This window comes from Lissotriton vulgaris, chromosome 7, assembly GCF_964263255.1.
Source record: "Lissotriton vulgaris chromosome 7, aLisVul1.2, whole genome shotgun sequence".
NCBI classification, from domain to species: Eukaryota; Metazoa; Chordata; class Amphibia; order Caudata; family Salamandridae; genus Lissotriton; species Lissotriton vulgaris.
In genome coordinates this window covers 164,825,793-164,897,881 of record NC_141695.1, presented here as the reverse complement: position 1 = coordinate 164,897,881, position 72,089 = coordinate 164,825,793, and positions in this window count along the sequence as shown.

Below are 72,089 nucleotides of genomic sequence, written 5' to 3'. Positions count from 1 at the left end.
CATTTAATATAATTTTTGTAGTTATGGATCATATGCATTTATCATTAGGATCTTTATTGTTCAATATATTATATTAAATATATTTTTAATTTAATTTGTATCATATTTTTTACATACCCTCTTTTTTAAATTTAGTTTCATGTTGTTAATATTTTGTAATTTTTTATTTTTGTACTGACTGGAGCGAGAATCTTAATTCTAATAATTGATTTAAGTTGGAATAGTATGTTTTACCCCTCTACTATCCAACACTTTCCCTACTGTTGCACTCACTGTAGTTGGAACAATCATTTTTTCTCCTCTGCTAACAAACACTTTTAGATCTTTTGCATTAATTTGAGTCGGAATATTCATTTTTACCTGTCCACTATCCAACACTTTCCCATCTGTTTCACTCTTTGGATTTGTAATATTAATTTTTAGCCCTCCGCTATACAACACCTTCCCTACCGTTACAATTACTGGAGTCGGAATAGTGCATTTTATCCCTAGCCTATACAACATTTAAACTACGGTTGCACTCATTCTAGTGTTAAATTATAAATTCTACTCCACCACTATCCAACACTTCCACCACTGTTGCACTAACTGTAGTGGGGAAAGTAATTTGTTCAATTCCAATATCCATCACTTTGCCAAATTTTGCACTGATTGAATTGTGAATTGTTTTTTTTTACCTGTACGCTATCCAATGCTTTCCCTACTGTTACACTTGGGGCTCGATTCCGATCCGGTAAAAAAATCCACCGTACGATTCGTATTCGTAGCCCTTTCCGTACCAATCGTACCCTTCCGTCCGAGTCGCGTAGTACGATCCGCATTCCGTGAATCCGTCCGAATTGTCGCGATCCGTACGTATTGCAAGGCTGAGACTGTGAACCGTATGACTCGTACACCCGCCTTACGACCCGACGAGTACGATCCGGACCGGGGAATCAGGACGCGATTCGTACGGTCCACGTCAGGTAAGGGCGATTCGTACAGAAAAGCGCACGATTACATACACCCCGTACAGCGCGTACCCCCCATGATTGCAGGGGTACGGCACGTACCCCTGCGATCATGGGGTGTACGAGCTGTACCCCCATTGTACGATCGGTGTACGATCGGTGTACGAGCCGTACCCCATGTACGATCGGTGTACGAGCCGTACCCCCATTGTACGATCGGTGTACGAGCCATACCCCATGTACGATCGGTGTACGAGCCGTACCCCCATTGTACGATCGGTGTACGAGCCGTACCCCATGTACGATCGGTGTACGAGCCGTACCCCCATTGTACGATCGGTGTACGAGCCGTACCCCATGTACGATCGGTGTACAAGCCGTACCCCATTGTACGATCGGTGTACGAGCCGTACCCCCATCGTACATGGGGTACGGCTCGTACCCCCATCGTACATGGGGTACGGCTCGTACACCGATCGTACACTGATCGTCCAATGGGGGTACGGCTCGTACACCCCATGATCGCAGGGGTACGGTGCGTACCCCTGCGATCATGGGGGGTACGCACCGTACCCGGGGGGGCCGTTCCGTACCTGTTTCGGCACGAACTCTGCTTTTACGGCTGTTTTCAGCTCCCGTAGAAAAAGGGTCGTACGGTGCGTACCCGACACGTATCGTGCTTGCTGGGTCGTACAAACCAGCCGCGAACCGTACAGATGTCGCGTACAGCAGGTTCCGAGGGAGAATCGTACGGAGATTAGAGTCGTACGGTGTCTTGTACGACTCGTACGGAGTACGCCTCCTGGTACGAATCGTACTTCGTGAATCGGAATCGACCCCTTACTGGAGTGGGAACAGTAATTTTTATACCTAGGCTGTAGAACACTTTCACTATTTTTGCATTCACAGGAGTGGGAAAAGTAATTTTAACTCCATCGCTATTCAACATTTTACCTTCTGTTGCACTGACTGGAGTACGAGATTTAAGTTAAAAAAAATGTAAATCATTTCATTTTTTGATTTTTAATAAAATGTTTCATTTTATTATCTTTTAGGTTATTGCTATATATAAATACATATATATAAATAGATATAAACATATATGTGTGTGTTTATATTTTTTTAATAATTTTAAAAGTATAAAAGCAATCTATTTTTAAAGTATAGATCTATATATTTATTTATTATGTATGTTTGTTTAACTTTTTCATTAAGTTAATTTGGTATATTTATTTTAACAATTGATTTTACACACACACACATATATATATTTTATTATATATATTTTGTATAACTCTCTTTTTAACTTTGATTACTTTTATTCTCAATTTTTTGGTACTGACCAGTTAAAGTATTGGTAATTATAATTTTTGCATTCAACATTTTATAACTATATTATTTCCATATGTATTTTTTAAATCAATATTTTGACAGTCGTCAAAATAATGAAAATAAGCCCCCTACTGAATAACACGAGAGGAGCTGTGATGCTGGATATGCACATATCAGTTAGATTAAATAAAGCCATTATCATGTTAAGTGATTTTGTTGAATTTAATTAGAAAACTGCACAGTTGTCATCTTGTAAATGACCTGTGCAATTTATTGAATCACCTGTTTTGTGGAATAATGTTCCAGCATATTTAACCCATTGCCTGCTTATGACGAGCCCAGCTTGTCATGAGGCACAGTGGAGCTGTGCTCACGACGAGCTGGGCTCGTCATAACAGCCGTGGCACTCCCATGGTAATTGATTCCCCGCCTGTGCGGGAGAATCAATTAGTGGGCGGAGTTGTGACGAGCCCAGCTCATCATGAGAGCAGCTCACGAGCACCGCGGTCCCCTCTCCCGCCCCATGCCATGGGGGAATTACCCCAGCCGCCAAGGGGTTAAGCAGGCAAGTGCCTTGTTAAAATGTCCATTATCCTGCAATATGTTGTGCTGGCCAGTGAGTGGCACATCACATGCGGATTTGATTGTCGTTATCATTGCATGTGACTGTGCCTAACGCAACTGTGCATCAAATCAGCACCCAGCCTTTATCTATTCTTTAACTGTCTTTGCTATAAGAAAAAAACTGTTTCTCTTATTTCTCCTTGTAATAAGGGATTATATTGATCATGGTGAGGAAAAGTAATATATATGTGCGGGGTGTTGGTGAAGTGTTATGTGCATGAGTCAGGCAAATGATCATGCCCTTTAACCACTTGCATTGTTTCACCCAACAGTGCTTAAAGGCTGCTGATTTTCTCAGCAACGTTCCTCTCATGGATTAGTTTCTGTCTGTCCAGAGTACCTGTTCAGAGGAAACTGATAAAGCATTTGCATACAAATTGCATTACAGTTAGTGGCACAACCGATGCTTCTCCTCAGGGACCTTGTACTGTGTTCTGTTCATAAGCCAGGGCTCCTGGTGGTGTTGCAGGAGACAGAGGTCAAGGTATAGCAACACGCTGACTTTGTCAGATGTATGCTTCAGGACAAACGGGGCAGTCAGTAGATCTTGTTTTTCAGAAAAAAAATTGTTATATTAAATACTGCCATCCATAAATATTGTGTATGAAATATTCTCACACAGATATAAAGTGTGCAACATTATCCGAATCAAGAATATCGATTTTGATGTAAGTAATACAGTTGTTAGTATTAATGAATGTATTAATATATTTTACAGAAATATCACAGTTAAGAATATTCTAGTTAAATTGGTTCTTTCTTTTTAAATATGTTATCGTATTTTATTGGGTATAAAGGGGTCGATTTCGATTCAGGAAAATCCACTCCGACTAGCTGTACGGAGCGTTTTTCCCGTACACCTTCAAAATCCCCGTATGTACGATCAAGTACGATTCGTACCAAGAGCCGGACTCCGTACGAATCGTACAAAGACCGTACAACACGATCTCAACACAATTCACCATCTGGACCCGCTGTACGCGGCATCCGTACGGTTCAAAGCAGGGATTCCCGACCCAGCAAGTACTATTCGAGTCGGGTACGCAACGTACAACGCTTTTCCTACGGGAGCCAAAAACATCCGGAGATGCAGAGTTCCCCCCGAAACAGGTACGGAACGCCCCCCCTCCAGGTACGGTGCGTATAGCCCATGATCGCAGGGGTACGATACGTACACCCCATGATCGTAGGGGTACGCTCCGTACCCCTGCGATCATATGGTGTACGCACCGTACCCCATGATCGCAGGGTGTACGCACTGTACCGTGTGTGTATGATTGTGTGTTTGTCTGTATGATTCGCCCTTACCTGACGTGGACCGTACGAATTGCGTCCTCCTACCCCGGTCCGGATTTGTACTTGTCGGGTCATACGGCATCTGCACTATTCGTACGGAAGACTGTGGGTGTACGGTTCATACTGATTTTCTCTTGCTTCTCGTACGGATCGCACAGATTCATACGTATTTGCTCAGTACGAATCGTACTACGTGAATTGTACAGACTTGTGCGATTCGTACGGAAAGGGCGGTCCATACGAATCGTACGTAAATATTTCCTCCAGGATCGGAATCGGCACCAAGATGTTTGTTTAATTTGGATCTCTTTTATTATCGTTTTTAAAATGTTATTACTTTTTTTTAATAAAATATGTATTTTAAAAAATTTACAATACCCTAAGTGTTTTGCTTTTCATAAGCATTTATGGTGGTAATTAAATACATTATAATTCATCAGCAAACAATTAATATGTAATAATTTATAAATATAACTAATAATTGTTGATTCTATAATTAGATGTCTTTTCAGATGAAGATTATGGAGCATTATATGTTTTGTTTGTGCATAGACAGTTAAGGAAATGAATGAATTATCATTAATTATTAGGTTTTGATTATTATTACTTCTTTATTTGTCAAAGATGTAAGTCAATTGTAACTACAATTTTAGCACTATGGGTGTCATTAGGATTGCGGTCGATATTCACCACGATCGGCATGGTAGCGGGAAAAGACCACCCGCAAGGGCCACGACATAACCGCCTGTCTAATTAGTATTTTCCACAGTTCAAATCCAACTGCGGTGTTACAATCACAGCCATTAACATTGCGGCGGTTGTTGCTGCCAGCAGCACCGTTGCGATGTCAAAAGACCATGTCCTGCATTTCCCTGCACTGTGTGGCAGTGCATAGCCCCTGCCACCTGGTACAGGGACATGTAGAGGGTAGGGGGTTACCATGGGTACCCCCCCAGTGCACCCACACACCCCCAACCTATTGGGGGCCCGCAATGGGCTCCCGGAACCAAAGCCAGCCTTTCAATGGCGTTTCCAACGCAGAGGGAAGGCTGGCTTCTGCCGGCATCATAATTTGGTAGGTGTAGACTTGCTCTGCACCAACTCTTTTTTTGATGTCCAGCTCTGCCCAGCAGGCAAGCGTGAGTACTTCTACAGACGGAAAAGTTGCGGTGGGATTTCTCATCTCTGCGGTCATCACCGCAATGCTAATGCGACCCGCGGTTTTCCTTGGTTCATTCGCAGACGGATGGCTGCCGCCGAGCCGGCGGCTCCCACCGCCAGCCTGTGGTGGAAATCCTTCCGCCATCCTAGTAGACCCCTATGTTATAGCTGAGCGGCTTCTTTTGTGCAGTGCTATATGATGTGTAGTAAAATATTTCTAATTAAATAATTGTTTGTTTATTAATATTAATTTGACAATTAATTTTGTTTATTCTGTAATACAATATGTTATTTCTGGTTTATAAGATTGGTATGTTTAAACCCTGTGAATGGATGTATTTTTAATCATCTAGGGTCCGATTCCGGGCCAATTCCGATCTCGGTCGGAAGGGCACCGAATCCGGTTCGGCATTAGTGGATCGGATTCGGAGGCTGAATTTCTATCCGGTTCGTACACGGGTCCGGACGTCGATGTACGATGCGAACAAACGCAAAATCTCCGTCCAAATCGTTTCCGGGTCTGAACCACCCCTTCTGTCTTGGCCGTAAGCTAACCGTGGCGCTCAATGGAGACGTTTCATGACCGAGCTAGTACGATGCTCGATTCGGACAGCCGGATCGAGTCAGAGCTTCCTGCTCGCAATAGCTCCCAGAGTTGGACTTTTGGGGTCCGCATCAGACCCCCTGTTTCCCGCAGCCTTACAACTTGGACACAAGGGGAGACCCATGTGTCTCCCCAACACCGGCATGTACGGTGCAGATGGCAGAGATGTGTACCCACTGTAGGGGGTGCACTTGTCCGCAACGTACCCATTTAGTCAATGGGAGCCCATGTACGCGTTGTATGACCGGCTCCCATTGACTGCTATCGGAGTCCGACCGAACCGAGTCTGACAGCATACTGCTGCATCGTACTCGCTTGGTCAGACTACAGGAGTCCAGATCAGTCGGGAAACAGCACTGATCCCGCTCAGTCGGAGTGCTTTCCGACCCTGATCGAATCGGCCCCTAAATAGAATGTTAATCTATAATAAGTAATGATAAGTTAAACATTTATGCTTAATATGCACTTGAGATAATGTTTATTTGATATCATTGCTGTGACTTGTGGCATTTGTATGAATAAATGAATTTAAGTACATTTTTATAATTTAATTTATATACTTAATCATTTATAAATAGTGTTTAACTGACAACTATCAAAAGAACACAGAATATTATCTTAATTATAAATATTAGTTTTGGTCTGAATTGTTATTCTATTCTTTGTTGCTATAATAATACATTTATTAATAGTCATTTCATTTTTTACAAATTATTTTTTTATGTTAATGTATTTTTTAATTGTGTTCTGCTTTTTGAATGTAACTAACATTTGTTCTGATTAGTTTTGCATTTGGAAGACTGTCCTACCGCCATTGTGGAAGAATGTGACTGACTGACAGGTAGTCAGTAGTCCCACCCACCAAATTTGTGATCTGACTGCCTTTGAGTCATTTGTAAACATGTCTATTTTATAAAGGCTTGTGCAGCTGCCTGGTAAAGGCCCACATCACAAGCTTAAATCCTAAGAGGCATGTTTTTAAACTTTCCTGCTGCCCAGGGAAGGCACAGCATGCAAGTATGTTTAGGTGGTGCACCATGGAAGGATTTCACCATTGCGTAGGTCTATGGGTGGCAGAGCTCCTGATCGTGACCCAAACAAAAATCTTTCTACCAGCTTTTTATAAGTGGTTAGAGGAATGTTGCATCGTAATCCATTGTGGTGGAATGCAATCGGACCGAACATCGTGCTCCTTGAGGATATTGGAAGATGTTGCTCGGTTTATCCTTTTTGCAATTCCAGCAAACCTACTGCAGCCTAATATGCATCTGGCTAACCGCTTGTACAGATCTCAGTACTAAAGACACCAACGCTCCTACCGATATTATAATTCGCCCCATTGATTTTAGAGTTGTAAAAAATATGGAATTTATATTTTTTTAAATATTAATACTTATTTTTTGTATTATTATTTTAATCTTTTATTATGTTTTATTATTTTTTATCTCTTATCAAATCTGCAAGACCTTTAGGGCAATGCAACGTGTGGTGGCTGAAGAGGGGTAAACCTTATTCCTGCAGTTCCCTTACATGTTGTTTCAGAGGGGGATTGCCAGTTAACAAGCCAAGCGGCTCCAGCTGCGGTCTACAACTGTCCTCAGAGCCCTAGGTGCTCGACATGCTGTTTGGATACAATGGCTGGTGCCCCCAAGAAGAGGCCTTCATGTTTCAAGGTACTCACAAATGCTTTAAACATTTTTTATCGACATGGTTAAGGGTGGCCTGTCTAAATGTCTACTAAGGCTCTTTATAAAATAGTTTGCCAAACAGATGTTGGGAATTACATGCTGGCCCGTGTCCAGGCCACTCTCAGCAGAAGGGTACTTGGTTTGCTTCTTGCCTTGCTCTTGGCTTAGGCGACGGATTGCCTTGCGCCTTCCTTTTAGAATAGATATCCTGAACAAAGAGTCCTAGTATTCCCTTATTAATAGGCATGGGTTGCTTTAGCAATCCAAAGGTTTCTTTTACATGGTAGTGTTGTTGAGTATCCTAATGCTTATGACCAAGGAGTGTTAGACAACTGCAAACACACACACTATTCAATAATTGATTTACAAGACTCAAGGAGATCTATACGAATGTATACAAAGACATGTACCTTCATATATATTTTTGCCCAAGAATCAATAGGATCAGTTAAGTATGGTTTGCAAGATAACCATTTTTACGTTTACAATGTCGAGAATGCAGTTTACATATTCTGCAAAGTCGTCCTATGGGAGGAGAAACAGATATGGCATGTAAGGGCTTTGATGTAACTTACAACAGAATCCGCTTTCTTTAAGTTTAATATGGGCTAGTTCCATGGCAGCAACATCAGTTTACTTCCAGTGGCAATAGGCCGCACGGATGCAATTTTTCCAAACAAAATTTGCTTCACAGTGCAAGTCAATGTGAATCAGTCTTTTCATACGAGTTGAGCCTGAAATTGGTATGTTAACAAACTTTACTGGAAAAATATTGTGTGATATATCGCAATGTTCAAATATTGTGGTATAAAATATGAATGTAAAAATAATCAAAATTAAGTGCCTCATTACTATGTAGGTCTGAAAGCCTCTGGCCTAGTCGGGTTCCCATGACCTGAGTCCTAACCCATCTGCCGGAGTCAGTTGTGATCAAATCAGCCAGACCAATTACAATGATCGCGGTCTGAAGGGTAACTGTTTGGTCATGTGTAATTAGTCACAAATGGCAATCGAAGACACCAAGTTGGTCGGAGGGGATCTATGCAGTTCTGCAGATACGTTTTCCAACTGACCCATTCCGATTTTGTATTCTGACAGTCTTTCTTACTCTGTCCAACACATAAAAAGGCTGATGGAAACTGACTTACGGGGCTCCTATAAGGTCACTTTGCATGGTGTAAAATTTGTGTAAAGATGAACACACATTTTCATTGAACATTTTTACAAGTATATAGATTTTGTTGAAATAACAGAGTGGGATGTTGTTTCATTATATTGAAGCAGTGATATTTGTTGCGCACAATTAAAATTTGTTGGTACATTTATTCATTTTTTTATTATATTTTTGGGAACAAAAAATGTTTGAATTGTTGTGCTAAAGATGTTTTCGCTTTTAGTTTTTTATTAAAATGTAATAAATTTTTTTTATTTTATGTTGTTTCAAAATACTAATATTAAAAATGTACATAGTTACGTTTTGGATATAGTTGTTACATTAATAGGTCTGAATAGTTGACATTCAGATTTTATATATGACAGGTTGTTTAAATATTATATTTAAAAATATTTGTTTTTCAAAAAAGAAACCAAGGTACAGTATTTTATGTTTATTATCGTCAATACTACATTTTTTATCATTACATTTTTTGACTTAAAGTGAAAAAAAAATTATATTAAAAAAGACATACTTTTGTGAGGTGATTTTTTTGTAACTTCTTTGTCACTACTAAGTTTAATAACATTATTTTTATTTTGTGATTATAATGTCATCTATTTACTATTTCAAAAAATGGTATGTTTGAATCATTATATGTTACCTATATTTAAACAATAGGTGATTACTATTAGTCTTTTTTTCTTACTTAGGTGAATATTACAATGTCGGGTGGACCTGAGCGCAATATGGACTGATCGGCATTTGTTGGTCAGGACACTGTTATATGGATGCGAGTGCACATGGTGTGATTGCAAACGACCATTTCCCATATGGGAGCTTGTGATGCAGTTAGAACCAGACCGCAGCACTACCTCATATATAGGAATAGAAGTTTGTGTAAATCTCTGCACCATGTGAAATGAGGGTGGTCTGGATTTAATTCTGACTGGCGTGAGAATTGTTGTGGAAGCAAAGTGTACTAAATGAAGTTGTGGGAAGTTTATCATCGGTTGGCATTGCAAACTGATTCATGATGTCAGAAAATCGTTTGAGTTGTTAATTTTCATGCAGATTTGAAAAATATTTTCCATTTCTAATTGTGGATCGGAGTAGTCAAGGAGATGTTAGCTTGTGTAGGAGATTTTATATTCTGTACTGTGTAAATGCGGCTCATTGGAATATTGCCAATATTCATTTGGGGTGGTGGCTAAAGCAGACAGGGTTGTAGTGCTGCCACGGGTGATAGCAAGACTAGATTGCACAGAAGGGTGGTTGTTGTATGGTGATCACAATGGGGCTAGAGCCTTGTAATGGATGGGGGGGTGAGTTAAGTTATTGCTAAACTTATCTTGAATGTCGTTGATCACTTTGTCAAAGATCTACATGTTTAAATTATTTTGGATAAGTGACATAATATTACGATCACACATATTTAGATACTTTAAGATGGTTTTTAAAAAAATACAAAAAGAAAAAAATTTAAAAGGAATGAAGTATAACTTTATGTGAACAAATAAACCTTCAAGCATAATAACATTAACATTGAAAAATACAGACAAAAAAAATTAAGGCAACTAAAATACCAACTAAAACTAATATTATTTAGACAACAACATTTTTAAATATACAAAAATAATTTTTTAACATATCTTAAAATTTAGAAAAATGTAGTGACATCTGTGAATATGACAGATACTACAAAAACTAGGATGTATAGAGTAGGAACAACATTGAATCACTGGAGTATAATGAATAATATTCTCATCCTTACTCTGTGCAACATTGCTGATAGAGTAAATAAAAAGAAACTGACACATCTTAGAAACTCAATTTAATTGGCAACAATGTAAGATTCTTCATTTAAAAATTGAGTGGAGATCTTTGAGAAGTAATGTAAACAATTATACTTCGTATTGAATATGTTTAATAATCATGTTTGTTTTATTAATATCCCAAATTAATCCAACACTATATTAAGATGAATTTTTAAGCAAAAACATATAAATAAAAAAACATTACTTAATAAATATAACATTAAAAAATGTGATAATTTCTTATTACACAAATAAATACCTTCCCACAAGATTCTCTTACAAATAGAGCAAAACAAACTTAGAGCCCGGATTTCACTGTTGGTCTGAATTGCCTACAACCAAAACCGTGTAAGTTTGTGAATCGGCCTTCCATAGGCCTGTGATTCCACACACTGATTTAGGATGTGACCACACATGCTGTGTTTGCCAACTCCCAATTATGTATGTGAGCTTAAGCTAAGGCATGAATCAGTCTGTCTCACAAACTCCCATAGAGAAATGGAAGTTTGTTTAACAAAATGCACTATGGAGATAGTGGTGATCACAGCACAATTGTGTAGACAAGTATTTAATTCTTGCTTCAACTTGATGATTGCTAGTTGAATGTGTTCTCATCCATATCAGTCTTCAACCGCCCAGACTACAGCAAACCACCTGCATTTGCTAGGGTACATTTTCAACTTGCATGAAGTCACACCTGGTTTACACTCAACGCTTACTTTCATTGTATCAGTTCTGAACACTGTGCAGTTTAAGGTTTGTCATCCATAGCAGCAATTCAATGATATTAAGTCTACGATACTGATGTTTGAACCTCTACACAGGATTTCGGAGATAATGAATCTGAGGCAGTTCGGCCTCCTGCACCCCTCTTGTGGATCATGCCACATGGCAGATTTAGGGTCAGCAATGGGACCTGAAAATCAACATGGATCTGCATCAGGTTAATCACACCAACCTGGCATTTACCAGCCAATTTGCAACACAGATTTAAATTAAATACAAAAAGTAAACCTCCATAATTCACATAATTAGATATCAATCAAACAAATAATAATATTTTTTTAAAAATTGAAAAGAACAAAGTTACTTTACTAACCAAACGTTTCCACTTTATGACCTAAATCCACAAACAAAATAATAATTAAACAATTGACAAAAATATGAAACAACAATTAAATGACGATTTATGAACAAACAATGATTATTTGAAAACTGAATTACTTTTCCCCATCTACCACAATAAAATATTTTCGCAATTTTAAGAAATACTTTTACATTGATGAATTAATATAAATTAGCAACAAATCATTATATAATGTAGTCAATTTTTCTTCACACCATTTACAACTGTTAGCCACACATCTCACACATCACAAATTTTTAAGCATTGACATCTTCATTTTTAAAATTTATTTTTAACATAAAGGGGCCCATTAGGATCTCAGGTGGATCGCCAACACCCGCATGGCGGTGGCGATCCTCCCGAGATCCGTCCCCGCCTGCTACCCATTTCCCCCTCTGCCATATTACTATAGCAGGGGGGACTGCAGCAGAGGAAAAGACCGTCCGCTGCTTTTCCGCCCAGTCAACAAGTCAACCGGGCAGAGTTTAATATGGTGGCAGTGTCTATTAGACACCGCCAGCCATATTACCATGGGGCGGAAACATGCCTTTCCATGGCGGCATTGCCACCACGGAAAGGCATGCAGGAATTGCTTGTAGGGGCCTGTTGCGGGCCCCAAGGGACTCTGGGTGGTGGGGGTGCACAGGGGGGTACCTATGGTACCCCACTGCAGTTCCATGCACAACATGGCAGGCACCAAGCGGTGTCTGCCATGTTGTGCATGGAAGTGCATGACATGCCTTCCTGGCATTGTGGCGGACGGTGCTGAGTGCACCGCCCATCACAATGTCAGGAATACAGGATGCGCCCACCACTGTGGAGCGGGCGTATCCGAATGGCCCACACGGGACCCCCACCCTTATGGCGTGCGGTCCCATTTCATGATAGGATGATGGGCGGAAAAAGTCCTCCCGCCATTCTAATGGACCCCTAATTAATAAATATATAAATAATTAAATAATTATTGATTAATAATAAAACTATCACAATATGCCAAAAATAAATTTTACCACCAATTTTGTAAAACATGGAACTATTTGCATAATTGAATAACAATTAGCATTTCAAATATAACTAATTATTAATACATTAATTTATACATTAGAGAAAGTAAAATAAAATGAAATTAATGTTACTTTTTAAATATTAATAATTGGTTTAATAAATACATTATTTTCCACCTTACTCCCCTATCAACACTCAACCCGCTCTTAAAAAAATGACACAAATAAAATAATTGCTAATTAAATAATAATAAGTAAAAACAAAATAACAAAATAACAAAAAAGTTAATAAACAAATTACCACTATTAGCAATCCTAATTCAAAATTGGTATTGAATTATTTAAAATTAAATTAATTAGCACCATATTCCCCTGCTAACACACAACCCGCTCTTATTAAAATTAGACAAAAAACATATTTAACAGTTAAATTAAATAATAAATACAAATTAAACAATTATAGATAAATTAATTATAGCTTAATACCCAAGAAGAACACTATAAATGTAAAAATAAAATGTATTTAAAAAGAATTATTAATGTTAGTATATTTAACTTACCTCCCCCTTATACCTATTTAAACGCACAACCCGCAACACATTTAAAATGCAAAATATTCTTTTTTTAAACTGTATAAGTTATATTGTTTGATTACAAATAGTAATCGACCAAAGCAATAATTACACACAAAAAATGAGCACATACAGTTAAATGTGAAAGTAAAATTACAAACAATAATATTAAGCTCGATATTGAAAAAAAAAATATTTCTTACATGAACCTTGATTTTCTTGACCAGCATTTTCCTGCAGTCAATATTTAGGAATGTAAATATTTTACACGTGATATCATTGAAAGTCGACTTTTGCTACTCGATATTCTCACTCTTTACCTTGCTGTATAGTTACGGAAAATTGAACATTGCAAGCTAAAGTTTTCCACATCCCTGAGGAAATTTGACAAAGCTTTGAAAACTTTGAAGTAGCCCTTCATTGAGCAGACTGCTCACATACGCTAGTCAACAGCTACCTCTGTGTATGAGACATTATAATCGCTCCGGTGTTGATCGATCAGTCACTGCCACTGTTGTAGGGATTGCAATCCCTCTGATGACCTCATTGATCCTGTTGGATGCATGGAGGTCAGTGTATCTGGCAGCCCTCTCTCCGCAAGCCATCATAATCATTTTTGCTATCCTGAAGGGTCAGATGGAGTTGGTCCAGGCCCTGATAGGCTGACGGTGGCAGTCAAAAGGGCATACTATTGAGCCCACATTTGCGTTTGCATAATGATCCAGTGCGCGTAACCAGTGAAGGTGTCGTTGTAAGGCAACTATAACCCATATCATAATGATGCTTTATCTGAAGTATTCCATTGCAGAGGGGTAAAATTAACTCTCACACATCCCTTCACTGCAACAATAGTGTTGGATTGGGAGAGGTAAAATATTAACTATAGTTAGTGCCAGAGAAGGATAAACCTTTGACCTGTAAATGAGTTTATACTTTCTATTCACACAAATTTGAGGCCAATATTATATAAATGTTCGTGATGCAGAATGTTAATATGTAACATTCATCCACCATTGAATTCAGATTCATTACATGAGTAATACACTTATAATTAATAAAAAATAATAAAATACATTGTAAAACAAAAAATATATATCTAATTGGTAATTAACCAGATATTGTCATAAAATATAAACACATTGAACATAGCTTAAAATGGTTAAATAACATAATATACTGTTAAAAAATGTTGATCTAATAAATATTAAGCAGGTAAATCCAAAATATTGTTTTATAAATTGAAATATATATAATTAAATAATAAGTATTAAATGATTCAAATTTAACATTTTAAAATAACTAGTGAGTGACTATACATTGTAACAAATGTAACATGTAATTTTTCTTATTTTTTAAAAAACTGTATATATAAATACTCCAGTAACACAAAAGCCATTTTAACAAAAACTTTTTTTTAAATCCTTAATCTATTTAAACAATCTTTCTAATTATATTTAACTCTACAGGCAGTGCAACAGTAGGAAAACTGTTGGATAGTGGATGGATACAAAAAATTATTAGCATTCACAAAAAGTTAAACAATAGGGAAATTGTTGAATATTAGAGGGCTAAACATTAGTATTCACACTACAGTCAGTGCAAGAATGGTGAAAGTGTTGCATAGCGGAGGTGTAAAAATTAGCATTCAAACTCCTGTGATTGAAAACGTGGTGAAAGTGTTGGATAGCGGACGGGCAAAAAATATTAATCCAACTCCAATGTGTGCAACAGTAGTAAAAAGGTTGAATAGCTTAGGGGTAAAATGTACTATTATCACTCCAGTGTGTGTAACTGTAGGGAAAGTGTTGGATATTGGATGTGTAAAAATTATTAATAGAACTGCAATTAGTGCAACAGTAGGGAAAGTGTTTGATATCAGATGGATAAAACATACTGTTCCCACTAAAGTGAGTGCAAAAGTAGGGAAAGTGTTGGATATCGGTCAGGTAAAAATTATTATTCCCAATCCAGGGAGTGCAACCATAGGGAAACTGTTGGATAGTGGAGGGATAAAAATTACTATAACTACTCCAGTCAGTGCAACAATATGGATAGTGTTAGATTGCACAGGGGTAAAATCAACTCTTCACACTCTGGTGAGTGCAACAATCAGGAAAGTGTTGACTATCATAGGGTTAAACTCTAATATTGACTCTTCAATAAGTGTAACAGTATTAAAAGTGTTGGCTACCAGAGGAATACAACTAACTATTACCACTCCAGCTTTGGCCACAATAGTGAAACTGTTTGATACAGAGGACTAAAAAGTAATATTCACCCATGGGTGAGTGCAACATTAGTGAACGTTATGGATAGTGGAGGTGTAAAAGTTAGAATTCATACTCCAATCAGTGCAACAGTATTGTGTTGTTGAGGGGTAGCAATAAATATTCTCAATACCGTGAGTTCTCAAATAAATATAAGCAAAGTATTAACATCCCAAATATCCATAGAACAAAAAAAGGTAAAAAAATATATAAATATGTTAAAAATTAAAGTATAAATATATTTAATCTTTGAAATGTAAATACAAAATATTATAATGTGCAAAGCATATAATGCAAACCTTGTGATATTTTTGTAAATAAAATAAAATTTAAAAGTACATATATTTACTTTGAAATGATTTACAAATAAAAGCTTATTTATTACATAAATTTACTTTTTATATTTCCTAAAGTATAACAACACACAATTAACATAAAAACTGTAAATGAAAAATTCAAAAAAAAATCTCTTTTTTAGGGTATATAATTATTTAAAAAAATAGTAATAAATAAAACTCTTAAAAATCATTAATCTTAAACAACTTTAAGACTACCGAAACCACAAACCACATTTAACTTTAAAGTTTTAAAATAAAAATAAATACAATTACAATTATTTTTCATTTAAGAAAAACAGTATTAAAAAACGAATTGAAAGGAGGTCAAATTAATGTACTACCCCCCCATTTACACAATAAAAATGCAACACACACCCCAAAAATATAAAGAATTACACTAATTAAATATCCATAAATATTTAATATCAACGATCCAAAAATTATTACAAAATTAAACATGATTCACTTTCCAACCGTAAGGCATATGAACACCAGAACCCACACAAAAAAATACATTTAATAATTTCCGTATTTAATGTTGCAATAATTATTATTCATTCAGAAATAATTAGTAATTAATGAAAAATAATTACTTACCGTCATTTACACCAATAAAACTCTTAAGCTGTGACTAAAATTAAATACACAATTTCCGTAATACATTTTCAATTCATTAACTAATAGCAATGAACAGCAAATTGGTAATTAATCATAAAAACATTACTTTACACACTTCACTACCTATAAACCACACAATCGGTATCTTTAAAAATATTACACAATGACCGTTATAATTAGCAAGTAGTTAATTAATATTGGCGAACTATAATTTTCTAAGTAATTAATTAAAAAATAATTAAAATATTCACAATATGACGTCATAATTCAAAAAGTATTAAAAATCAAAATATAATCCATACATTATAATAATGAAATTACTTCACACCCTATTCCACCATTAAATCAAGTACGCAAACCGAAAGGAAAAATACTAAAAAATACATTAATAAAATTATCTACCCCAAAAAAATATTATACAAAAAAGGGATTTACATGTAAAATATATACTAAAATACATAACACTAATTAGAAGTTTAAAAATGTAAATAGCACATATAAAAAAGTATTATCGAAGATTTCTATATTTTTAAAAACAGAGGGTTCGATTACGATGGCTCGCTGGTGGAAAAGGGACCGCCGGCCATAGGTGCGGTGGTCCCGCACAACGAATTAGGATGTGGGCGCATCCTGTATGTTTACATTGTGGCAGGTGGCAGCACCCGTCACAATGTAAAAATGCATGTTTTACACTTGCATGTACAACATGGCAGGCACCGTGTGGTGCCTGCAGTGCCACCTTGTACGTGCAAATGTAGGGGGGTACCATAGGTACCCCCCACGTGCAGCACCCCACCCCCCCAACCCCCTGGGGGCCCACAACAGGCCCCCAAAGGTATTTCCACCTGTCTTTTTGCAGCGGGAACTTCACCGCAAAAGACAGGCATCCAAATGACCACGGCGGTACCTGCACGGTACCACCTCCATAGACCCCTTGTATCTGAAGGCGGGCGGAAAAGGCCTGACTTGCAGGACCACAGCGGATGGTCTTTCCATCCGTTGAGATACCTTTTCACTTCCCACCATCATTCTAATGTGGCGGTGGGAATTTTAAGGGTGATGACTGTCGGCCCTGTGGTCCTCACCACCGGGCCAGCGGTTGTGGATTTTCTGCCATCGTAATCAGCCCCTATATTTATAAAATTACAATCAACATTTAGGGGGCCATTAGTATGCTGGGCGGATTGCCAAAACCAGCCAAGCGGGGGCAATCCAAACGCCATCCTGCAATGTTTCACCCCCGCAACCACGTCGGACTGGATAGGCATCTGGTTTTCAATGTTGGGGGCCGGTAGAAGGCCCACTGAGTGTTGGGGGGTACCCGTTATAGCCCCCTACATTGGCATGGACAAGCTGGCAGGCACCGGGCGGTACCTGTCACCTTGTACATGTCAATGCACAACATGCATTCCCAGCATTGTGGCGGGTGGCGCTGTGAGAACCGCCCACCACAATGCTGGGAATGGGTGATGGCACCGCCACAGTGGCGGCGCCATCCTAATTGCAGGTGCGGTACCGCCGCAAACCTGGTGGACGGACCTCCTTACTGTTATGGTGGCGGGCAGACTCAGTCCACTTGCCATCGTAAAGGTACCTTAAGTACTCAATATTTATGCTGTTCAACATTTCGTACTTGATAGAATGTCTGAACACCAATTACACGTTTCAAAAACATATAAATGTATTCATATCGATATTTTTAAAAATATATAAACTCAAATTCTGAAAATTGAAACCGCCAATAAGTACCATATTTTTAACATTCATAAAAATTCTAAATAAAATAAAATTGTAAAAATGTACTTAAGTACAATAAAATAAGCATTTGTAAAAATGTTAATAGTTAAATAACTTTATACCCTACATTTCTACAAACCATATAACACATTCCCACCCCACAAAAAAATAATCGTATGTACATGTAACTGAATGGAATATTAATAATAATAGTTACAAAATTAGATTTTTACTATAATAAGTGAATGTAATGTACAAAAAGACCGTTTGATAAAACATAACCAACACACCCAAAATATAAAGTAAAACAAATCTGATCACCATGATTTGTGTACATATTTTTAATTGTTTTTAATTACGATAAATCTAGTGTAGTCCATTACATTTCCACACTTTCCTTTAACAAATGGTACAACTCACTTACTGCATATAACAAACTATATATTAATTACATAGTAAACAGAATTTTTTTATCTCACTCTTGAAGTAATTAATATTAGTACATTTTTAAACAGTATTTAACAGTTATAAAATAGTACCAAACAAGATCTAAATCTTAATTTGAAAAAAGTTTATATTTTTTTTAAAAATAACAATTAAATTAATATCTTATGTAGATTCGACACCAAACACCTACAATAGAAATAACCTGCACCTAAAAAATTAAACACAAATATTTATTTTTAACAATAAAATAACTAAGTATACGTAAAATATATATGGCCCTATTCTGATGTGGGTCAGAGTTGCCTTTGACTGACAACGTATAGGGCCCCATTAGGATGTCAGGCGGATCGCCACCGCCATGCAGTCGGTGGCGATCCGCACGGCATCCTCCCCGCCCGCCACCCATTTCCACCCACCATATTACTATGGACACTTTTCTGCCCGGTCAAGGAGTTGCCCAGGCGGAAAAGGGTTTCATATGGTGGCGGTATTTGTTGGACACCACCATCCATATTAGGTTGTGGGTGGGAACATGCTTTTCTGTGGCGGTGTTGCCGCCACAGAAAGGCATGCAGGAATGTCCTGTGGGGGCCCATTGCGGGCCCCTAGGGACTCCGGGGGGTGGGAGGTGCACTTCACTGTACAACGTGGCAGGCACTGCATGGTGCCTGTCACGTTGTGCATTGAAGTGCGCAATTTGCATTTTTAGCATTGCGGTGGCGCAATGTTAAAAATGCGGAATGTGCCCGCGAGTGTGGCGGACGCATCCTAATGAGCCCCACGGGACCGCCGCCCTTATGGTGGGTGGTCCCATTTTACATTTCGGGCCCCTAGTCCTAATGGGGTCCCTAGTGTGTGAACGGGCCAACCGTAGATCGGCAGTTATGGTCGCCTGAGTACATAGCAAGCACACATAGAGGCCCATTAGGATGGCAGGCGGACTTTGTCTTCCCACCATCCCGACGTAAAAACAGGACCGCACGCCACGGACAAGCATGTCCCTGCCTTCACCCTAATATGGATGGCGGTGTCTAACAGACACCGCCACCATACGAAACCCTTTTCCGCTCGGTCAACTCCTTGACCGGGCCAAAAAGCGGCGGACGGTCTTTCCGTCCACCGCGGTCCCCCCTCCATAGTAATATAGCGGGGGAAATGAGTGGCGGGTGGGGAAGGATGTCGGGCGGATCGCCACCGCCCGCATGGCAGTGGCGATCCGCCCGACATCCTAATGGGGCCAATAGTGAGGATGCAAAAACCAACATCCATAGAGTAGATTGAACGGTGTTCAAAAACATGGCATAGCAGAATGTCTAATAGAGAAATGGGAATTTGTGGGAATATCGGCAATGTGTGAATAGGACCATTGGGTGCCAGCCAGACAGTGCATGGATTTCAAGAGGGGCACATGACCAAAAACCGTACACCTCCAAGTAAAGGGAGCCTTGCCACAGGCTACAAAAGCAACTTTCTGCAAGCCTTTCAATGTCAGAAAAGCCTGAATGGAAAAGATGCCAAACATTGTAATCCTGATAATGAAAACTCTACCCTAAGGGGATTAGACTGCATTTCCGACTGGCCAACAGGCCGCTTAATCACGTTGAAAGTAAGTCGGAACGATCAGGCCTTTTACACTGAAAGAGACAACATCATAATCCCAAATTCACACTGTAAAGCTGCCATGTCGGGCTACAATTCTGCATTCGGAGGCAATGTCTGACATTGTAATAATGCCAATAATATCATTTAACAGTATGAATAGCATGTGATTGTATTCAAGGTACTACTCACATTTCAACCAGTAAACATCCAACATGCTCATGAAAAAAAAATGGAAAAAAAAGAAATGATACAATAAACATAAGTTCTGTCAAGTTTGCTTTTAAATTTCAAGATAAACATGAATTAATATTAAATTACTAATTAAAAATAAACCAGAATTTCAACCTTATAGACACGAAAATGCCCAACAATGAAAAAAAAAACATAAAATATTGAAATTAAACATGAATACTGCTACCAAATAATATACAAAGATTATTAATAATACTTTTAATAGACTTAACAGATAGGCCTACATGCATCATTGTGTCATTTTGCATTTCTTAATTTGCGAAAAATAAGGAATCGCAAATTAAGAAGTGCAAAATGCTATGCATCATTTTTTTCGGTATTTCTTTGTGATTCGGTAAAAATCGCAATTTTTACCGAATCCCAAAGAAATACCGAATTCTTAAGTTAATTTTCGCAATTCCCATTGATTCCTATGGGCCAAAAGGCCCATAGGAGTCAAGGCAAATTGCGAGTGGCACTTAGAAAATTTCATGGGTGCAGGGGGGGGTCCAAAGGACCCCCCCCTGCACCCCTGAAATGTATTTTTCGCATCATGTTGCACACACACATGTCCTAAGGACATGTGTGTCCGTAACATGAATGTTGAAAAAAAAGCATTTTCAACATTTTAAACACTTTTTCCAAATTTACCGAGTGGTTCAACCACTCGGTAAATTTGGAACCCTAATTGCGAATTTCAACTTCTCAAACTAATGATGCATTGCTTTTAAGAAGTCGCACATCTGCGACTTCTTAAAAGCACCCGCAATTTTAGAACTCGCAACAATGTTGCGAATTCTAAAATTGCTTCATGCATCCCAAAAAGCACTTTTGCATTCGCAAACGGCCGATTTTAAGGAATCGCACCGTTTGCGAATGAAAAAGTGCTTGATGCATGTGGGCCATAGTTTTAAATCATTTTTCTAAAAAATGACATTTAAAAATAAATTGTTCGGAAGTATATTAATATTTAGGATTTTTTTATCATGTATTATTAAATTTAAAAATATGTTAAAAATATTAGATTTTCTTTAGATACATGCAATTTAGGGTCCAAATTTCATTTTGGTACACAATATTTTTAATAAAGGAGCATTTTTGGAAGTCAATACATTTATTATATATATAAAATTAAATATTTTTAAATATATAAAATTACAATTAATTATTTTTGATATTTTGGGGCCCATTAGGATGGCGGGCGGATTGCCCCGGCCAGGCTGGCGGTAGCCACCGCCAGCCTGGTGGGGGCAATCCGCCCACCATCCTCACATAAATGACCCCCCACCATATTAATGTGGCGGGGGGAACAGGGCGGACGGAAAGACCGTCCGTGCTTTTCTACCCCGGACGCCTTGCCGCAGGGGCGGAAAAGGTTTAATATGGTGGCGGTGTCTATTATACACCCCTAGCCATATTACCATGGCCTTAGTTAAATGCCTTTCCGTGGCGGCGATGCCTTCACGGAAAGGCATGGGGTCTTCACTCTGGGGGCCCCCTGCGGGCCCCCAGAGTGAAGGAGAGGTGGGGGTGCACACGGGGGGGTACCTGTGGTACCCCCCTGCATTTGTATTAAAAAAGCGGCAGGCACTGCTCGTGCATTTCTAGCATTGTGGCGGGCGGTGCTGAGAGCTCCGCCCACCACAATGCAAAAAATGCAGGATGCGCCCGCAACAGTGGTGGGCACATCCTAATATCCCCACGGGACCCCTGCCCTTATGGCGGGCGGTCCCAATACCCGATAGGATGACGGGAGGACTAATTCCGCCCCCATCCTAATGACCCCCTTTGTCACTATACCAATTGAAATACTTTTATAAAAATTTAAAGTTCATCCTTATAGTAAATACAAATTTTTCAATAGATTAATTGTAATATTTGTCACCATCAGTACACAAGAGTTCATATACACTAGAGAGTTGTACATATACGTACAATGCATTTTAATGAATAAGGAATTTATACTCACCATTTAACATTTTTCAAGATAATAACACCAAGGGGGCCATTAACATGGCGGGTGGACTTTGTCCGCCCACCATACCCTTGGGAAATGGGACTGCCCAAAATGCCTGCGGCGGTCCCGCACATCCCATTAGGATACGTCCGCCACACCGGCGATCGCATCCCGCATTTCTAACATTGTTGCGGATGGTCTAGCCATCCGCCGGGGTCCCCCCGCCATGGTATTGTGGCGGGGGAAATTTACATGCGGGTGGGGGAATATGTCGGGTAGAGCGCCACCACCATGCGGTCGTTGGCGACCGGCCCAATATACTAATGGGCCCCCAATTCTTGAAAGAAGGTGCAGGCACAACGTGGCAGGCACCCCACGCCCCAACATCCTTGGTGCCCGCACCGGGACCCCAACCTCCAAATCCAAATGACTTTCTGGGGCGGTAACGCCCTCACAGGAAGGCTGTGATATGGATGGCGGTGTCTAGCAGACACCGCCACCATATGAAACCATTTTTCTTGGGTGGAAAAGCGGCGGACGGTCTTCCCGTTGCCACTGTCCCCCCACCATTCTAATATGGTGGGGGGAAATGTACTCTTCAGTATTCTGAAGAGACCTAGAAATTGAGCCCTTCTGAAATCTCTTATCTTTGCTAACAAGTGCACTGCCGTAGGGTGAGCAGTCAAAATATCGACAATAAAATATCGACCTACAATAATATTGAGGTGATAATATCGAAGGGACAGAATATCGATGTTAAGAATATCGAGGGACAGAATATCGACGCTAAGGTAAGAAATATCGATTTTTTAAATATCAATGTAAGTAATATTGAAGATAGTAATATCGATATCAAATATATCAATGTCACTAATATCGATGTTACTAATATCAATGTTACAAATATTGATATTTATATGATTGGTATTTATTTTATTATACATATATGTATGTGTTATATTTTCTTGGTAAAGTGTTCTACTGGTTTTAAAATATATGTATACAATTTTTATATGTTAATAATGTTATTTTAAGTTAATTTTGTATTTTAGTACCGTAGCGGGTTGTGGGTTTATAGGGGAATAGGGTGGGAAGTAATGTATTTATACTAAATTAATTAATAATTTTTAGGAATTATAAATTAATTTTAGTTAATTTTTGTGTGTAATTTCTGTCGTGGGGTGTGGGTTTATAGGGGAATAGGGTGGGAAGTAATTTAAATATAATTAATTAATCATTTATTTTCATTAATTGGTATTGATAATTATAGTTATTTAATTATTAATGTAAATAATTTTTATTAATTGGTAATTAATTTGTATTAATTGATTAATTGATAATTATGTTAAGTGTATTATTTTATTATTGGAGTGTGTTATGTATTTGTAGGGTAATAATGTGTAAAGTAATTGATATCTAATTAATCATTATAAAATGTATGGTTGGGTAATGATAAATAATTTATTGGACATTAATTGTTTATTGGTAATTATTTAAAAGTATAATTTTTTGGGTTATGAACACTTAATTTTTAGGAATTATAAATTATTTTTAGTTAGTTTTTGTGTGTAAGTTCTGTAGCGGGTTGTGTGTTTATAGGGGAATAGGGTGGGAAGTAATTTAAATATAATTAAGTAATAATTTATTTTCAGTAATTGGTATTGATAATTATAGTTGTTATTTAATTATTATTGGTAATTAATTTTATTAAGTATTAATTAATTGTTATTAATTGATTAATTGATAATTAGGTTAAGTGTATTATTTTATTATTGGAGTGTGTTATGCGTTTGTAGGGGAATAGTGTGTAATTGATATCTAATTAAGTCATTATAAAATGTATGGTTGGTAATGATAATTTATTGGACATTAATTATTTATTGGTAATTATTTAAAAGTAGAATTTTTGGGTTATGAACATTTATTTATTATTTAGAAATTATTTGGTAATTAAATATTACTAAATATTATTTATTTATATTTTAATTAATATATTAATACGTCGTTATTAATGGGAAATTAATTTTTAATAATTCATGTTTTTGGTATATAAAATTATTTAATTGTTAACTATTTGCTAATTGGTAATGACTTTTTATAAGTAATATGTTTTTGTTATAAAAAATATTTTATTGTTCAATATTTATTAATTGGTAATTAATAGTTATTAATTAATATTAATTGGTATTTATTATTCATTTTTTGTTAATTATTCATTTTAATAACTGTTTGTATGTGTAAATAGTTTAGATTTATTTAATAATTAATTAGTTAATTATTTTAAAACATTAGTTTATTTATAAGTATGTTTTTTTAACTTCTACACTATCCAACACTTTCCCTACTGTTGCACTCTCTGGAGTTGGAATACTAATTTTTACCCCTACGCTATCCAACACTTTCCCTACTGTTGCACTCTCTGTAGTGGGAATAGTAATTTTTACCCCTACGCAATCCAACAATTTTCTTACTGTTTTTTTTTGGAGTTGGGACAGTAGTTTTATCCCCTCCCAATTTAATATTTTTGGTAATATTGTAGCTAATGTAGTATATAATACATTTTAAAAATATTACAAATAAATAAACAATTTTTAATTTGTTTTACATATTTAATGTAAGTTTTATTTATGTTATTATTTTATGTGCATCAATGTATTTGTAATTTATAATATTTTAAAATGATTTATAAGTTATTAAAATAATTATTAAAACTGATTAAGTATATAAATGTATATGTTTATGTTTAGTTAATGTTTTATTAAATTATATATATATATGACTTATTAATTGTAAACAGTATATAATATTTTTACTATGTTTATATATTGATAAGATATTTTATAACAATATTTTTGACATCAATATTTTTTCAGATAATTTTTGTACTTACCATGTTGTAGATAGGATGTCGATATTCTTGCTCTGATATTTTTGTAGGTCGATTTTTTTTGCCTTCGATATTTTGTCAGTGATTTCTTCCGTAGAACGGAGATACAGGGTGGGGATTCGGCCGCTTTATAAGTTACAAAGTAAAGGAAACACAAGGTATGCCTTCATGGTACAAACTTGCTCCTTTCCTTCAATAACAAATGTATTGCTTCATTATCAAATTATGTTACTAATTAGCTCTCAGTTGGCGAAAGTTAAAAAAACGATACATCATTCATGAGGGCATGTTGTGGTTGTCCAGAACAAGAGGGGGACTAGAAAAAGTGATAGTTGTAATGAATTTTACAGTGACCGGTTTCTTCTAATGTACATATTCAAGGCCAAATAGATGACTATACAAAAAAGGGAATGGTGAGCAAGTTTGTGAGGGTAAGAACTAAAGATCTTAAATGGTACTGGAGTGTGAATGATTGTGACTAAGATTAAACAAGTAAGGCTACAGGGACTGACAGATATTAAAAAACAAACACTGATTATAAAACAGCCGCCTGTTGCAATACATCTATTAAAAAAAAAAAGTGGAAGACTGCAAGGCAAGCAGTGGAAATCAAAGAACTATGGGCCCATAAAAACAGTACTGCACTAATCAGAAATTATAAAATATAACTTAAAAGCCTGGTGGGTCTACAAAGGTGCAATCAACAAATTATTTTCCACTTGCATCAGGGAATTCAAGAGATATTGTCAATAAAGTTGTTAAACCACACACATCGATTTAATTAAAATAGGGAGCAGAAACACATTGTGACATGTCAAGGAGGGCATGTAAAATGGTAATTTGGCAAATGCAGGGAGAATAGAAATCGATATGGGTGCTAAAAAATACATTTAGGGGCCGATTCCGATTCGGTAAAATCGAGTCCGAATCGCTGTACAGGGTGTTTTTTCCGTACAATTCGTACGCAGAACCGTACCCGTACATACGATGTAGTACGATGTGTACTTAATGCAGTTCTCCGTACGAATTGTACAAAAGATCGTACAATTCAAGAAACCGTACGGATCGCACTCAGAACACGCAGTACGCGATCTTCGTATGGATCGAGGCAGCTTTTTACAAACCAGCAAGTAAGATTCGTCAGTACGACAATCCGTGCAACTCTTTCTCTACTGCACTTTTTAAACATCCGTAAAAGCACATTTCGACTCTAACACAGGTGAAATGGACTCCCCGGGGTACGCGAGTGCACCCCATTATCACAGGGTACTGTGCAATCTGGTACGGTGCGTCGGGGTACGGTACAATCGGGATACGGTACATCGGAGTTCATCACATTGGGGTACGGTACATGGGTGTACATAGTGTAGGTGTACGGTGCGCAGGGGTGCAGAGCATAGGGGTACGGTGTGAAGCCCCATGATCGCAAGTATATGGTGCGTATGTGTAAGTGTGGTTCTCCGTACGAATTGCTGATTTGTCGCTTTACGTACGAATCGCGTACTCGATGCCCAATCTGGATCGTATTTGGCGGGTTGTACGGCATGTTTACAATCGTACGTTCACAACCCGAGTCCGTATCGTACAGAGCTTTGCTTGTTTTTCGTACGGTTCGTAAACATTCGGACGTATTCTTTGGAAACGGATCGTACTACCCAAATTGGACGGCTTTGTATGATTCGTGTGGAAACGGCTACAAATACGAATCGTAGGACAGTTTTCTTACCTGAATCGGAATTGACCCCTAAATGATCTGTGCCTATAGAAATTCTGGACTCAGGCACAGTAGATCTGTAAAGTGGATATCACTATAATTAAAAAAAAAAGATAAATGCAATGAGACTAGTCTTTCTTGCTAGGTAGTCTAACAAGCAACTAACTTAAAAAAAATCTGTATGCAAAGAAAGGAAATTCATTGATTTCATCAGTAAGGAACATGCTTGTTCCTTGTACCTCAAGACTATGGGGCACATTAGGATATCGGTCGGAAAATCACCCCGACCGCCATGGAGGTGGAAAACAACCGCCCACCAGGACCGCGGATAAACCGGCGAACAAATTAGGATCAACCGCCACTAAAGACCGACCGCAGCGGTAGCGGTGGAAATATACCGCCCGACGCGTGCAGTGATGCCAAAACTCCGACTGCGGCGGGCGGAAAAGCAGCGGAAAAGACAAAAACGTCCACAGGTAAAGCGGAGACACCGCTCAGGAAATTAGGATATCCCGAGTGTCCCGCGGTCGGAGTCGCTGTTTCCGACCGCCGCGGTCGCACACAGGAGTGAATGGGAGAGCCAGCGGAAGAGCTGCAGTATAACCACCACAGCGGAATGAACCTGAACAAAAAGGGCGGATGAATCCAATACACCGCAGTGATGACAAACATTGAACAAATCAATGTAGCTAAGCCCCCCCCCTTAAAGAAATACAAATAGCAATAAACATTGCCAAAAATAAAATGCAAGGACAGGGCAACTCCCACAACACACTTGACATCCAAATACCACTTGGCCACACCCACACAGCTGAGTATAAAACCACCAGCTTCACTGACCACAATCCTTTGCTATACTCCAGAAGAGAAGGCCATACACCACATCTTACAGGAGAGGCAAAAGAGCACAGCACACACACAAACACCACCACCATCACCACCACCATCACACCGGCACCAACAATCCCCCAGCACACCTCACAACTCACACACCAACATCACACCCACCACCAACCCACCAGCACCAAAAAACAATCCAAACACAACACAACATGACTTCACCTAAAATGCCCAAATTTACTGAGAGTGAGTTGACAGTCATGGTCAACGAGATAGTGAGAGTAGAGCCACAACTGTTTGGTAGCCTGGTCCAACAAACACCATTAGCCAGAAGGAACCAAATGTGGGAAAGGATAGTCCAAAGGGTGAATGCAGTAGGGACCACCCCAAGATCCAGGAAGGAGATCATGAAGCGGTGGCATGATCTCAAGAGGGTTGTCAAGGAGAGGAGGAGTAAGAACTGGACGCTGGCGAACATGATTGGCAGTGGCCCTCCCATCCCACCGAAAACATTCACACCATGGGAGGAGAAGGTGCTTTCCATACTGCTTCCTGAGAGTCTCACAGGATTAGCCAGGGGAGCGGAGGCTGGTAAGTACAAACAAATGTCAAACAACACACTGAGAATTACTCCCTTCCACAACTCAAACCCCATCACACTGTCCACTCTCACCCAACAGGTAGCCAGCCATCTTGCAATGGATACCTTCATGTGGGTGGTAGGCCTTTTTCACTACTCCCAGCATGCCCCCTGCCCCACAGCCCAGCAGCATGGAGGCCTCCCCCACCCAGGAGCATGTGGCAGCCATTGCACTGTTCCCCCTCACCTAACAGGAAGGTAGGCATCTTGGAATGGAGGAATGTGTGTGGGTGGTAAAATAAACAACTTGCAATTCAAAAAATCAGATAAGAAATGCTCACAGCTGCTGACCACCACCACTCTAAACATAAATCACACTCTGCCAAATGGCAAACAGTGTGATCTTAGGCACACAGCAAGTTTTGTGTCGTTGGTATATTTAGTGAACACAAAGGCCCTCATTAGGATGGCGGGCGGACTTTGCCAGCCCTCAATCCTCACGGTGCTTGGGACAGCCCGCAATAACGGATGAGATGAGTGAGAGAGCGATCAAATGAGCAGGAGAACGAGAGTCGGAGGCGTGTGAGGAGCGGAGTAGGAGAGAGCAGGCGACCATCGGAGGAGGAGGCGAGGCGTGTGAGGAGCGGAGTAGGAGAGAGGAGGCGACCATCAGAGGAGGAGACGAGCCAGGTGAGGAGCGGAGTGCGGAGCAGGAGGTGTGGCAGATCCAATGCAGCGTAACGGCTGGAGGACCCACCGTACACTGTGCACACCCGGTCGGCAGAAGGGGACGAAAGACGACCCGGCTCCAGATGCCACAGCCATGATGAGGCGTCGTGGGTCAAGGAAAGTACCCCTTGGGGGGTCTTTTTGGTGGAGGTGGTGGGTAGGTCAGTGAAAGTAGGGCGGCTGGGTACACAGGAGTTGAAAATTTGTTTTTTTTTTCATTTTCAGATCCCAACACTCTCCTTTTACCTGAACACTCCCCACCTTGGTGACGGTTGCACTGCCTTACAGTTTAAGTTCCCGATACTGACCCCATCATCGCTCTTTGTTTGCTACCCTTACCCGTCAGATGAAAGAACGAGAGATGTCTCAAAAGACCCTGCTACCAGCAGCAATGCAGGACCGAGAGGGCGGGGATCCCTGACTGCTTAGGTGCTTGGACGCCACACAATCCGGAACGGACCTAGAGACTGGTGTTTTTGAACAATTGTATCTCCAATAAAGGAGTCACTAGAACTCATCCATGGTTCTTGTCTTCCCTCTCAACATCGTGACTGCACAGGCGGTCACAAATATTCTTCCCCGGACCTGGTAGACGCACTAGCGCTGAACTATGCATCCGTTTATCGAAAGATTTTATAAAGACCAACTGAAGGCTGAGATTCGTTGAGCAGAAATCTCCAAAGGGGCTAAAGTTCTGGGGGCAAAATTTTCCTAACAGACCATCTGTTGAGTCTTCCAGATAGTGTACTGCCCCCCCACAAAAGTCGCACAGACTCATTGAGCTCTTTTCAGAACTACTATCTAAATCCAATCACGGTACCAATGTATTTTGGTGATGGGGGATTTCACTTTCCACTAGGATCGCGTACACAATGACTGTCAGGCAAAACAGTTGGAGGAGGCACTGATGGATCTATGACTTTCCCAGCTTGTAAATGTTCCCACTCTTGGCAAGGGAAATACACTCAATCTAGTGTGGAGATCTCATACACTTACAAGCCCTATAGTCACCATTCCTTGCTCTTGGTCTGAACACTATGTAATTATTGGTTGTCTCTCGCTAAATAAAAAGAGAGACAACGACTTGGTGACCCCACTAGATAACTCTGCCACATCTACACAGTGTGATATCGATGTTAAAGCATTTCTCTGTTATCTACATTGACGAACGCCATTGATATGGTGGCCCCGAAAATAAGAAAAAGAATAAGGGATAAAGGGAGAGGGTGCTAGCTGGGTCAGCGACATTTTAAGAAACATAAATCAAACCCTTCGCCACTGCAGAGAGCCGGGCAGAACGCGTATGACCCAAAGGCCAGGACAGATTACGTGTCAAACATTCACAAGCTATAAAAAAGCCAACAGGACAAAAAATAGAGATTTTGATTAAGCAAAAATTGTGGCTGCTGATAAAAAAAAAGAGAACTTTCGAATCCTGAAAGAGCTGAAACAAGAGAAGAAATTGAAGTATTAATTTTGTAAGGAGAACTGTAATAAGTTCGAGTCCTTCTTCACAATGAAAGTGAAGGATGACCTGCTGGAAATTTAGCGCATGACAAAATTCACGTTAACACTTAACATTAGCTCCCACACTAAGGGCCCCATTAGGATGGCGGGCGGAGATCGGGACCGCCCGCCTAAAGGGCGGGGGTCCCGACATTGGCATTAGGATGCGCCCGCCACAGTGGCGGGCGCATTCCTCAAGTTTACATTGTGGCGGGCAGTGCTCACTGCACCGCCCGCCACAATGTGAAATACAAATGCACGCATTTGCATAATCGAAGTGGCAGGCACTGCGCGGTGTCTGCCGCTGCAATTATGCAAATGCAGGGGGGGTACCACAGGTACCCCCCGTGTGCCACCCCCCTATGGCTGTCACTCTGGGGGCCCACAGGGGGCCCACGCAGCAATCACCGCCTGCCTTTCCATGGCGGCATTGCCGCCACGGAAAGGCATTGAAAAATGCCTATTCTAATATGGCTGGCGGTGTCTGATAGACACCGCCACCATGTTATCCCTTTTCCGCCCCGGCCGCAAGGCGACCGTGGCGGAAAACAGGCGGGCGGTGTTTCCCGACGCTGCGGTCCCCTCCGCCATCGTAATATGGCGGGGGGGGAATGCAGGGAAGGATGTCGGGCGGATTGCCTCCGCCAGGGTTGCGGTGGCCACCGCTACCCTCGCGGATGCAATACGCCCGACATCCTAATGGGCCTCTAAGTATTTTTAAAACACCACTAAGTGCCTTCCCCAGGATCAACCATGATTCTCTGTCTCTTTTTAATAGAGAGGGTACCGTGAGATGCCTGTCCACCAAGGATCTTTGAGTGGCACTCCCTGGGATAAAAAGCAAAGTTCTCTTGCTTCGCAATCATTCAATGGAAGTATGGCAAGTCACCACTAATTTCAAAGGGGGCCCGTGTCATCCCACTCCTGAAAAAACCCAGGGAAGAAAGGAACATTCAAAAAAACTTCACCCAAATTCCGCAGAGCCCATTCCAGGCAAAGGTGGTGGAACAGCACATATTAAGCTCTCTGTCACAACATCTAGAGGACAACAGACTCCTACAATTTATTCTGGTGGGATTAAGGCCCACTATAGAGCAGAGTTAGACATGCTGTCTGTGATGGACGAATAAGAGTGAGGGCCGAAAAGAAGAAGAAGCAAAGTGCCCTGATGCTGTTGGAACTATCAGCAGCATTTCACATGGACAATCATTACCAACTCTTGTCGCGGGTTACGGAACTTGTCATCAGGGTAATGGCCCTTGCGTGGCTTAAATCTTTTCCACTAGACACATTTCTGATCTCTCTCTAGGAAGAACATTAATCACCAGAGTCATTATGACATTTTTATTGTTGCCGAAAATTGGTGGAGGCCAGGAAGGAGGCAGCAATCATTTTCAAAACCATAATATACTTGCTAACATGATGCCTCCACCTAAAGTCAGCACACAGTGTGGTCACACTGGTTGCAGCGCCCTAGAGCTGGCCCTTCTCAAGGGTCCTGTGACGTCAGAGACTGTTGTTCTAGGGTGTGCTGCTTCATAGGCCTGCCCACAAGACTGGAGTTGAACTTCAGTATGGATAGTGGTGGACAAGCCTTGAAGGTTAACCTACACTTGTCATACTAGGGTCCACCTGCTGGTGTGAAGCCTTCAAAGATCTAGCATGTGATTGTGCTCTCGCCGGAGAGTGGTCTGGTGGACTCGTTATTAGGGCTGAACCAGGTTCCCAGTTCCAAATTCAGCAGTTCTGACCATAGTGCAACATCCTCTCCCCCACTGAACACTGTACTGCCCCACTGAGAAAAACTCCCACTGTCTTGAACTACAACCCAATTGTTGCCCGCTATAAGCACCTGGATGCGGCTCAATTAAAATTAAGCACTAGACAAGAGCAATATGCGGCCTACAAAAAATAAAGTAACAACATCCGGGAAAAAGCTAACACTTATAGGGAATGCAAATTTCCCCCGCAGTTTGCTCAGTGTCGGATAAGGTATTTGGGCGGAGGAGACGTTCGGGGCCTTCACTCAGGCCGGGAGCAGGATCCAATCGTCAGTAGTAAGCCCCAGCCCATCAAGAATCCTCACCTCCCGGCGTCGCGAAACTCAAGGACCGCTCGCAGTCAGCCCCCTCATTACGCAGTCAGAGTTCTCTCGCCAGGCTCAATCTACACGGACAGCTTCACACTTGCATGTATCTGCACCTACTATCGTCCGGAGCCTCGGGCAGTGTCCCGGCCGCAGTCCACCAGTCCTCAGCCCCGCAAGGCCCCGGAGTCGGATCCAGCCCAAGCCTCTACTATGTCGCCGCGGGTCAACACAGCTCCAGTCAGCCCCTCAGCCGGCAGCCCTTGGTGTCAGCAGTCCGCTCCGTATCGATATACGGGCAGTGGTCACAGGGGAGGATACTGAAGGATATTTCACGGTGGCCGGAGGAGCAGCACTACAGCGCTGCCATCTTGCTGCGCGCCAAGCCACGCCCCTGCTACTGCTGAACTTGGAACACGAAATTAGATTTTTTTTATTTTTGGCATGCCAGTTTACTGCTTTGTATGGAAAAAACCAAGCATGCAAGTGCAGCCAATGTAAGAGCAATACATGGGGCTGGGAGCGGCTGGGAGGGTGTGGGATGGCGCAGAGGGCAGTGAGGGTGGGAGGCAGGGGGCCATGTACTTATTTTTAGGTGTCGGCTAGCGTAGGCTGCGCTTGCGCTGTCTCGCTGGCGAGATTTTATGTTTTCTAGTAGTGGGGCTTGAACCCGCCACTCTTCTCCATTGGCTGGCCTCCTAAATGCTGGCCAGCCATTGGAGAAGAGGTTTGTCTTTCCAATAAAGCCCCGTCTTTTTCGGATTTGCGGGTGTGTTTTTTAGGTTCTTTCACTCTGTGACGTCTCAAGTATTTAAAAAAAACAGGCCTTCCCGTCTGAAAAGGACAGGGCTTACAGACTCCTGCTGCTGTGTTGAGTCCTCTCCTGGTGCGCTGCGAACACTACATGCTGCTGTGTGCGCATTGAGTAGTTCAGTTCACTTGGTGCCAATAAACAGCCGTTTGTGGCGGCATGCCCAAGACCAGTCCGCACTCTGCACACCCAGAAGCTTTCACAGCAGCAGCATTCAGAGGCACAGAGCAGAGAAAAAAAATTGCAAGTGGATAAAGGGCCTACAAGAAGACAGGAAGTCACAGAGCCATACCCGTGCCCAGGGAACCACTCACAGCAGCGGTGGCACAGTATAGGGTGGGACGCAGAGCGGAAGAGACCATAGGACTGGAGGTCGGTAGCCGCGGGAGGGAAACAGGAGGTGACACGTTAGTGACGAACGTACCGTCCGGCCGGCTCTCCAGTGGAGGAGCGCGCCACAGACCCTTCTGCGTGGCTAAGCTAGAGTCCAGTAAGACTAAGCCTGTTGTGGTTATGAGCCTAGTTACCTGCACTGTTCACATTTGCACGAGGGGAAGGTGTCTCTCAGATCGTCTCACATACGGTAGGCTCGGTAGGCCTGGGACGTAGGTTTTCTCACACAACAGTAAGTCACTCAGTAAAAGGCCAGGATCTCAGCCCTCGCGTCGGTGAAGCCCGCCCACTGATGAATGGTGGGACGTGCAGCAGCTCTCTCCGGGGTCCCACATCCAATGGAAAACTGACAGACGGTCCACTAGCCAATGCGAGGGACGATGCAGCCTTCGTGGCCCCATAGCCAATAAATAAACGATAGCAGCTGTGCTAACCAATCGGTGACCGCTGTGTACTTTCTGGAACCCTATAGCCAGTAACCAACTAACAGAAGTTCAAACAGCCAATACGGTCACCCGCATTCTTGCAAGCAATCTCCTTTCACTACACTGTTCGTAGTGCTAACAGAGTACGTTTCCTCTTAACTCATTGCCTTGAAGCAATTGGTTGTCCCAGCTCTGGCGCTGCGGTTCGCTTAATTACAGTAAGGGACAATAGCCGTCAGTAAGGGTGCCCTGGTGACCCAACTGGTTTAAATCTCCGCTGAGGACTGCGCAGGGAAACTGGACACAAGTGATCATGTTCTTTAATATGGGAAACCAGACTCAGCTTAAACTTTAAAGATAGATGAATGGAAGTCAATGAATATTTTGGAGGGGTGGACTCATAATCGTTTGCCCAATTATAGAAATAATCTGGGATTTTACCCATTACTGGGAGTCTTGTGTCTAAACACTTACATAGACAGTCGATGATTTGACTGATTAATTGGCAGCGTTGCACATGACTGTGAGGAATTCGCTGACCCAGTATGTTTTGGGCTGTGCCTACAGCATCATGGCTTGTCAAAAACATTTGTGGGGGGCAAATATCATATGTGAGAGGGCCTCTCAAGTTTTCTCGTAGCACAAGCCCCTCAAAACAGAAGCAATATCTGACAAAACATTTGGAGCACACGGCGCAACCTAGTGGCAGTTGCCTTTACTTCTCTCATGAATATATCACAAAAATTGGAAGCTGTCTTAACTTGTCTAATACTATACCGCAAAAACATGTGAAGCCCACATTTGGATTAAATACCTAGATTGGACAGTAGCAGTGTGTGGCTGTGTAAAGTGCTGTGCCTGGTGAAACAGCCCTGGCAGTCCCCTACCTCTCTTTGTAACAGCCCTGATATATATTGTAGAGATTAACAAAAACGTGGCCCACCTACAATTACTACAACATTTAACAGCAAGACTTCTCTCAGGGTTGGATAATTTTTCAAACACTCTTAGTACACTACACTTGTTGGCAAAAAACACAAACATTATTAAAGTCAATAAGTCTGGTATTGTTGGCTGCTAACTTTTGGCTTTGCCAATTTTTGTGACTTTGTTTGTTGTAAATTTGTTTAAATGAAATACTACCTCTCACCCCCTCACACCCCCTCACCCACACCCTCACCCTCACACAACCTCACCTTCACCCCCTAATCCCCCTCACCCTCACACTCCTTCACCCACCCTCACTAACCCTCACACTCTCACTAACCCTCACACCCCCTCACCATCCCCCCGGCGCTTCTGTGTGTGTGTAGCTGTGTGTGTGTGTGGCACTGTGTGTTTGTGTGTGTGTGACGCTCTGTGTGTGTGTGTGTGTGGCTCTGTGTGTGTGTGGGGTTCTGTGTGTGTGTGGGGCTGTGTGTGTGTGTGTGTGTGGCTGTGTGTGTGTGTGCGTGTGGGGCTGTGTGTGTGTGTGTGTGTGGGGCTCAGTGTGTGTGTGTGGCTCTGTGTGATTGTGTCTCTGTGTGTGTGGGGCTCTGTGTGTGGTTCTATGTGTGTGTGTGGCTCTATTAATCAACTAGTCACTCTCTACTAACTATTAATTACTGTTAATACTCTCTACTACTCTCTAATGCTTACCTAGTGCCATTGTAAATGACAATACCATATATTTATCGGTTTAAAAAAAAAAACAATAAATGGAAAAAATGACATTTGCAATGCCAATAGCTCTAACTTTAACAAAGACGAGACCATTGCGTTGTAAATGCTTGTTTAGTTTGGGCCGTGAGGATTTGCAAGAGAATGGTGGGTGGCTGCGGGGTGACTATTTTTTATTGCACTGTAAGTGGGCATGGAGGGTTTCATGCAGAGGGTGGTGCAGATGGGTGGCAGGATTCGAGATTGGCGGTGAGAGTTTTTTCAGAGGGTGGTGGGTGGCAAGAGGCCAGGTATTCATTTTTCAATTTTGGTTGGGGATATATGTTGAAGGTGGTAGGAATGGGTGGCATAAAGGCAGGTTTAAAAAAAAATTTATGTTATATGTGGCTCCTCCATCATTCACTCCTCTGCCTCTGCGTACGTGCTGGAAACCGGAGCAGATGATTTGGATTGCCATATGCAACAATAGGTATTGTTTTGTATTGTAATTGCATGTATGTAGCGTGGGGAACTCGGATTCAGTTGTTCATGAAACTGGCTCTTATGGAGTTTTTGCTTTGGTTCATAAACCCATTGACTTCAGGGCTCTCCTGGATCCCATTGATCGACTTGTGGTAGTTAATGGGTCCATTAATAATCATTCCATTCTGCTGATAAGAATTAGTGGACTTAAAACAGACAGCCCAGGTTTCTACAACTCATTTCTAAAGTTGTGTCACAATTTACTTGAGACATAGGCCAATGGTAGTGCTTTTAATATGGTTTGGGGTATTCATTTGCCTAGGGCAATACGAGAGTTAAACAAATGGCTTGGGTAGCAGTTCAGGTGTGGAATGCAAAAAGAACTTTTGATGGACAAAAGGCAGAACAATGTCATACATTCACTCCAGTACTGAGATCTGGGCATAAATCCATTGTTGTTTTACTCACCATGCCATTCCAGTTTGAACCCAGCCATATGCAAATGAGTCTTGACCCTGTGCATCATGGGAACAGTCCATTCCGAACTGCAAAGCCAGGTCTTCCCTGGACTGGAAAAAAGCATCCTAGGACCGGTTTTGGGGTTTCACCCCTCTTCAGCCAGGATAGCTGGGGGTGAGTGCTTGCTATGTTCAACACTCCATCCATTATCCCTTTGGTTTTGCTTTGTTCGCCCTAAGTTGGCAGGGTATGCCCAGACGTGGGCACCTTGCTCACTTTGCCACTGGATTCCAGCTATCCTGGCTGATGATGGCTGATTAGCCAGAAACAGGTCCCAGGATGCTTCTTTCCGGTCCAGGGAAGACATGGCTTGGCAGTTCGGGCTGGACTGCTCCCAAGAGGCACAGGGTCAGACTGATTTGCATATGGCCATGTCTGAACTGGGGTGGTGGAGTGAGCTGAAGAATGATGATGGATTAAACCCAGATCAGTTGACTGGGGGTGAGTGCTTGCTACGTTCAACACTCCATCCATCATCCCTTTGGTTTTGCTTTGTTCGCCCTAAGTTGGCAGGGTATGCCCAGATGTGGGCCCCTTGCTCACTTTGCCACTGGATTCCAGCTAGCCTGGCTGATGACTGCTGATTAGCCAGAAACAGGTCCCAGGATGCTTCTTTCCGGTCCAGAGAAGACATGGCTTGGCAGTTCGGGCTGGACTGCTCCCAAGAGGCACAGGGTCAGACTGACTTGCATATGGCCATGTCCGAACTGGGGTGGTGGAGTGAGCTGAAGAATGATGATGGATTACACCCAGATCAGTTGACTGGGGGTGAGTGCTTGCTATGTTCAACACTCCATCCATCATCCCTTTGGTTTTGCTTTCTTCGCCCTAAGTTGGCAGGGTATGCTCAGACGTGGGCCCCTTGCTCACTTTGCCACTGGATTCAAGCTAGCCTGGCTGGTGAAGGCTGATTAGCCAGAAACCGGTCCCAGGATGCTTGGTTCCAGTCCAGGGAAGACATGGCTTGGCAGTTTGGGCTGGACTGTTTCCAAGAGGCACAGGGTCAGACTGATTTGCATATGGCCATGTCTGAACTGGGGTGGTGGAGTAAGCTAAAGAATGATGATGGATTAAACCCAGATCAGTTGACTGGGGGTGAGTCTTTGCTATGTTCAACACTCCGTCCATCATCCCTCTGGTTTTGCTTCGTTCAGGTGTGGAAGACATTTTGTTTTCACACTGTGGCTGATACTTTCAGACATGCTCATTCTAGTGTCCATGAGTACACATATTATTCCACTTTTTGAACATCTGTGTCCTGGAGCAACTATTGTTTGTAGTTGCGTAGTGTGGACAGAAATGTAAAGGTTTGTTATTTCCTATTTTACAAACTTTCAGACTCTAGACAGACGCTCTCTAAATATGAGCATATATAGGGCTTTAAAAACCAGAAAAGCCTAGAAATTCATGCTAGACCTGATATACTTATTTAAATTACCAGATGAAATTATAAGGCTTTATAAAAATGTACACTGTATCCTTACACATGTCATTGTGTGGGGAAAATTTAAGGTGTACATTAGAGATCTATCTGTACCCTTGAAAAAGGCATTCTTAAGGTGATAGGGAAGGACAGAGTGCAACTTGGATTAGTTTAAGATGCCCCTGGGGACCACACAATTATTGTCAGAACAAGAGATCATGGAACAGAATGTCTTAGCCAGAAGAACAGGATAGATAGATGGGACAAGGCAATAATATGATTCAACAGCAGTTTTAAATATGTGAAGGGCAAATAGCACACCAGAGTAGAATAGCAGATGGGCAATAAATGAGTTGTTATTATATGTCTATTAGGTGTTTTACAGTCAGACACTCTATGTATCTCAGGCGTGTTGAGACACAACCTCATTGAGGCTGATCATGTAAGTGGATCAGGAGGAAGCTACAGCTTTGACCTTCAAATAGTTCTTCAGGAGGTTGTTGCAGTTAGTGACACTCTAAAAACCTGATAAGGCTCCTGGCCCAGATTGCCTGTTTTTTAAAATTATTTATGTAATGGTTTCTTAATGTGCTCAGGCAATAACAGGGTGTGTGACGAAGTGACAGGAGTTTCAAGGAAAGCAGTAGTCTCAGGATGAATATGTGACGTTACATTGCGGTCTTCACACCGCGATACATTTACAACACAGGCATTACAACGCAAGTCGTTACAACGACTTGCGCTGGATGGCGCTGGACTTAAAAATAGTATGATTTACTATTCAAACTCCAACCCACGTAACAGTAGGGAAGGTGTTGGAATAGTATATCAGACTATTGCTCAGTGTATAGCGCTATCCACCGCAAGTCGTTGTAATGCCTGCGTTGTAAACGTATTGCGGTGTGAAGACCGCAATGTAACGGATGTCTCCCCTTAGGATGCTTGATATTAGGGGATAAATGCTGGGAGGAAGAGGTGGGTTTTTGTATATTTTTGAAAAGATGTGGTTGGTGGGTCGTTGTGTAGACGCAATCCCAAGCAGTTTCAGTTTAGACTGGAGCAGTGCAAGATAAAGGAACAAGGCTGATATTTGGCCTCTGGATGGATGACATGGAACGAATACCTTGGGGAGTTAGGCGGGGGTTGTATTGGGTGGCTAATGGTGAAATTGCGTCATGGTTGGACTTGTACACCAGGCCAAGCGTTAAAATTGATTGGGAAAGCAACAGGGTTGCAAGTTCCCATGCCCTTAAGACACAAATCATGGTTGTCCGGCAGCCAAAAAAGACTTCAGATACTGAGACCCATATTTTATTCTTTCACTGCGAAAACCAGAGATTAAAGTACTAGAGTTTGTGATTTTACTTGGGCCAAGCCCTATCTGATGAAAGACATTCACAGTGGTCAGCCAGGGTTGTCCCATGGAGGTACACTGAAAGGAAAGAAATAATATAATCCTTGCACTCTACTTTGTATTTCTTTTGTAAGAACATGAAGAAAGGGTCATATCAGGTGCGTTATGGAATAGGTTTTATGTGGAATTAGACTTGAAATGATGGCTAGTTCGCCTTGAGGTTTTTCTAGTATAGTTACATAACATCCTGGTGTGGGTACAATTTAGGCATCCATTAGAAAAATACAACATATGTCCATTGTTAGATCCTGTATCATTGACACAGTTTTCCCTGACTTTTTGCCTACTAACCTCCGTTTTTGACTGTTTCTGCTGTCTTTGTTTTTGCTGGCTTTAGGAACCTGGACACTTTACCACTGCTGACCAGTGCTAAAGTGCATGTGGTCTTTCCTTAAAAAATTGTAACATTGATTTATCCACAACTGGCATATTCAATGTACTTATACATTGTTAGTAAAGTGCACTGCATTTGCACAGGGCCTGTAAATCACATGATACTAGTGGGCTTGCAGCACGGATTGTGCCACACACTTAAGTAGCCCTTTACTCAGGCCTGCCAGTGCTTTACAGTGATGTGTTTTAAACTGCCATGTCAGCCTTGCAATTAACCTACTTGCCAGGCCCAAACCATTCTTCTTAATACATATAGGTCACCCCTAAGGTAGTCCCTGGACAGCCCATAGGCAGGGTGCAGTATATTTAAATAGTAGGACATGTACTTTTAGGTTTTACATGTCCTTGTAGTGAAATACTCTTACATTTGTGTTTCACTGCTGCAAAGCCTATCTCATCCATTGGGTAACATTGGGATTGCCTTATTACAGCTTATAGGAGTCATTTCCAATTGGGAAGAGATGGGACCCCCAAATTGGTGTATCTGAAATGGCAATTTAAAAAAAACAACCTAAACACAAAGTAAGGGTAGGTGTGACTGAGTGGCCATCTGCATGCTGATGGGTTATCCTAAGCAGGGTGGGAGGTAGGAGCTAACACCAACACCTGAAATGACTGTGTCTTGTCCCAACACAAAGGGTTGCATACCCCTCTGTAGTGAGTCTGGAGCCATGGCAGGAAAGAAAGGGACTCTGTGCACGTCAAACCATCTCTTTAAAGTCTCCCCCACTTTGAAGGCCCATCTTTGTATAAGTACTGGACCTCTGACACCACCAAATCAGATCACTTCTGGCACTGAGGACATTCTACCAGGAAGAAGGACTGCTGAGCTGCTGGAGGCACTGCATCTTGACTGAACTGCTTTGCTGGTTGGCCTGCTACCTCTTGCCTAGGAGTAAGAGGGACTGGACCTGCATCTCTACATACCAGAACCAAAGTATCTTCAAAGGCTTGTTGGCTTGTCTCCTGTTTTTGAGGTCTCAGTGATACAAGCAGCACCTGGACTCTCTGCTGTGACTCCTGCTCTGCCAAGTGGTGCTAATGCAGTCCTGGGCCTTTGGAAGTGTGTATCAAATGCTGCCACAAGAAAATCCATGCAATGACAACGTTGCACTGATCGGAATCGGTGCATTTACCTTGCCACTGACGCATCGCCGCTGCTGCAAAAACCGCGGGCACTGCATCGCCGATTGTGAAATGCATCGTCCCCTGTTTATGATGCATCTCGAAAAAAGTGTGCGGCTCGCTGTCAACTCATTGCTTTGTGCTACTCACATGGCCTACAGCCCTGCAGTTCGACGGTGATGCATCGCCCCGATGTTCATCACACATTGAGTCTCAACACATCTTCAATTTTGCGCAGCTTGGAAACCGATGCATCGTCTACATCTGCAGGCTTGACAGCGACGCATTGCCTCCTTTTCCCACACGCATTGCCCACGACATAGACACATCCAAAGTATTGTTCACAGGCCAAGGCTGGTCCCTTTATCCGACCCGCACTCCACCGCAGTCATCCTGAACATTTGGATCTGCCCCGGTCAAGCGCAACCAGATAGCCCCAGTTGGGGCTATCTGTTTCTAAGCACAAAAACACATTTATTCTTTAAAAATTCATATCTTGACTTCTACTTATTGAATTTTTGTTGTTTTGCTCTTGTTTTGTTGATAAAAATAGAAACTATTGTTCTAAACTGGTGTTGAGTCTTTTTGTGTTGTTTTCACTGTGTTACTGTTTAAAGTGTAGTGCAAATATTTTACACATGGCACAGACTGACTTCTTTGTGCCAAGCTACCAGAAGGTGAGCACGGATTAATTTAAAGTGTTTTACTGATGTTCCCTGACTAGGATTGTGGTTCCTGCTTGGACAGGGTGCATACCTCTGCCAAACAAAAACTACATTTCTAACATTTATGTTTCCAGTCTGTATCCATAATCACATTTTGGTTCGGTCACTATTGTGTTGAGTCTTTTGAAGTGCGCGTGTTTAATGTTTCCAAGGAGTAGTAGTCCCATGCCCGCATTATGCAAAGTCATGGGTATCTCTTATACACCCTGTCTTTCTGGATGCATGAATGTCCTTCTGTTCAGAAGTGGCCGGCTGGACTGCAAAATCCTCCTTATCAAGTGTGTCCCATCCCACTGAGGTGTTTGCCAGGCAGGTATTAAATCACCTGGGCCTTCCTCTTAGTTTTCACTGTCAGGGATAATGGTCACCTCGCCTGACAGCCTAGCGATGGAAGGCAGTTACCTACTGTGGCATAAGTGCCAATGGCTTTAATTACAAGGGTTGTATGATGCGATATCGTGGACATAGATATCACGTGCATTTACATCACAGCTTTTAAATAGCAACGCCGATGACATCGGCAATTTAAACATCGCGCGTTGTTGCGCCGCTAATGCGACCTTTTAATTGGATCGCGTGTTACATCGCCGACATTACATCGCGCGACCGGATCTCCTACCGACCCCTGCCCTCACCACGTCTTCAACAAGGCCGACGCTGTCATCGCACCCCACCTGCGGGACATCATCAACACCTCCTTCGACACCGCTACCTTCCCGGAGAGCTGGAAGCACGCCGAACTCAGCGCTCTACTAAAGAAGCCATCAGCCGACCCCACCGACCTCAAGAACTACCGCCCCATCTCGCTGCTCCCGTTTCCTGCAAAAGTCATCGAGAAGACCGTCAACAAGCAGCTGGCCGCCTTCCTCGAGACAAACGGATCCCTCGACCTCTCGCAGTCTGGCTTCCGGGCCAACCACAGCACCGAGACCGCCCTGATCGCAGCCACCGATGACATCCGAGCACTGCTTGACACCGGGAAACAGCAGCCCTCATCCTCCTAGACCTCTCCGCGGCCTTCGACACTGTCTGCCACCGTACACTAGTGCAGCGACTCAGCAACGTCGGAATCCAGGAGAAGGCACTGGAGTGGATCATCTCCTTCCTCGCCGGAAGAACACAGAGAGTCCGCCTCCCCCCGTTCAGATCTGAAGCCACCGAAGTCATCTGCGGCATTCCTCAAGGCTCCTCGCTCAGTCCAACCCTCTTCAACGGCTACATGAGCCCCCTCGCAGACATCGCACGCCAGCACAACCTCAACATCATCTCCTACGCCGACGACACCCAGCTGATTCTCTCCCTCACCAACGACCCCGCCACCGCCAGAGCCAACCTTCACAAAGGGATGAAAGAGGTAGCCGAATGGATGAAGAACAGCCGCCTGAAACTGAACTCGGACAAGATGGAAGTCCTCATCCTGGGATCCTCACCCTCCGCCTGGGATGACTCCTGGTGGCCCCCCGCCCTAGGCAGCGCACCCAAACCAACAGACCACGCACGCAACCTGGGCTTCATCCTGGACTCCTCCCTCTCCATGACCAGACAAGTCAACGCCGTCTCCTCGTCGTGCTTCAACATCCTGCGCATGCTACGTAAGATCTTCCGGTGGATCCCCACCGAGACCAGGAAGACGGTCACCCAGGCCCTCGTCACCAGCCGTCTGGACTACGGCAACTCCCTCTATGCCGGAACCACCGCCAAGCTCCAGAAGAGACTCCAGCGGATCCAGAACGCCTCAGCACGACTCATCCTGGACATCCCCCGTCGCAGCCACATCTCCGGACACCTGCACTGGCTCCCGGTCAACAAGAGAATCACCTTTCGACTCCTCACCCACGCATACAAAGCCCTACACAACCAAGGCCCAGGATACCTCAACAGCCGCCTCAACTTCTACGCTCCCAAACGCCAGCTTCGATCGACCGGCCACGCCGTCGCCGCCGTCCCCCGCATCCGAAGAGCCACCACAGGGGGACGGTCCTTTTCCTACCTCGCCGCCAAGACATGGAACTCCCTCCCGACCCACCTCCGCCTGACCCAGGACCACCTCGCCTTCAGGAAGCAACTCAAGACCTGGCTGTTCGAGCAGTAGCGGATCCCCCTCCCCTAGCGCCTTGAGACCCTCTGGGTGAGTAGTGCGCTATATAAATGCTTTGATTGATTGATTGATTGACATAACAACGCGATGTTCAATGCCTTCCTATTACATTTCAGCCATGATAGCCTGTATGCCGAAAGTACGGGAATCTGCTGGAATTATTTAATAACCAGGTGTTGAGCGGGACAAGTAGATCACGAGGAGTTCTGCATATAACTACTTACAATCAAAGTGTGAGATTTATGACACGGATGTGTTTGATAATATTGTACAAATGAAGAGGATTTTTTGTTGCCAGGATCGAGATGGATTGAATTGAAATATTGGTCAATCATTATAAAGTAAGTTATGTTTTATTTTATTTGGTTCCTAAAGTACAGCTGGGACTATAATTAGAGGCGTGAATTTAGTAAGACAGTGTTTAAATTTCACTGAGGTTTTATCGCTTTTAGGTAATCTAATATGTTCAGAATTTAACTAGTTTTGTCTGTCTGGGCCGCCCGACCTTTTAATCCACCGGGCATTTCCCCAGTGTCATCGGGCTGCATGCTTTGGAGGCTGATTTGAAGGCCCATGGTCCCCCCTGAGACGTTTAGAACTTTCCGCGGCTCTTCGAAGTTAACCGTCGCTGGCACAGGGAGGCTTCAAGTGAGAGAGAGAGAAAGGGAGGGTGGGTGGAAGGAAGAAGGCTGAAAGAAAGCGATCAGAGTTTGAGGAGTGAGTGAGAGAAGTGAAGGAGAGTGAGAGAGAGTGGATGATAGGATAGAGAGAGATAACACGAAGAGGGGTGTTTAAGGTGAGTATTTTTGGCAGAGGTGCATTTGGTTTCCCAGTCCAGCCTTGTTGGCCGGTTTATTTGATTAATGAAGTGCTGAGTGCATATGAAACACAGCCAGGCCCACTAAGTATGAACTGATAAGGTATGAGTTGATTTCCATTCTGGGAGGATGGGTTTGACAACAAAACTACAAAATGGCCCAAGAATGCAGTATAGTTGTTCTCAAGTTTATGCAAATGAGTGAATGTGTGGACTCGTAAGCATGTAGCAGTGGGATAGCTCAAGCCTTATAGAGTGAGCAAGTTGACAGTCATTAAACATGTGTGAGAGATCACCACCCTGCTTTCGTTTTGTCCAACGCAAAAATGTTGCTAAATGACAAGTTTGTTGCACCCATAGGGCACCTGCTTTGTGGATAATGAAGAAACTTGTTTGTCCCAGCGACGGGATTCTTTCCTTTTCGTTTTTTAACGCTCCAATGTATCCCTAAGTTACACCAAACTTAACTAAGTTTCAGAGGGTGTTAAGTCCTATTATCATTGCTGTAGGCATCGTAGCATTAGCAGGTACACTGTTACTATACTACAAAGTGTAGTGTGCAGCATGAATTGACAAACTGCTTCACAATTCCTCCATAGGTCAAAGAGCATGTCAGTCTGCAGTTCATCATACTGCAGTCCAGGTTGGTGTAATCCATGTGGCAACCTATGTAAAGTATTCACTGAAGATGTGTATCTGCCTAAGCGCATGCCTCTTTGTATTTGTGGACATTAAATTCTGTTTCCCAGCTTTGCATCAAAGAGTCAGCTCAGACTTGTGATACCATAAAAGGGCTAGTGCAAAAATACAATACTAGCTCACACCTCTTGAGAATGCTGACTAATAGAAAAATCTATGCGTGGTGACGTGCCTCACACACACTAGCCCTTGAGGCTAGAAACATGGTCCAGTAAGGAAGCGCAGCAAGCAGTAATGGTTCTTGATGCTAGTTATCTTGTATTTCTCACAATGCATGTTGTATGGCCATTGGCGCACGCTCACACCCCATTTGCCTGCTCCCCCTCCCTGTCCCCATCTGCGAGGCTGAGCATTCATTCATCATCCATCCATTCATACATCCATACATCCATCCATCCATCCAGACATCCATCCATCCATCCAGACAGCCATCCATTAATCCATCCACCATCCATTCATCCATGGATCCACCCACCCACCCACTCACCACACACACATCCGCCCACCCAGCATCCATACATGCATCCATGCATCCATCCACTCATACACCGACCCATCATCCGCCATCCATTCATCCACCCAAGCACCCATCCATCCAGCCATCCATCCATCCATCCATCCATCCAGCCATCCATTAATCCATCCGCCATCCATTCATCCACCCACCCACTCACCACACACACATCAGTCCACCCAGCACCCATAAATGCATCCATCCATCCAGATATCCATCCATCCATCCAGACAGCCATCCATTAATCCATCCGCCATCCATTCATCCATGCATCCACCCACCCACTCACCAGACACACATCCGTCCACCCAGCACCCATACATGCATCCATCCACCCATACACCGACCCATAATCCTCCATCCATTCATCCACCCAAGCACCCATCGTTCCATCCATCCAGACAGCCATCCATGAATCCATCTGCCATCCATTCATCCATGCATCCACGCACCCACTCACCACACCCACATCCATCCACCCAACCACCCATAAATATTGACACCTGAGCCATTAGTGATAGGCTTTGAATATTTGCAGTCTTACAAGGGAACAAGTGTTGCATTGTTGAAAAAGCCTGTTTCCGTGACGTGATTAGGGAACAACTGTTGCATATTGGAAAAAGCCCGTTTCCGTGACGTGATTATTTGCAGTCTTCAGTTTTTAGAAGGGAACTACTGTGCGTTGTATTGGCATGTGAGAGTCAGCATTTTGCCATTAATATCGCATGCATTGTAATTGCATGCGATGTTAATGGCATCAACCGCAGGTAGTACTTTGTGGCAGGGCTGAGGTGCGTTGGCCGAGGGGGAGATCATACAGACAGGCGAAAGTCGTCTTGCAGCATATGCGCGTGCGTAGTGAAATACGCATGCGCAGATTGTTCGGGGAAGATCATCCAGATGGGAAGATCATAACTACGGTACACCGGCAGTGAGTGGAATGCCAGCGGGGGGCACAACGGCCTCAGGGCGCTGCTCGGAAGCTGTAGGGGGGTCTGCGGCGGCCTGCCCCTCCATCGTGGGATCGCGCAGCTCATACAGTGCAGCATTAAACAAAAAAAAACGAACAAAAAAATAAATACAAATTCAGCAGTTACGTCCACAGTGTGTGACAGTTGGCATGCGGCATGGCGGTCTGCGGATGAGTGAAGGGTTGAGCGGACGTGGATGTGGTGGTCTGCCGCGAGGTTAGGGAACGGGTTGAGGGAATGATTGATGCAGTGCGAATGGAAGGGCGGTTGAGTGGCAGTTGCCTTGGGGTGAGGGGGTTTCCAGGTAATTTGTCTGTTTTGTGTTGCTTCAGGAGACAAGTACAGTTACAGGCGGATGCGGGGGACGGCGACAGCGAGGTACTCTAGCGACTGAGCAGGAGAAGGAGGTCCCGGATGGCCTCTAAGGTACGGGTTTTGATTGGGGGCAGAGGGAGGAGCTGCACGGATGGGGGCCGACGGCTGGTTGGCCAGGGTGCATTGGGAGGTGGGGGATGCAGGCGCTGCTGCGGCAGGCTGCTGGTATAATGTTTAGGGTCATGTGACGGGTAGGTATGGGGTCTGGACAGGGGACCGACGGAGCACACCGGTTGCTGGTTCTAGTGTGTTCGGTGACAGTGTTTGTTGATTTGGCATGGTTGACGTTCCTGGCCGGGGGTCCCGGGGCATTCTCGGAGCAAGAAGAGTACTTGGGGGGCCTGAGGGGACGACTGCCACACAGGAAGTACTAGGTGGATTTGGAGGCATGGGGGGGGCGTGTGCGCACTGTGCTGTGCATGCTGATATTGGGTGCCATCGGGATGGGTTGACTTGCACAGTAGAGAAGTAGACAATCCACTGACATGTAGGGGTTCGAGGGGTCTAGGAAGTCCATCTCTGTTCGAGGCAATGGGTTCATGGCGTTCAAGGATTGTAAGGGGGGCCCGTGGACATGGTTGGCTGATTCAAATGCTGTGGATACTGAGGACTGGCATAGGAGCGGTAGGGTTTGAGGTTTGCGCTATAGGGGAGACGAGTTTTTGACGATTATGCTGCCTGCGCACAAGGTGGCGGTTGGTGGACTCTGGCACTGTGCTCTTATCATGAGTTAAAAGGGAACTGGAAGTGCATTAGTTCACCCGGAAGGCGGGTTTTGCAGTGGTCAACGTTGAGCGGCAGAGGAATGGGTGTATGGCATTGTGGCTGGTGGGCTTTGGGTGCATATTGGGGGCACCTGATTCACCAGCAGGGCTATTATAGTGCTTTGAGGCGCTTTGTGAGGATGGTTTGTCTGGGTGCCTGGAATGGTCGTGGGTTTAGTGGTTACGGTTGGGGGGGCAGTCATTACGGGCACGTAGAGTATTGGCTTTAGATTGAAGGCATAGGACTGGGAGTTTTTGTTTTTCCAAAGGAGGAACATGGAAGTTCGGTTCGGCAGGTTGTTCTAGGCTTCATATGCAAGGGGGCTGCCTACGGTGGCGCACGTTTTGTGTTATGGGGGCTGTTGCAACATTGACAGACGGAGGGCCCTTGGGGGGAGGGAGCGACTGTAGGTTTCAGGGCGGCAGGTGTCCGACATGGTGTTTCTGTGTTGACGTGGCGGCTGGACACTTGTTGCTCGGGGGCTAAGGGAAGAAGGAGACACTTCATGCAGGACTAACTATTATTTTCTACTACAGGAGTTGGGAGTGTAGAAGGACCCCAGGCGGTCGCCTGGCGGGGGTGGCCCCCACCCCCCAATTTTTCACCTGGGCATGGAGCGTCACAAGAGGCGAACTAGCCAGCTGCACAAGGGCTGTACAATGATGTAGGAGTCTGGGAGATGTATTTGGGGGTTGTTTGGTCTGGATGTTTGATGTTGTGTTAGGTGACATAAGGAGTCGTCAATCCGAAGTTTCTGGAGGGGGACACACGTATGCCGGGATATCGTGGGTATGGTTTTACAATGATGCATGGGGGGGAGACATGGTGCAATGACACAGATAATGGTGGCGATTGGGCTGCTGTGATGACTTGGGGCCTGCAGCAGAATGAGTCGTAGGGGGGAAGCTATCCGACTGACGGAGGTACAGGTGAGGGGAGTGGGACAGCGCTGGGAAGGGGGCCACCTGCATGGTCAGGATCGGCCCGTCCATAAAAGTTACTGGTGCCTTTGGGTAGGCCCGGGTGGTGGATGGTCGTTCACCGTGTATGGGGCTTTTTTCATAAGCACAGTTCTGGTCCAAATATTTCTGTTAGTATACATGGGATGGAGGTGGACGGTGGACTAGGTGTTCAAGGCGAGGGGGGCAAGTGCCACAAACAAATATTTTCAGTTCCATCAAATCTTATCTGTCTACAGTGGCGGCGAGCAAGAGGGTGGATGGTCGTCCATCGAAAAGGGGGCACTGGGCACTAATACGGTGTTGGGCCCCGGCATCCTATCTATCTCCAGCGAAGGCAAGCAAATGGGTGGATGGTTGTGCACTGGTGAGGGGCGCTCGTCAGAAAGCAAAGTTTGGGCCCAGAATTTTTCTGTTATACTGGTGCCATGCAGATAGGTGGATGGTCGTTCACCGTGAAGGGGGCACTTGGCACTGGAGGAAATTGGGCCCAAGGATCCTGTCTGTTCACATAGGAGGCGACCAAGAGAGTGGGTGGTCGTTCCCCAAGGAGGGGGTGCTTGTCGCAAGCAGGAGGGGGTGCTTGTCGCAAGCATGTTTGGTCCCGACAAATCTTCTTTTATGCTGAATACAGGCAAATGATGGATGTTCGTTCACCGCAAAGGGGCCACCTTTCACAAATAAAGTTCCAGTCAAGTTGAATCCTATAGGTTCACAGTGGAGGCGGACAAAAAGGTGGATGGTCATTCACCGGAAAGGGGTTACTTGGCACTAACAAGGTTTTTGACCGGGAGCCTTATGTCTATGCTGGATGCCGGCAAACGGGTGGATGGTTGTCACCAAGGAGGGGGTGCTTGTCGCAAGCAGATTTGGTCCCGCAAAATCTTCTGTTCTGCTGAATACAAGCAAAGGGTGGATGGTCGTTCACCACGAAGGGGGCACCTGTCACAAATAAAGTTTCGGCAACATTGAATCATATTGGTTCGCAGTGGAGGCGGACACAAAGGTGGATTGTCGTTCACCGGAAAGGGGATGCTTGGCACTAACAAGGTTTTGGCCCGGGAATCCTATGTCTATGCTCGACGCCGGCTAAAGGGTGGATGGTCGTTCACCAATCCAAGGAGGCTCTTGTTGCAAGCGAGGCTTCGGCCCAAAATGACCCTTGTCTGTGTGCTTGTGATGTAGACAGAGGTGGTGGATTGGTCGTTCACCATGGGGGGGGCACCTTGCACAGACGTGGCTTGCAATAGGTGATTTGTTTTCGCAAAGGGGAGTTGTTCCATGCAGTGGGGGGGGCAAGGTCCCGGCCATGGTTTGGCCCGGCGCAATGCGCTCTGTAAATTTGAGTGCAGGCACAGGCGGTGGATGGTCGTTCACCGAGCAAAGGGGGGGGGGGGGCCTGCTGTCGTTGACACAGTTTGGCTGACAAAGGTTTGGTTACGCAGGTACAAGCGAAGTGGTCATGGTCTTTCACTGAGATGGGGGAGTTTTTCCCGGACATGGGATAACCTTGGATAGGTTATTTTGTTTGCGCAAGATGAATGGGAAAGGGGTGGCTGGTCAGCCACTGGGTGCCACAAGGTGGTGGATGCTGGCACTGCACAGGACATTTGGGTTTCAAGTGGTACTGAGCACGTTGGCACCTTTCGCGACTGATGGTTGTCCCATCAATGGTGACTTATATAGAACATACGTTTGGGTGGTGGATTGGTCGTCCACCGGCTGGCGTGGGGGCAGCGGACAGGAGGCGAAAGGTGCCGGGGAGCAGGGGGTGGGGCAGTGAACCGCCCTACAGGGGTTCCCTGGTTGGCGGTACTTTGGAGGGGTTGTGAGTCACATACTGGCGATCCACCCCTCAAGGGGGAGAACGGTACAAGGGTGACTGATAGCGGGGCGCGGGAGGCAATGAAGGAAATTCAACAGTGGATGCTCGGAGGGCAAGTGAAGGTGAGAACGGGGAGAGGAAGGAGGTCACCGAGTGAATGGGGAAGAGTCAAACAGGTGAGATGGTTAGGAGAAGGAGGAATGGAGAATGAGTCGGTATGGGGTGGGGAAAAGTATATTTATTGCATTTCTGTACTATGTAATAAAGCCTAAAGGAGTGGAACCTTCTCCTAATAAAATGGCCTTTTACGCTTCAAGTAACAGCGTGGAGTGTGGTTCTTGCGTGATGCGGGCCCCAGGGGAAGTAAAGGTCGCAGACCAGTCTTCCCCTGGGGTATTCGCGCATAGACCGGAAGGACAAGGTGTGGGGTGGGATTAGAGGGGCAAGGGGCGGGATCTGGGAAAGCCTATAAAGGTGTTCAGGAGAGGTGAAACCGCCTCTTCTGAACACCTAAGCACCACCGGGGGGACATAAGGAAACTTTGTCCACCCACCCACCCTACAGGTTTTAAGCGAGGGGCTTGGGAGGGTTTTTGGGTCTGAGTGTGCCAGTTTAGGGCAGGTTGCAGGGCAGAGGTGTGGCGGTACTTTGGAGGGGTGGTGAGTCACATACGGGCGATCCACCCCTCAAGGGGGAGAACGGTACACGGGTGACTGATAGCGGGGCGCGGGAGGCAATGAAGGAAATTCAACAGAGGATGCTCGGAGGGCAAGTGAAGGTGAGAATGGGGAGAGGAAGGAGGTCACCGAGTGAATGGGGAAGAGTCAAACAGGTGGGATGGTTTTGAGAAGGAGGAATGGAGAATGAGTCGGTATGGGGTGGGGAAAAGTATATTTATTGCATTTCTGTACTATGTAATAAAGCCTAAAGGAGTGCAACCTTGTCCTAATAAAATGGCCTTTTACGCTTCAAGTAACAGCGTGGAGTGTGGTTCTTGTGCGATGTTCCTTACAGCAGGACTCGGCCAGGAGCTGCAACGGCGCGGGACCTGGGAAGATAAGTTTATTTTAATTTTAAAATAAACACACCCCCATCCTCCTCTGGCGACCCCCGCACGAAACCCCCACCCGCCTCCCCACAAGTGAGTCAGGCCGTCCGCGACTGCAGGAAAGTACTGCACATTATTTTAAAATAACTCATCGTTCTGTGACGTCAAGGGGCTTGAAATCAGCAGAGGACACTCATGGCATAATCACACCCACCGCCTGTTAAGCTACATCTTAACTCTCAACGCATTTCATATACGTTTGGCCCTGTAACATTAATTTTCTATAAGGTTGGAGTATTGTTCGGCTTTTTCTTGCAGTAAACTGCACAAAGGCGCTAGAGGTCACAAGGCTTGGGAATTGGAAATTCAGGGATTCTAAACCAGTGAGTGTTTGGGAACGGGTGAATGTATTGATCCCATTTGAAATGTCTAAAGCGCTGAAATACCTAACCAGGTAATCCAAGTACTGAAGAGCGAAAAAATAAAGGACATACATAGAATAACAGTGTTTTCACTAAATTGAGGGCATTTATCAACAGGGTAGGGATACCTGCTTGTGAAAGCCAGGTACTTTAAAGAGGGTAGGGGCTGGTCCCTGCTTTCTACTCTTCTGAGCTGTACGCCAGGAACTTTCAACAGGATAGGGGCTGGTTTCTGCTTGCTACCCTTCTGCGCTGTAAGCCAGTGCTTTCAAGAGGATAGGGGCTGGTTCCTGCTTGCTACCCTTCTGCGCTGTACATGGCCGGACTAAGAATACAAACCGACCCTGGCAATTGAGTCTGACCGCCGCCAAGGGTGTGGGTCGGGGTACGGGTGCTGGTGGGAAACACTGCTGCAGCTTTTGTTACAGAGGGCTGATATTTCAGCACAGCTGCAAAACAGGCCCACTTAACCAAAAACGGATCCCACTCTTCAGGGCCAGCGGGAAAACGCCTGGTGCCCGCTATCACCAGTCTGCCAATCAACAACAATAACAACAACTTTATTGTTGTTGATTAATAAAAATCCTTTAGAAATGCGGAAGAAAATACACATTAGATAGAGTTTAAAAATAAGATGCATATAATCAAAATAAAACAACAAGAGGTTAAAATGCAATGATGCTATAAAGTAACTGTACATTACTAACTTTGTACCAAAAATGGACCATTTAGAAACAGCTCATGTGTAGATTTGACATGCGGAAGATGCGCAAGTTGCGGAGGGCATACTGTTCCTAGTAAAAGTTAGTATAGACATAAATAGTATTAGAAAGTGGTATGCTAAGTAATTGCAAGCGCCAGTAGTCCTTTGAACATGATTTATTTAACTGTCACTCTCTGGGCGATCATAAGAACATTCCAGCAGCCGCGTAAAACTTCCCAATTAGTGCTAGCTCCATCTGGACTATGGTGGTGTAGATGTGCTTTAAGGCCTCCTTGTATGTTCTTACACTGTGATTTATTAACATGGTTCTTAAATACATACACCTTGGGGACAGCAAAGCTAGGCAACAGCAAATGACATGTTCCGCAGATTCTGTGTGATGTTGGCACAGACAATAACTTAACAACCAGTTTTTCCAGTGGGCTCTATAGTCTTGCATTGGCAAAGTTAAGAGCCTCACTCTCATGCCATTTTGTAGGGCTTGCCTTCCAAGACCTGCTTATACATAAGGCTGGCATGCAGTAGTTTCATGTGAATTGATAAGGCCTTCTGCACCCAGGACTGGTCTGATCCGTTCAAGGTCTTGTTGCCTCGAGATGTTCTTGCCACACTTTTTTAACAGGTTCTTTAGACTGCACTTTGTTAATGATATGTCTGTTGAAAATTCAGTAGATAGACACAGTGTTTTTTGGCTATCAAGAAATAACTCGCCCAGCGACTATTGTTATTTGTAAAGACCACCTGTAGCGAAGTCCTGAATGTGCCCAGACATGCATTGATCACATTATGTTGGAATGTGACTATGTCTTTTTTGCATTCAATGTCCATTGCTGTGATGTTGAACTCTAGTCGGATTAGTGATTGCCTGGTCGTGTGAGGAAGATTGAAGACGTTTCTATATGCCATTGTGTATAGGCCCTCCAATTTTTCGGTCAGCAAACCAGGGAAGGCGAGGCGGCCATAGCTGAGTGTAGACATTAGCTTGGCTTGCATTACTCGTCGGATCCCCTCCGTTGAGTAACTTACAAGCTTGTGGTGTAATTTACACAAGCCGTATGTTAGCTTACCTGCTTTTGCCTCTAGTGCTTTAACCTGCAGTGCTGGTCTGCAGGTATCTATAAATTGTACTCCCAGGTAGGTGTACTTATTGGTCGTGGTTATCCTAAGACGACCCAGCTGCCATGCCAATGTTAGTTTTTTAACTTGTGGCCAAAAATCAGCACTTTTGTCTTAGATACATTAGCTATGAGCTTGTTTTCCATGTTGTAATTATGTACAACATGGAACATGGAAAGTACCTGGCGCTGTATGGCAGGTACTTTCAACTAACCATGGCCGGAGTTCACAGAGTTGCTCTATGCGAAACTCCCTGAAGTGGAAAAAGTACTCTGCAGCTCGACGCGGAGCTCCGCAAGCGACGGAGTCCGATAGAAATATGTGGTTCGCTGTGATTTTCAGTGCCAGATGCTTGTCCGCACTGTGCAATCATTGCAAACGGCTCCATGCACAGCGCAAGCTGGAACTGCTTTCCTTTCTGCCACTCGAGTAGATTTTTACTCGAGCGGCAGCTTTCTCAACATGAACGGGCAGTTTCTCAACACGAGCAGTTGCGAGCATACACAACCACTCGCAATGAGAAACCTGACAGCCCGCGTTGAGAAATCTCGCGGGGAGCTTTATTTTCCACACTCTCGCTCACCAACTTGATGTTGACGAACGCAACAGAGGAATAATCTTGCCGGGAAGTGGATTTTCATCGCTCGCCAACATGACATGGTTCCTACTAGCCACCTTTTTGTGCGGTAAAACAGGTACTTTCAAGAGGATAGGTCCTGGCTCCTGATTGCTACCCTTCTGTGCTGTAAGCCAGGTACTTTCAAGAGCATTGGGGCTGGTCCCTGCTTGCTACCGTACTGCGCTGTAAGCCAGGTGCTTTCAAGATGATATGGACGGGTTCCTACTTGCTACCCTTTGGCGCTGTTTTCCAGGAACTTTCAAGTGGATAGGTCCTGGTTCCTGCTTGCTACCCTGATGCGCTGTAAGCCAGGTACTTTTAAGAGTAATGGGGCTGGTTCCTGCTTCCTACCGTTCTACTCTGTAAGCCAGGTACTTTCAAGAGGATTGGGGCTGCTTCCGGCTTGCTACCCAGCTGCGCTGTAAGCCAAGAACTTTGAAGAGGATAGCCACTGGTTCTGGCTTGCTACGTTTATGCCCCATAAGGCAGGTACTTTCAAGAGGATAGGGGCTGGTTCAAGCATGCTACCTTAATGCGCCGTAAACCAGGTACTTCCAACAGGATATGGGCTGGTTCCTGCTTGCTACTCTTCTGGGCAGTAAGCCAAGTACTTTCAAGTGGAGAGGTTCTGGTTCCTGATTAGTACTCTCTGCGCTGTATGCCAGATACTGACAGGAGACCGCAGCTCACCCACAGATGTTCTGTTGGGTGATGTAATTCGAATAAATTGTTTAACTAACCCAGGGCCTTGCGACACACAGCACAAAGTGTAACAAATTGAGGGGCTTAATTATGGGCCACTTGTGACACTTTTGCACCACCGCTGCATCACTTTTCGTGATGCAGTGGTGGCGTAAACAATGCGCCTTGTTGCAGCATATGTACAAGGTGACGCATCTAGGCAGATGCATCCATGGGCGTCCGCAGAGGGGGGCAAGGAGGGGCACTTGCCCCCCCCTGGAGCGCCCCTCCTTGCCCTCCCTGCAGACACCCATGAAAACCGTGACTTCAAGACGGGGTTCTCACTCTGTTTCCTCTCCTTTCTTTTATTTGCTTCCCTGTGAAATGGATACAAAAAAGAAAGATGCTTTTGCTGGAAAGTATTTTTTTCTGCCATTTTAATTCCAAAGTGCAGCATTGGGAGTAAAACGCTGAAAATATGAAAAATAGATAAATAACTAAATAAAGTAAGACAGTAGTAGCAAACTGCCCAAACTGAATTTATTCACACTCAAACACATTAGCGCCACTTTTACAGAGTTTGTCAGTCAAGCACTATTTTTGTTTTCTTGTCTTTGTTTTCCCTGGACTTGGAACTAGTGCACCAATCTTGGAGGTACTGTAATGTGTGGATCAGAAAACAAAATGTGTGCTGCGGGCGGCGGCTCTGCGTCCAGGGATGTGGTCTTTTTACCATACTGCTTACGTTTTGTAAGGATCTAAGCAATGGCCATTGAAATGGGTCCATTCAGATCCCTGTAGTCGTGTCCTTAACTTTTCAGGCAAAAACACACACTGATTTCTGAATAGTGAGTGTAAAAGCATTAAGGTAACCATGTTGTTCCTGCTTACATTTCCCATGGTTTGCTAAATTTTGCATTCCCTATAAGTGTTTGCTTTTTCCAGGATGTTGTTACTTTTTTTTTGTAGGCCGCATATTGCTCTTGTCTAGTGCGCAATTTAAATTGAGCCGCATCCAGGTGTTTATAGCGGGCAACAATTGGGTTGTAGTTGAAGACAGTGGGAGTTTTTCTCAGTGGGGCAGTACGGTGTTCAGTGGGGGAGAGGATGTGGCACTATGGTCAGAGCTGCTGAATTTGGAACTGGGAACCAGGTTCAGCCTTAATAACCAGTCCACCAGACCACTCTCCTACGAGAGCACAATCACATGCTAGACCTTAGAAGGCTTCGCAACACCTTAGAAGCCATGGTGTTTTCGCACCAGCAGGTGGACCCTAGCATGACAAGTCTAGGTTAACCTTCAAGGCTTGTCCACCACTATCCATACTGAAGTTCACCTCCAGTCTTGTGGGCAGGCCAGGAAGCAGCACACCCTAGAACAACAGTCACTGAGGTCACGGGACCCTTGAGAAGGGCCAGCTCTAGGGCGGTGCCACCAGTGTGACTGCACCGGGTGCTGACTTTAGGTGGAGGCATCATGTTTGCAAGTATATTATGGTTTTAAAAACGCTTGCTGCCTCCTTCCTGGCCTCCAGCAATTTTCTGCAACAATAAAAATGTCATGATGACTCTGGTGATTAATATTCTTCCTAGAGAGAGAGCAGAATTTTTTCTAGTGGAAGTTTTGACTCATGGAAAGGTAGCTCAGAGGGTTAATGTACGGCTGCAAAGAACATGTGCCATGCAGAGCACAAAGTGCACATAATGTAAATAGGTCAGTGGGCTACTGCTTTTGTCAGAGAGATCCTTTTGTTACTTGCAGTTTATAAGTTAAAATCCTAACTTAGAACAGTGAGCTATTAACTGTCATCTAAGACCTGCATACAAACTGCAAGGTATAAATTAGAGCGTTACATTCCCCCCCCCCCCCCTGCCCTCCCCAGTCTTTGATCATCCTTCTGTCCCAAAAAGTGTTCTTTTGGACAGAAATCAATTCTGATTATTAAGTAGAACCCCCAACCGTGGTATTAAGTTTTAAATTCCGGGTATTGTGTTTCTCCAGATCAATCATTATAAAACTATACAGGCTACTAGTATGGTTGTCATGTGACTCCTACACCTTGTAGTCCTTGATCTTATGTAACATTTCCTATACAGTGATTTACACATGTATACATTGATTGTCACTGTGTAATGTGTGTGATGTAAAGTGCTCTACACCCTACAATGGTAAGAGTGGTGCTGTAAATCAAATTAAATGCATCTGAGAGAGAGTGGTTATGGAGACTTGGGGGCACAGTTAAAGGGTGGTAGTGAGGGAATCCATGGCAGAGGTGGTCATTGGGGGGCACTAACAAACATTAATGCACAGGACACCACCAGTGCTATGGCTGGCCCTGCCCTTGAGGCCAGTCTGCCTCACCCATAGGTACCTCCATTGGCCTTGTTTCAGCAGTAGTAGCTGCAACTCACCAGGGATTGGCAATGCAGGATTTACACGCACACCAAACTGAGTTAGCAAACTTCACAGTTTCCCTGCTTCATTTACAAGCATTTTTAACATGTGCTGCCTGCTGTGGGGCTACTGGAATTAATTATGCAGCAAGGATGACAAAAGTATGCTGTAGTGTTGACTAAATTATGCTTTAAAAAAAGGCTGCTGCGTAATGCAGTATATTTTCAGATATGTTATTATTTTGACGTGTGTACACATGCTAACAGTCTCTGTAAAGATGTTGCCTTATTAGTACCAGTGTAACATACAAACGCAGCAGTGAGAAAGGTGACCAGTTAACCTTTGCAATAGCCCATCCACTCCACAGCAACACAAGTCACCTTTTTTATTAACTTTTGATATGTTTGAGCTACAAACAATTTATTAGTTTAAAGGGTCAGATCATGCAGCAGATCTTGCATTATGAGGCAAATATGGCAGAGCCATAATTTTATAGAAAACATTTGCAAACTAGGATATTTTGCTTTCATGTTTGAACTGCTGTTGTGGAAAAAGTGTTGATGACAGAACTCCATGGCTCGGAGACAAATGGCTTGTGTTTCCACATTTTATCGTATTTGGTACATTCTGTGATTAGAAGCATACTTTCTGAATATATTTTAATGTCAATAACTCATTATAACCTTAAATAATCATGTGTATCCATTAATTGATTAAACTGGGCAGTGAAATGCCAAACAAATACAAAAAATTGGGCTCCACCCACAGATCCAATCCTTGGGTTATTCTTGCCCTCTGATTCTCCGCCCACTGTTCTCCTACTTTTTTACCCCACTTCGACCACTGTGTAAGACTCAGCATCCCTGGACTTGTGATGTGCCGCCGCTGCGGGCTCCGCAGTTCCACACATTTACGGTGCAGGGCTTCCGTATAAGGGAGCTGGCCATTATTGTATCCCTAAACGTGCACACGTTGTCAGTTTGACATTGACTACAAGTAGAGAGACTCTAGGTTTCTTTTAAAAAATATTGCTAACATTTGGACCTATACATTTTATTTTGTATAAATTAATTGAATGTGTGTAAAATTTAGCAATGCCCGGGGAATTCTAGTAAAGGGAGCACCCCTTGGCGAATCACTAGCGTGTGTGATTGCTGCATTATATATTACTGACTGAAGTTGTGCTTTAACTTCGGGTAAAAGTTATCATGAGTTCTAGCCCAAGAAGCCAATATTGGTAAATATGTGCACTACAAATAATCCCTAACATACACTGTGCATACAGTATATTTAATCTGGTGCTTTAATCATAGGATGTTTTAAAGTATTCGGTGCTGAAGACAGCCTTGATTGGTGTTCGATCGAGGAACCGGAAGTGTGCACACCTAGGAGACAGACATAAAGCAGCTTGTCATAAAGTTTAGCGTTTTACCTACATGCGGTGTTTGTTGGCCTGTGGCAGGGTCAGTCACATGTCCTGGATTCCTGGCATTTAATTGAGTCTATCCCAGTTCTGCGCCCCAGTGTTTCTTGTGCCGCACCTGGCACACATCATGTCGGAGGATGGTGATGACGTTAACATTTTGCCCCCCCCTGGAAAAATGTCTGCGGAAGCCCATGGATGCATCACTTTGCAAAGCCCTGCGTCACATTATGCCGTGCGTTAGTTATAATGTATGCAGGGTTGGCGATCCCAGGCAACTAAGCCTCGTTGGAGTGACGCAGTGAAATCTATGAGATTTCACTGCAACACTTCCATGACACCATTGCGTCAAAACCTTATGCCTGCCTCATGGCAGGCATAAGAGTGACGCACTGTATTAAAGATAGGCCTCCACCAAGCATTGCTGGAGTTGCCTCACGCTTCCAACACAACTCCAGCAATACATGAGTTTTGCGCCAACAGATTCTTCAGAAATATTGACGTATCTGTCATTCCTTGCGACATGATGTGTCATACAGTAAATCCGAGGCATCTATCATGTCGCAAGGAGGGCGCAGTAAAAACTGTTGCATCGCTGTTTTCGCGCAGCGTTGCAACAGTTTTCGTAAATAAGGCACACAGTGTTTAATAAGGTGTGCAGCAAATACATACACTGTAATAATGGTTTTGTACGAACCCCTTGGCAGATTGTGTAGTAAACAGGTCACCTAACATGAGGATGTGTATGTACAGCTCATAGGATAAATAAATGAATATTAAGTGTCACAAACATGCTGGTATCTTGGGTATGCTAACGTTTCTATCCAAGCCTCATCTGAGCCAACTTTTTTGAAAGTGGTTGCCCCTTCAAGAAACAGGGAGGGGAGCAGGAGCAGGCAGGACTTGTGAGATTATTTTAGGATAGCTTTCTTGCTGTCCATAATCACCACTCAGGGCCTCATTTACAATATTTGACACCCAGCAGCACAGCAAGCCTTCCTGAATGTGCCATATCTACAAGATACAGCGCATTCCTGTGCTTTTGCCCTGTGCAGGCGCACAAACAGCAGCCGTGCCCCAACGCAGACACCCATGTGCCATGGTACAAAGGCATCTGCATTGCTGGAATGATTGTTTATTTGATGGACACCTTCCCACATATAAACAATCATTAAAGGCGATTTTCTCCTTCTATGTGTACCGCAGCACACATAGAAAGAGCAAAAAACCCGGAGAAAAAAAAGTATTTTTCCTTGTTGCATCACTCTCACGCCTCCCTCTCTCCATCATCTGTCAAGCCTCTGCCTTTTTGGCACTAAAGGATCTCCGTGGGCTACTACTAAAGCAAACAATTCTGTTCAAATCGCTCAATATCATGTTCAAAGCTCTTCAGGAGCTAGGCGCAGCTCACTTGCCAAAGAGGCAGAAGATACACTCCTCTTAGAACTATTCGGGGCATATTATCAACAGATGGCGATGAATATCGCAAAATGCGCATAGTGCGTTTCCATTTATCGCCGCTATCGCTGGATGTTATGGCCCGGTTAGCACGTTATCAGCAACACTAATCTCCTAGGCGATAATTAATCCAGTGATTTTGGCAAAATGCGGGTATAACGCTGGAAATCCAGCGATAACTCTGCAGCGATAGGGAATTCCTTGTTGATAGGCCATGGTGGACTTAGCCTGATGATCCACATAACTTTATACATATAACTAAGTCTAAAATTTAGCAGACATTAGCTTCCGTTGATAACCGCAGTTTCGCGGTTTTTAATATCGCTATTGGTGTCCTGGGCCGGTTAGTTAATACCGCGAAGTACAGTTAGCGATCTTTTTCATGTTGTTTTGTAAAGGAACGCCTACTGTGCATCTGATTAGCGATGCAAGGCGTAAGTAAAAGGGGAGCTAGCACAAGGAAACACGCGCTAAAGCCTGTTAGCGTGTCTTTGATGATACAGCAATAATATTATCGCCGCTTTTCTGCGGTAAATTGTTGCTAAAGCGGCAATAATGGGCGTGATAATATGCCCCTGCATCCTTTGTCAGCTAATCTGTTGTATGTACTTCAGGAAAATCCAGACAAAGTGGCTGAACCTTTGTGGTTAGTGCGGCCAAGTTATGGAACCTCCTTCCTGTCTCATCACCTTAGTATTTATTCTACTGCTTCTTAAGGGTAAATAGAGTCCTTGCATATCACCGCCTCCCCTGGTTCATCTCTCCAAACCCCAAGAAAGAGACCTTTCTCTTTCTGGCACAAATCTGTCTCTTCCTCCTTGTGGCTCATGCCCCCTTCCCCGGTCTCTTTCGGGGTTGCTCAGAAGTCCCAGGGGTCCAGACATTGTTAAATGAAGACAGTCTGGAAATGCACCAAACAAGCATGCCATCTCAAATGACATCTCTTTGGTGAGGCAGTCCTCCCACCCTTGGTGTAAAGATACAACGTCCCCAGGGGGGCGCAGCCCACAGACTGACGCCCTTGCCTTGTGATGTCCTTGATGCAGGGATACTGGGGCATGGATGCCACGTTCAAGGTAAGTTTGATTACCAGGAACTTACAAGACTGTAGAAGGTGAGGCTATTTCTTCCATGTGTGGATGCACTTAATATGTTGTAAAAAATCATAATAAACTTACAGATGGTAGAGGAAACAGCACATACTCCTACATACAGGGCATTACACTAGTCCAGTTTGGGGCCTCTGATGTCCTTGGCTTCTGAGGCAGGATGGTCCTTACTCAGAAATCATCAGTCTGGTTCAGCAGCTTAAGATAGTAGGACATGGAACTTTTTACTTAACTCATCTCAGGCTGAATTTCAAAACTCGAATCAAAGAGCTCACATAAGGATTGATCTATTTTAGGCGTGGGAAAATGTTTACTGGACCAATAAACAGAAATACAATATACAGTATGTCAGAACATCAAGCACAAAAATGTTATACTACTAAAATATCTTAGCCTGAATACAGACTACCAAAATATTGTAGAGATGAGTATATATAGGCAAGTGCAGACCTACTATTCTGAACCTCACATCTATGCCATAGCCAGAATATCTCTTATGAAAATATTGTGAAGGTAAACATATGTATAAATAACTATAGATTTACTATACATAACTCCACACATATGAGCCTTAACAATAAACAAATATTGTCAACGTAGATTGCCTTCTCATACCAACCAATCGGGCCAACCTTGCTCAGTATGAGCTTTCACTTAGAGGAACCATGGGGCAAACTGCCATAAAACTGCGATTGGCAACATTCAATATATTACCCACTGCTTAAGTTGTGAAATAAATAAATAAGTGCTGTGGCCCAAGGTTTTGTTCTGGTGCTTGTGGCCACTATTATTGAAGGTCGGGGTGCTGAACACCAAGGCTGCGTAGTCTTGTTCCTACCTCATGCCTCTTTTATTCACCAACAGGAACTCCTTTCCTTTTTAGTCACTGTTTTTCCATCTTTCTCTTCCTCCTTCTTTCCCCTTTTAGTTTTTTTTCTCTCTTGCTCTGGATCGGAGTGTGTTGCTGTGCCGGTGAGCCCCACCTGCAACCACCGCCTCATATTAAGCACTATTAGAACATTAGAAACAATGGAGTGCTCTGCGCTTATAATGGCTGGTATAAGCCCGGCGCGACAACATTCTAATGTGTCTTTCTTCACAACTCTGGCTGTGCAAAAAGGCTTCAGGGAGCCTAAGGGGATTTCGATCCCCTCGGGCTCCCTGATTGCTTTGTTTTATTTGTTAGAACATTCTGCCCTCTAGTGGTAGAATGTTCTGATAGCCTTATAGCCCTTCATAGCAGGGCTATACCGGCAATTAAAGTCCTGCTGCTTTGTTAAAGTCCTTCACCTTCGGATCGGGCCTTTAGCGCTGCAGCGGGCCTTTAATAGCCGGTATAGCCTTCTATGGCGGGCTATAAGGCCATAATATTGCCCCTCGTAGGAGGGCCTAACAATGCTTATCACAGAGCAAATCTACTCTAAGGGTTGTTGGAATGGGTACCTAGCACTAAACCTCTAGCCTGCTATGGTACTCTGGGAGATTCCATGAAAGAACAATACCGGACTATTTCTTTACCGCATTGTAGTAACAATTCACCTTTAAAGTGCTTCTGACTTCAACACATGTTGTTCACAATAAATATATGTACATCTGCCTTTTTTCACAGCATTTCACAATAAACAGATCAGGCCTAGGACCATTATCAATGACTTGCCATCATAACCAATGAAGTTCCCAGGGGTCCAGACATTGTTAATCGAAGACAGTCTGGAAATGCACCAAACAAGCATGCCATCTCAAATGACATCTCTTTGGTGAGGCAGTCCTCCCACCCTTGGTGTAAAGATACAACGTCCCCAGGGGGGCGCAGCCCACAGACTGAAGCCCTTGCCTTGTGATGTCCTTGATGCAGGTATACTGGGGCATGGATGCCACGTTCAAGGTAAGTTTGATTTCCAGGAACTTACAAGACTGTAGAAGGTGAGGCTATTTCTTCCATGTGTGGATGCACTTAATATGTTGTAAAAAATCATAATAAACTTACAGATGGTAGAGGAAACAGCACATACTCCTACATACAGGGCACTACACTAGTCCAGTTTGGGGCCTCTGATGTCCTTGGCTTCTGAGGCAGGATGGTCCTTACTCAGAAATCATCAGTCTGGTTCAGCAGCTTAAGATAGTAGGACATGGAACTTTTTACTTAACTCATCTCAGGCTGTATTTCAAAACTCGAATCAAAGAGCTCACATAAGGATTGATCTATTTTAGGCGTGGGAAAATGTTTACTGGACCAATAAACAGAAATACAATATACGGTATGTCAGAACATCAAGCACAAAAATGTTATACTACTAAAATATCTTAGCCTGAATACAGACTACCAAAATATTGTAGAGATGAGTATATATAGGCAAGTGCAGACCTACTATTCTGAACCTCACATCTATGCCATAGCCAGAATATCTCTTATGAAAATATTGTGAAGGTAAACATATGTATAAATAACTATAGATTTACTATACATAACTCCACACATATGAGCCTTAACAATAAACAAATATCGTCAACGTAGATTGCCTTCTCATACCAACCAATCGGGCCAACCTTGCTCAGTATGAGCTTTCACTTAGAGGAACCATGGGGCAAACTGCCATAAAACTGCAATTGGCAACATTCAATATATTACCCACTGCTTAAGTTGTGAAATAAATAAATAAGTGCTGTGGCCCAAGGTTTTGTTCTGGTGCTTGTGCCCACTATTATTGAAGGTCGGGGTTCTGAACACCAAGGCTGCGTAGTCTTGTTCCTACCTCATGCCTCTTTTATTCACCAACAGGAACTCCTTTCCTTTTTAGTCACTGTTTTTCCATCTTTCTCTTCCTCCTTCTTTCCCCTTTTAGTTTTTTTTCTCTCTTGCTCTGGATCGGAGTGTGTTGCTGTGCCGGTGAGCCCCACCTGCAACCACCGCCTCATATTAAGCACTATTAGAACATTTGAAACAATGGAGTGCTCCGCGCTTATAATGTCTGGTATAAGCCCGGCGCGACAACATTCTAATGTGTCTTTCTTCCCATCTCTGGCTGTGCAAAAAGGCTTCAGGGAGCCTAAGGGGATTTCGATCCCCTCGGGCTCCCTGATTGCTTTGTTTTATTTGCTAGAACATTCTGCCCTCTAGTGGTAGAATGTTCTAATAGCCTTATAGCCCTTCATAGCAGGGCTATACCGGCAATTAAAGTCCTGCTGCTTTGTTAAAGTCCTTCACCTTCGGATCGGGCCTTTAGCGCTGCAGCGGGCCTTTAATAGCCGGTATAGCCTTCTATGGCGGGCTATAAGGCCATAATATTACCCCTCGTAGCCTAACAATGCTTATCACAGAGCAAATCTACTCTGAGGGTTGTTGGAATGGGTACCTAGCACCAAACCTCTAGCCTGCTATGGTACTCTGGGAGATTCCATGAAAGAACAATACCAGACTATTTCTTTACCGCAGTGTAGTAACAATTCACCTTTAAAGTGCTTCTGACTTCAACACATGTTTTTCACAATAAATATATGGACATCTGCCTTTTTTCACAGCATTTCACAATAAACAGATCAGGCCTAGGACCATTATCAATGACTTGCCATCATAACCAATGAAGTTTTGCTTACTCCAGAGGCAAAAAGAGCAGAAAAAGCATTCTTTCTCAGCCGAGGCACACAACTTCTGCCCAATCAGATGCTGTACTCAAGATTATGAACATTTGGGCGGAGTGGATGCTCCTCTCAGTAATCAATCAATCAATCAATCAATCAATCAATCAATCAATCAATCAATCAGGACATTCTTTGAGCACGCTACTCACCCGTGAGAGTCTCAAGGTGCTAAGGGGGTGGCGGGAGCAGCTACTGATCGAATTGTGATTCTGTTAGACCTGTCGGCCCTTTGGGTGGTCCCTCCTATTATTTATTTATTTTGTCAATTTTTGCCTCCTAATGCTTTTCCTTTTTATGTTCACTGGAATTTTTGGTGTTGTCCAAGGGGGTTAGGTTCTACCTTGACCCTATATATATATTTTTTTTTGAGGCCTAGTCCTCCTCTTGAAATGATGAAACCAGAGTCACAAAATGGTGGCTCGTAACTGCCACATTCTTTTTACCTCAGAGACTTACACCATAGGACTACACTGGGAAGGCTCTAGAACCTTCCAGCTGATTCTGAAACTCAGGGCCAGTCTATAAAAGGGTCAGACCCAGGGCGGCCATTTTGTTGGAGTGAGAAGTGACCAGAGAGAGGTTGGGGTGGAACTGGCGAGGAGAGAGGCGATTTAGTGAGGAGGATAACGCACTATAAAGGGGTTAGATCGACCTGTGGGCCGGCTGCTTTCCAGTACTGACGTGACCCCTCTTGAGTTGACCAATCCCCCCCTTTGCAGAATTACATCTAGTCCTCTAGAGACCCCTGTTTTACTTCAATCCTTCTGGGACCTCTAACCGTGTTACTACTGAAGAGCTGAAGAAAATTAGCTCTGAAGGGACATCTATTGCAGTAATAAGTCTAAATTGCCCCCTTTGAATTGTTGTGGGGAATTAGTCAGCAGCGCTGTGAGCCCAAGCTATCGTCATCGCAACGCGTGGGGGGAAAAAGGACTCACCGGGTGGGGAATTTCTGGAGCCAGCTGACGACCCTTCTGTGAGGAGGTGCTCACCCTGGCGTGAATTCCTTCCGCTGTGACAGAGGTAGCGGGGCCCGGCGGGGTCTTGTTGAACACTGGAGAGAACCTGAGGTGACGTCGGAGAAGGCGGACCAGCGGTGAGGGAGGTCGGACGAAGGCGGAGGCTTGGAGCAGGGAGCCAGCGGCAGCGACGGACAAGGCGGACCAGAGCTGGAGGAGGCCGGCTAAAAGCGGAGCTTATCGCGGGCGGAGGCAGCGAGGGAAGATCCGCGGAAGTTCGTTCACACGCCACTGCCAGATCACAGAGAGAAGAATGCCTGAACCCCGCTTCGTGAGAGGAAGAAGGCAAGTGAAACCAACCCTCAGCGGAGCTTCTCCAGGTTCAAAAACACAGACCAGGGGCTGCCTAGAACTCGAGTGACCACACACCAGTACTGAAGTAAGCTGGGAGTTTATTCGGGGAGAGGGTGGAGGCAACAACGATCGGACCTTGGCTTTAGTGGGTGACGAGCTGGGGACTTAAGCCGTGACATTCATGCCTGAGGTGCCGTAGGGTGGTGTGGAGTGCAAAAAAACGATGGATTTAGGCCCAGATCTTTGTACTGGGGTGAATGTAAGACATTGTTCTGCATTCTATCCATCAACTGTGTTTTTTGCAAGTAGAACAGTCCAGCAGCAACGTGTTCAGCATTCCATAGGAATTCGACCTAATCATTCCTGGAACTGCCGTACTTGAGGAGTGGGAGAGTTTCAGTTAGGCTGTGCAATTACTGGAGTGCGGGACCAAAGGGCTAAAGCAGAGATCAGCGAATACCCTTATGATGAATATACCGGGCACAGAAATGTTTGTATGGTAGATAGGTCAACCTCTGCAAGAGTAAAATATCTCGTGTGGAAAAAGGGAAATGTGTGAATAACCTGCCTGTTTTCCTCTAGATGTGCAGCTGAGTGAGCTAGTGGCAAAAGAGGAAAAAAAAGGGAAAGGTGCTAGGTAACTGTAATCTCTAGCCTTTGTTGACCCTGTATCCCGAGGGTAATGTATGAATCAGTACCTCTTAGGAGAGCTTTATTCTGAATGTCCTCCACAATTGTACTGTGGTATTAATTCTGAAACAGGGAGGTATAGGGTGAATTCTAGAAACCCTTCCTCTTGAATAAGAAAAGATAACAAGAGATGCGATGTGAAACCTTGTAAATGTCAATACATGATTGAAGAATTATTTGTTGCACTGAATTGAAAAATCTATACTACTATTATAAAGGAAGAACTTTGAACCTTTGAGGCGGGTAAACTCGGGAACCACAGCGCTAATGCACACACCCGATACATCGTTGTAATTGTCAGGGTGTGCAGATGGACATAGGCTATATACATTTAAAACAAGCATTTACAATGCAATGGTCTCGGCAGCATTAAAGGTAAGAGCTATTGGCATTGGTCATTATTTATTTATTTTTTTAAATCTTAAATAAATGACATTGTATTCTGAGAGTTACTCCTGGGGGTAACAATGCATGGTGTGAGTTACTCCCTGTGGGATAAAAATGGAGGTTTACTGAATCTCTTTGTTCGCAACAGTGAACGCTGTCAGTCAGATACTCCCTGGGAATAATAATGGAGCAAATAACAATAAATGTTGTAGGGTAAAAAAACATGCTGTCAAACACCACCACGGTCTAACAGTTTATGCCGTCATGCTGTAAATGTGCATACACTCAGATATTCCCTGTGTGATACCAACATTACATGCTGTCATGTACAACCTGGAATTAAAAATGCAGGCGTCAGATAGGCTGGGGATAAAACTACATGCTTTCAGATCGGGAGGGGGGGGCGGTAACATTGCTTGCTGTTAGATACTCTCTAGCGGTAACAGTGCATCCTGTCAAATATTCCCGTGCCCAACAAAGCATACTGCATGTACTCCCTGGGCTTAATAATGTAGGCTAGGCATTAAAGCCCGTATGCTATTACTTCCGGGGGTGGTGCAGGGCTAACGTGGCATGCTTGCACATATTCCCTATGGGCAACAATGTATTCTGTGAGGTACTGCCCGAGGTAATAATGCATGGTGTCATTTGCTCCCTGGGGCTAACAATCATTGTTTACATACACTATATGTGCGCAACTGTGCGCGCCGTCGGGTATTCACGGGAATACTAGTGGAGGCTATCAGGTTTTACAAGGGGAGGACAGTGCACGTTGTCAGGTAACCCCGTATGCTGTCAGACTCCGTGTGAGTGACGGCGCAGGCTATGGCGTACTCCAGGGGTTATACATACCCAGGTGGCTGCTGCTCCGATGCCTGGGCAGGAGGGGGCCAAGAATAGAAAGGCGGGGCCAGGAATAGCAGTGGGACCGATAACAAAACACCGAGGAGATCGGAAGGAGGCAGGAATTGGAAACAAGTCCTGAGGAGAAGGCATCGTGGGGCGGGACTGACAAAACGAAACCTATCGTGGGGCGGGACTTCCGTTTTGTGAAGCCCGCGCCCACGGAGTGCCTGGAGGAGCACCGAGGGAGAGCCCCGCGGTCGGAGGCTGCACAAGTCCGAAGGGCCTTTGACCGGTGAGCGGAGCGGAGCGGGGGGGGGGTGGGGGGGAGAGAATGCCTGTATGTCTGCGTGTCCGGAGGGCCTTTGACCGGTGAGCGGGGCGGGGGGGGGGGAGAATGCCTGTATGTCTGCGTGTGTGTGTGCGACGGCGGAGGGGAGGGGCGGGGTGCGACGGCGGAGGGGAGGGGTGGGGGGGTGCGACAACGGAGGGGTGGGGGGGATGCTCGGTGCACGTGTGTGTGTGTGTATGCATGCGACGGCGGGGGTGGGTTCGCTGTATGTGTGGGTGCGTGCGTGCATGAGCGCTCGTGTGTGTGTCTGTCGCTGTTTCTGCGCATGCGCGTGTGGTGTTGCTGCTTCCCAGGAGACAGCAGCTGAGCGCGTTCGCGAGCGCGTGGCCAGCGGAAATCGCCTCCTTGAAGAGGCAATGCGCGTGCCAGAGGCTGTCTCCTGGGAAGCACAGTCCCTGACAAAAGATCTCCGGCGGAGACGCGCTTCCGCGCGTTGACGCCGAGACCTAAAAAATAAGTTATTTAAAAAACGTACAAGAAAAAAAAAAGTAGTCCCATGGAAGTAGCGCCGGCCGCGACGTGTGTGCTGACATCAGAAGCGCGGGGAGGAGCGGCGTCCAGGAGTGCGAGGAGGAGTGGCGGACATGAGCGTGGGGAGGAGCTGCGGACAGGCGGGGAGGAGCAGTGAGGAGCGGCGGACACTCTGGGAGGAGCAGAGAGGAGCGGCGGACACTCTGGGAGGAGCGGAGAGGAGCGGCGGACAGGCGGGAAGGAGCGGCGAGGAGCGGCGGACCGGTGAACTCAGGAGCGCGGGGAGGTGCGGCGGATGAGGTAAGGCTCCAGGGGACCCACGGACAATGTCGGGGCAGGCGGGGGCCCTGAAGCCAAGGTCGGGACGGGCTGCTACTCCGGGGGACCCACGAACAATGTCAGGGCGGGCAGGGGCCGGGGCGGGCGGGGCCCTGAAGCCTGATTGCTCCCGGAAAAGGTCGGGACGGGCTGCTAGTCTGGTATAAAACAAATAGAAACTGAAGAGAGTTTATTAAAACAGACCGTATTTTTCTAAACTGGTGTAGAGTCTTTCTTTTTGGTGGTTGGGCGCTGAGTTACTGCACGCAGTGTGATGCAAGCTTAACACAAATTGCCTCGAAGTTTAGTCTTACCCCCTCTGTGCCAGGCTACCCTATGTAGACTGGTAACCCCAGGTCCAACAGAATCGCAATAAAAGAATACATCCACATTCATTCCTATGGGCATTGAGGCCCATAGGAATGAATGGGAAGACAATATCAATTTGCGATTCTTAATTAGAGAATCGCAAATTGAGAATGCAATTTCAAGGGTGCCAGGGTGTCAAAAGGACACCCTGTTGCACCCCTAAAATCTGCATATGAGTACAGCTTGCACACACAAATGCCCCAAGGGTGTGTGTGTGTGTGTGTAAAGGAACGTTGATGCACTTTAGTGCTTTTTTCAAAGTTTTCGCAAATTACCATGAAGTTCAACTTCATGGTAATTTGCGATCCCTAATAGCGAAATCACTCGTTTTTTTACTTTAATGCATTGCATTTCAGGAATCTCAATTTACGATTCCTTAAATGCAATGGCAATTTAAGTAATCATAATTTAAAGATTACTTAAATTGCTATTTTTGCATTTGGGATGATGCATCCCAAATGCAAAAATACCGGTCGCAAAGGGGCAGATTCTGTGAATCTGCCCGTTTGCGACCGGTTTTTGCTTTGATGCATGTGGGCCTAAGATAGTTGTGTCAGTCACAGAGTGAGTGGATTCCCATTGATGGAAGCATGTAACTGAGGTAGCACAAAAATCACGATAGAAGATGTTTGAGTCCACGAGCTGTCTGACCTCCTGATAGGTTCACACAGAATTCATGGATGTCATTTAGGGGTCGCCAAGGGTCGCAGTTGCATCCTCTGGCTTACCCCTTGCTAGCCCTGGCACTACTTTTGCGACCCCTGGCCTCAGGGGACTGGAACACAGGGACAGCGCTATCTAACGGACGCTGGTTGAAGCTCCACTTACCTGCTTCCTGTAAATGTTTTAATTACACAAATAGTGAATAATAATATTCACTATTAGTGTAATCAAAAGTGGAGTATATTAGCTGGAATAAATCCCTATCTGCTAAAGTAAGTTAAAAATGCTGTTAAATGTATGTTGTATGCAACCTTGCAGGTCAGAGTTTGTTTACGTGCACTAGAGCGGGTGAATGTGTTAGTGTGTGTGAGTCGAAGTAAAGGTCAAATGGCATGTGATGTCACTTCCGCTACCCCAGGCATTTTGCTGAATTGACGCTCAGGACAGAATCCCGCGCAATTTATGGTGCTTTATAAAGGGCAGCACAAGTAACATGACCGCTCAGTATGAGGTCACGATATAAGTGCCCCTTTGTACCTGGGTGCGTTGCTAAGAATTGGCACAACGATTTTTGCATCAATTTTTAGCGGTGCTGATACTACTGTAGTGTAGTTCCTATTTTCCCAATAGGCCCTGCGCATTGGAATAACATAAACAGTGGTATCAACGTAGAAGTGCGGATCTTCCAGGCCTCCACTGACTATGTTAAACTTAATTGGGTTTGTTACCAACTAGCTCAGAGGTCACTGGAAACTTTCTTGACTGAAATAGGAAGTGATCAGCTTCCCTGGCACAGCCAAGAAGGGAT